This window comes from Adiantum capillus-veneris, chromosome 2 (genome assembly GCF_014529385.1).
Source record: "Adiantum capillus-veneris isolate H3 chromosome 2, ASM1452938v2, whole genome shotgun sequence".
NCBI classification, from domain to species: domain Eukaryota; kingdom Viridiplantae; phylum Streptophyta; class Polypodiopsida; order Polypodiales; family Pteridaceae; genus Adiantum; species Adiantum capillus-veneris.
The window spans coordinates 125,162,890-125,234,978 of record NC_140932.1 but is presented as its reverse complement, the minus strand read 5'-3'; the positions used below and the strand labels follow the sequence as shown (position 1 = coordinate 125,234,978).

The 72,089-nt window shown below is 39.3% G+C and overlaps 2 protein-coding genes across 13 annotated transcripts; one reads left to right on the top strand and one right to left on the bottom strand.

Moving 5' to 3' along the window:
* Positions 1-49,341: 49,341 nt before the first annotated feature.
* On the top strand, positions 49,342-52,167 carry LOC147463551 (uncharacterized). Of its 4 annotated transcripts, none has more exons than XM_086529188.1 (4): positions 49,342-49,507; positions 49,616-49,641; positions 49,725-49,764; positions 50,009-50,550. In XM_086529188.1, the coding sequence occupies exons 1-4, from the start codon at positions 49,462-49,464 to the stop codon at positions 50,182-50,184; spliced, it is 288 nt and encodes a 95-aa protein (XP_086385314.1). In that variant the 5' UTR covers positions 49,342-49,461; the 3' UTR covers positions 50,185-50,550. The 4 variants fall into 4 exon arrangements, 1 of the variants encoding a protein (XP_086385314.1); XR_015190247.1 differs by having other exon boundaries at positions 49,434-49,507; positions 50,110-50,555; XR_015190245.1 differs by having other exon boundaries at positions 49,351-49,641; positions 50,110-50,554.
* A 7,088-nt stretch (positions 52,168-59,255) lies between these two features.
* Positions 59,256-65,633, bottom strand: LOC147463550 (uncharacterized). Of its 9 annotated transcripts, XM_086489580.1 has the most exons (13): positions 65,367-65,631; positions 62,622-62,904; positions 62,317-62,524; positions 62,104-62,238; positions 61,794-62,014; positions 61,451-61,711; positions 61,274-61,362; positions 61,067-61,135; positions 60,673-60,770; positions 60,408-60,569; positions 60,199-60,295; positions 59,658-60,051; positions 59,256-59,483 (listed from the first exon to the last, which is right to left on the bottom strand). In XM_086489580.1, the coding sequence occupies exons 1-10, from the start codon at positions 65,371-65,373 to the stop codon at positions 60,534-60,536; spliced, it is 1,407 nt and encodes a 468-aa protein (XP_086345706.1). In that variant the 5' UTR covers positions 65,374-65,631; the 3' UTR covers positions 59,256-59,483; positions 59,658-60,051; positions 60,199-60,295; positions 60,408-60,533. The 9 variants fall into 9 exon arrangements, with proteins under 9 accessions (XP_086345706.1, XP_086345728.1, XP_086345717.1 ...); XM_086489591.1 differs by lacking the exon at positions 59,256-59,483 and having other exon boundaries at positions 59,495-60,054; positions 60,165-60,295; XM_086489589.1 differs by lacking the exon at positions 59,256-59,483 and having other exon boundaries at positions 59,495-60,051; positions 60,165-60,295.
* Positions 65,634-72,089: the final 6,456 nt, after the last annotated feature.

Here is a 72,089-nt window from a genome sequence, read left to right as displayed (position 1 = left end):
TCTTTCTTGCTCTTTTAGTGGGGGCTCTACCGTTGAAACTTGAGTTCTCTTTGTAGATTCTTGAGCCCTTTGTACAGATCCTCTTCTTCTTCACTTATCGGAGACAATTCCAGGGAATTCACCCTTACCATTGACAATGGTTTAGGTTTATAGCCCTAGAAAAAGACCTAGTCATGTCTCGCAGTGGAAACGGGACTAAACAAAAATTTATTCCGGCCCTATAACTTCGTCATTTAGATTATGGTTTCCTTAGCCAACGCTTTTTTCCCCCTAACATATGTGAGGGCACAGCCGTTGGTGGATTCCTCTTCCAATGAAGAAGTTTCTAAACGTTTTAGTGCGCGGGAATGGATAGTTACCTGACTAATCAGGTCCACCCGTCCATGATTGACAACCTTAGTCAATCCCCACTTACCACCCGGTACTCACACATGATTCTTTTGTTATTTAATTACTACCACGTTCTTATCACAATTAAAATAATGATTCCTTTTATCCTTCATAACAGGATTTTATTAAAACAGTCCTTGAAAACAATATTAAAAACATTCTTTTAGCAAACAGACATCTTTAAACTTAAGACAGGATACTGTCAATCAAAACATTGTCCATAATAACCATGAACAGTACTCTTCTTGTCTCAAGTTCACCTAAGGGCGGAAAAACGGTACCCATTCCTTATTCACAATCCGGAGTGGATAAACCCCCACCCAAGGTTCCGGGTGTCCATACACCAAACCAGTTGCCCATACAACCGGGCAGCTCCCCTAGGATAAAAACGGTATCCTAACTTATGTAGAAACATCAAGACATGACACGGAGTAGAAACTCATCGTTCGTGGGGGTAACCAACTTATCCTTGATGGTACTGCCATCATTACTCATTACCTGGAGTAAAATATTTCCAAGGAATCAGAGGTGTCTTGAGACAAGTTGTCTTAAGGATGGTCAAACATTTCTTTCCTAGGTCAATCAGTCATAACCCAGTCATTTCTTTCCTATTTACAATCATTGCTCGTTGGTTTCATGGAAGTTACCTTCCATTTACAGCCAGTTTATCCTTCCTAACCTTACGTATGCAATGTTAACTTAAAAATGAACTTTAAAAGATTTTAAGTGAACAAAATAGAAATCCACCTGGGACTGCTCATCCATGTGCTATGGGGCGGGACCTCGTAGACTTTCTTCCGTTGGCCTATGGCTAGGCCCACCCTCATGGTCATTAGTGGCCTTGTTTCTTTTGTTGCTAACATCCTCTTCCTCGGTAAGAGGATTTCTCCTTATTCTCTTTGGAGCCATGTCGGCAGCCTTATAAAAAGACTTAATCGATTAGAAGTTTAATTAAATAATCTTCTTTTTTCTTTTTTGGAGTAAGTAGGTATCCTTAATAGTCAATTTGATGAGATATTCCTCTTGTAACTTATTTATGCTATAAGTAATTTTCCATAATTACCATTTAATTTGGGAAGCCCTTTAACTAGGTTTATCCTTAGTCTATATTCCATTTTAGCCTTAGTAAATTATAAACTTCTATTGGCTAATGGGTACTCACCCTAAATTGTAATTGAATATGTTCTATCTTTAGGAATTTTCATAAATTTGATTTATAACCTTTCCCTCCTATACTTATGGTCTAATTTAGGCAGAATTTTATTGATAGTAATTTGTTATACCAACCATTTATGCTGAGGTAATTTTTCCCACCCTTCAATAGTGATTTTGGACCTCAAGTAATTCTTTGGTAATTAGATAAATTCATTTACTAATTTTATTTCTTTATTGTATACGCAAAATCGATTACTTTTATTGAAGATAAATATCTAAACTATTTATCTGAGGTTGGGGTATTTATCACGGATTCCTCAAGGTGTATTCTACCTCTTTTATTTATATTAAATGTTTTTGGACTAATTTACTATATTCCCCCTTTTATTTTCCCCTGAAAATAATATAATTTTATTGTGATAATTAGGTAAATTAATTATTTGACCTTGAACTAATTATCACAAGTTCCTTAACATGTAATTAACCTCTGGTAAATAAATAAAAGCTATTTGAATCAATTTACTAATTTCCCCCTTTTAATTTGTCCTAAAAATAGAGTATTTATTCTAAAGTAATTAGGTAAATTAATTATCTGATCTTGACTTAATTATCACGGGTTTCATAACATCTAATTAACCTCTGATAAATGACTCAAAGCATTTTGAATTAAATTACTAATTTCCCCCTTTTAATTTGTCATAAAAACATAGTATTTCTACTAAAGTAATTATACAAATTAATTATCTAAGCTTAAATTAATTACCATAGGTTTCCTAATATGTAATTAACCTCTGATAAATAACTCAAAGCATTTTGAATCAATTTACTAATTTCCCCATTTTAATTTGTCCTAAAAATAGAGTATTTGTACTAAAGTAATTAGGTAAATTAATTATCCGAGCTTAAAAGAATTTTTATGGGTTTCCTAACATATAATTAACCTCTGGTTCTCAAAGCAATTTGAATCAATTTACTAATTTTCCTCTTTTAATTAGTCCTAAAAACATAGTATTTCTGCTAAAGTAATTAGGTGAATTATTATCTTAGCTTGACATAATTATCATGGGTTTCCTAACATGTAATTAACCTCTTATAAATAACTCAAAGAAATTTGAATCAATTTATTAATTTCCCCCTTTTAATTTGTCCAAAGAACATAGTATTTCTGCTAAAGTAGTTAGGTAAATTAATTATCTGAGCTTGACATAATTATCACGGGTTTCCTAACATATAATTAACCTCTGATAAATTACTCAAAGCAATTTGAATCAATTTACTAATTTCCCCCTTTTAATTTGTCCTAAAAACTTAGTATTTATGCTAAAGTAATTAGGTAAATTAATTATATGAGCTTGACATAATTATCACGGGTTTTGGAACATGTAGTTAACCTCTAATAAATAGCTCAAAACATTTTGAATCAATTTGATTATTTTTCCCTTTGATTTTCTCAAAAAAACAGTGTAATTCTGCCTAATTAATTATGAAAATTAATTATGCAGTATCTCTAGATGAGAGAGAGTGTGTCAAGGCTCCGATTCTAAATTTTTATGAAGGGAAAGGGATCTTTTTATAGTTTTTCTGGGGCCCCGGGCAGTTCCTCGCAGGTTTTAACACCCCAAGCAGGCCCCTAGCTTGAAGATGGCGCCAATTATTGCTAAATCAGTCTCTGGCAGGTTCCCCTTAGCTCCACACTGTCCCCCATACCTTCCAGAATCGATTTTGGTTGATTTTACTGATTTCTAATGATGAAAATTGGAATATCATTTAATTCTGGAACCTTAGGATAAGAAAGTCTTTGTTAGTAATTATTACTGAAACCATTCAATTTTTATTAAATAATTGAATTCCTAGTGTAACCTTCCAAGGCCTGTAACTTTTCCAGTTTTTATCGGATTTTGATTCTGAAAATTACTAACCATAGTAAAGCTCTGCTTATGATTCCCAAAAAACCAATATTAGCCATGATTGAATCCTTCAAAAGTGGTTTTCAAGTTAAGTTTACAAGCTTTTTACAATTTTTAAGGTTTCGAAAACTGGAAACCTTACAATCACCCCAACTTAAGGAATTGAGATGTCCTCATCTCAACCAAAATTGGGAAAATCTTTGCGAAGTGATACTTCATCCTCCCTGGTGGCGTCTTCAATGGGGTAGTCCTTACATTTTACTAAATGTTCTCTGATAACTCTGTTTCTTAAACTCCTCTCCCTAGTGTCGAGAATACAATCTGGTTAGAGTTCAAGAATTCCCTGCTTCTGCATCACAATTTGTTCGTCATCTAGAGTGTGATTTGGATTTGGGATGTAGGGTTTTAGAAGACTGATATAGAATACATTATGGACCTTGAGGTGCTCAGGCAATTTTAGTTTGTAAGCTTGATCACTGATTACTTTAATCACGTCATAAGGTCCACAATATCTGGGGCTTAGTTTTTTTTATTTTCCCAAAAATAAAGTGCTTCTTTTTTGCCGTACCCTTAGGAATACTTTATCCCCTTGTTTGAAAATCCGATCAGACCGTTTTTTATCAGCATATTGTTTTTGGCGATCCCTTGGCTGCCTGAATGTCTTGTCTTATGGCTTTGGTTTGGGCATCCATCTCCTCCAACATTTGCTTTGAAGCTTCTACTCTTGTAGTAGGGTCAGAAAAGTTTAGGGGTGATATACATTCATGCCCATAAAGAGCGTTAAATGGTGACATCCCAATGCTTTTATGAAAGGATGGGTGAATTCCACCAGAGGAAGAAATTGGATCTATTTCCGGGGTTCTCTACTACAATAGGCTCTAAGGATGTCTTCAATAACTTGATTCACTCTTTCTGTCTGGCCGTCTGTCTGAGGGTGATAAGATGTACTTAAACATAGCTGAGCTCCTAAGGATTCAAATAAAGCTTTCCAAAATTTTGAAGTGAATTTTGCATCTCTGTCACTGACTATTCTCTTAGGAAGTCCGTGTACTCTAAAGATCTCTTTGATAAAGAGACGGCTTATGTCTGATGCAGTGTAAGTTGTTTTTACAGGCATCAAATGGGATACTTTAGTCAGCATATCCACTACCACCATAATGGAGTCGTAACCCCCTTGAACAGTGGGAAGGCCTGTTACAAAGTCCATGCTAATGAGTTCCCACTTAATTTGTGGAATGTCCAACAGTTGAAGTTTCCCTGGCATCATTGCTCGTTCAGCCTTAATCCTTTGACAAGAAAGACATTGTCTGATGTAGCAAAGTATATCTCCTTTCATTCCTGGCCAGAAATAGCTTTTCCTTATGGCATTAAGGGTCTTTGCATAACCAGGATGGCCGAAAACTGGAGCGTTGTGTCCTTCATAAAGGATTAACTCCTTTAATGTTGGATTCTTAGGAATGTAAAGCCGATACTTATACTAAAAAGCCCATCCTCAAGTGAATAATCCTTGATTCTGTCTTTCTCTTTCTCTTTTAGGTCCTGTTGATTGATAACCAGTATAAGTTTTTGATAATCCTTATCTTCCAGGGAAGCCTTCTTAACCTTGTTTAGGATTGGATTGTCGACTATGGAAATAGCCCCAAGAAAAACCTTACGGCTAAGAGCGTCAGCAACCACATTCTCTTTCCCTGGTTTATATTTTATTTCAAAGTCATATTCCCGTAGGAATTCTATCCATCTTCTCTGCCTCATGTTGAGTGTTGCTTGTGAGAAAATCTATTTTAAACTCTGATGATCAGTGATTAACTAGAACTTCCCTTCTAGAAGATAGTGCCTCCAGAGTTTTAGAGCATGGATGACAGCAAGGAGTTCCAGATCATGAGTTGGATAATTCAGCTCGTGGATTCTTAATTTTGAGAAGTAAAGGCGACGGGTCTGCCTTCTTGGTTTAAGACTCCTCCTATAGCAAGACCGCTGGCACCAATTACCACTTCAAACTCTTGAGTGAAGTCGGGAAGTTTAAGTATAGTCGTGGCTGATGTGAGATTTTGTTTTAGTTTCAAAAAACAATCCTGCTGTTCTTTTCCCCATGTAAGTTTGTTTGTCTTTTTAAGTAACTGTGTCAAGGGTGCGGCGATAGCTGCATAATCTTTGACGAAGATTCTATACCATTCTGTAATGCCCAAAAATCCTCGAATTTCACTGGCCATTTTGGGTTGTGGCTAGTCTATTATATCTTTAATCTTTGCGGGGTCTACTGAAATTCGTCCAGGGTTTATTATAAAACCAAGATAACTAACTTCGGGCGTGAAAAAAACACATTTACTCATCTTGGCATATAACTGATGTTGGCGTAGAAGATGAAGTACTTTACGTACATGGCCTTCATGCTCTTTTTCATCCTTGGAATATACCAAGATGTCGTCGAAAAACACCAACACAAAATCATCCAGATATTCTCTGAATATGTCCTGCATGAGATGGTTAAAAGTAGCTGGAGCATTCATAAGACCAAAAGGCATTACGATGAACTCATAATGCCCATACCGGGTGTTGAAATCAGTTTTGTAAATATCTGCCTCTTTAATCCGGATTTGATGGTAACCTGATCTGAGATCAATTTTTGTGAATACCTTGGATCCATGTAATCTATCAAGTAATTCATAGATGCGAGGAATATGGTACTTATTCTTTACCGATACCTGGTTAAGTCCCCTATAGTCTATGCAGAGACGTAAAGATCCATCCTTCTTCTTTTGGAATAGAACAGGCACTCTCCAAGGTGAAATACTTGGTCTTATGAATCCTTGTTCAATAAGCTGACGAAGCTGTTCTTTTAATTCAATAGCTTCAGGGAGAGACATTTTGTAGGGTCTTTTTGAAATTGGTTCACTACCTGGAAAGGTTTCTATTTCGTGGTCTATATCCCTTGGAGGTGGTAAATTTGAGAGAATATATCTGAAAATTCCTTAAGCCATTCTGGAGTTGTGTCCTCCCTTGAATCATCTACCTTAGTAAGTTTTACTACAAAGATCTATTGCCCCTTACGTAACCCCTTCAGAAGTCGACTAGTCTTAACTAAATGAGCCTTAGGCTTTCCATTTGATCCTTGTACTAATGTTTCTTCACCTAAGTGATTTTTGAAGGTTAAGTTCCCTTGAGCACAGTGAATTTGGGCTTGATTTTTTATTAACCAATCCATTCCTAGAATACCATCATAGATTCCTATTGGTAGAGTCCGAAAGTAAGATGAAGTCAGGGTTCCCCCTAGTTCAAAATCAACTTCCTCAGCTGTAAATTGAGATAGAGCCTCTTTCCCATTTGCTAGTTCTACCACTAATTTCTTGGTGGGATATTGGTTTAATTTAAGTTCCTTAAACATTCAGGGGAGAGAAAAGAGTGTGTGCTTCCACAATCTATAAGTACTTCAAATGTTTCACCTCTGTTTGCAGTGGTTTGGATGACAGCATACTGTTGCCGACCTCCAGGGTTATCAATGGCGGCAAAAAGAGTAGCTCTTTCATCTTCCTCATCCAGCAAGGTGGGCTCTCTTACTGCGGCATAAGCTCTAGCTACTCTACCTCTTCCTCTGCCTTGTCCTCCATTGCCTCTACCTCTTTGATTATTTCCTTGTCCTATCTGAGTCTGAGGAGTGGTTCCGGTAGCAACTCGGGGATTTTTCCCCTCATGACATTGACTCTTGTAGTGTCCCATTCTATTGCATCCATAGCATCTGATGTTTGGAAAAGTCTGCTCTATAGTGGTTGTAGTTGACACTGCCCTCCGTTGATTTCCTTGGTTATAATTTCCCCTTGCTCTTCCTCCAAAGTTATTGTAGTTGTAATAGCTCCTGGTAGGGGGGTTTCCTTCAACTGCAAGTGGTTTAGCTCTTAGAAGAGCATCTTGAATAGAGATGGGTCTCATAGCTTCCAAGGGAGTACTTAAAGGTTTGTTTAATCTCTGACAAAAACGAGCAATCTGTTGTTCCATAGTCATTGGTGGTGCGTAACGTTGTAAAGACACATATTTGGTGTAGTACTCTTCCAAAGTAAGCCCTAATTGTTTGAGGGCGAATAATTCATTCATTTTAATAGCTTGGTGAGCTGGAGGAAGATATCTTTCTTTCACTGCCTGCTTCATTCTTTCCCAGGAGGGACTAATGGAAGGGTTATCTCTACAGTATTGTTTCCACCAGAGTTTGGCATCTCCAGTGAGTCGAAACATTCTTAACATTGCCTGATTTTTTGAAGCAGTTCCTGTTGCCAAGAAATAATCATCCATGGCATTGAGCCAGGCTTCGGCATCATGTTCTAAGTTGGTTCCTTCTCCCTTGAAATTTGGGAGTTGAACTTGTTTTAACAGTAGTTTCTTTTCCTGGGTGGGAGTATAGAGACTTTTTGCATTTCCTTGGGTTTGTAATTAATGAAAATCTTTTAGTGATTACACTAATTTTATTTTTGTCATGCAAGTTTTCTAATCTATATACTTTTAAAACAATGAAAACAAAAATCTGACAATCATTATCACCATCTTACTTAAACTACACAAGCATGTCATAAAACCATGGTATATACAAAGGTTAATACAACACTGACTCATACTATGTACAAGATGGACTCATACTATATATAATGTGTAATTCTCTAAATCAACATCCTCTTCACCACTGGTGGGTCTGACAGGGGATCAAAAAATAAGAATCTTTTGGTCCCCTAAATTTTGGGCCTACCCTCATGGGCCTGATCCTACGTGGGTATATTACTTTGGCTATATGATCATATACCCACTGATTTTGTGACACTTCTACCCCATCTATAATAATGGTCTAATATGGATCTTCAGTCCCACTGAAAAAGAAAACTTCGATGGTCCAAAGTGTTTGTGCCCACTTGAGTCTTTTCAGATTGAGTGCCAACCCTTCTACCTGTCCCGCACCAATCAAGAAATTCCGCCAAACTGTGACCAGTCGATTCCCCATGTAGGAGGAGGGAAAAACGTTACATCTAACAATTGCATGATGCTCTTGCGAAGTACAAAGTTATTGGAGCTGCAAGCAGCCTCAATCATTATGTTGAAAATCACAAAATTTTGGTAAGCTTGGCCGATATTTTCCTGTATTGAATTCTCATTTCACAATATACTATAATTAAAAATGCAATATAACTTGTGCCTATTTTTTCGACTTTTACCCTCCTAAGGTTAGGACCTTATTAAACCATGCTCTGATACCACTTGTAAGGTCCCCAATCCAGCCAACACCAAAAACGGGATGGGACCATTGACAGGTCTCTAAGCCTACTAAAATCAGAGTCTTTAAACAAAAAACATCACCCTTACCATTGACAATAGTTTCGGTTTATAGCCCTAGAAAGAGACCTAATCCTGTCTCGCAGTGGAAACGAGACTAAATAAAAATTTATTCCGGCCCTATAACTTCGTCATTTAGATTATGGTTTCCTTAGCCGACGCTTTTTCCCCCTAACATATGTGAGGGCACAGCCGTTGGTAAATTCCTCTTCCAATGAAGAAGTTTCTAAACTTTTTAGTGCACGGGAATGGATAGTTACCTGACTAATCACGTCCACCCATCCATGATTGAAAACCTTAGTCAATCCCCACTTACCACCCCGCACTCACACTGTTAAGTATGGAGCCTGATTTACCCTTGTAATTTTCTGTGGTAAAAGCGAACATTTGTAAGGCCCCCATTATGAGGAGAAGCCATCGTGCGTGAAGGACAATCACTCACCGGAAACCAAAATTTTCACGGACAAGAATCAGGGGCAACTTTAAAGGCCTCGGGAGCGGAGCCCCCTCAGACTTTTTTTCGCCGGAATATTCTTTTTTGCCGGAATATTATGGCCGGACGGCGGCCGGAAAGTGGTCGGAAAACAACCGGTCGGTTGGCCGATGGTCGGAAGTCAATGGCCGGTGGCCGGTGGCCGAATTCAAAAGCGGACTTGTCTTCTCAAGGGCAGCCACACATGGGCGGATTTGAGGGTCCGATTTGGACTTATTCGCACAAGGGCGGCTACACATGGCTGTCTCTCATAAGAGAGGACAGCCCTTTTGGCCTATAAAAGGAGGCCATTTCTACACACATTTCACAGTGTGAAGTTGATGCAACAAGGTGAGTGTGAGGTGGTGAGAGTGAAGCAAGGCGGGAGCTCCATTAAGGGTATAATCCCTTTGTAAACTACTTCTTGTTTTGAAGTACTAAAGCCATTGAGTGGTTGCTTTCCCGTGGACGTAGCCCACATTGGGTGAACCACGTATATCGTGTGTACTCTCTCTCTCTCTCTCTCTCTCTCTCTCTCTACTCTATAATCTCGTGTATATAAATCTGTCTCTCTCCATTAAGTAATCTACTCAATTATCTATTTAGCTACGTCTTATTTCCTAACAACTGGTATCAGAGCAAGGTTTGCTCGTAGCTAAATTATCTCAAGGAAAGGATTCCTTGAATTGAGTGGGAGTTATGGCGGAGGAAGGGAAGCTCAAGATTGAGAAGTTCAACGGCAAAAACTACCAACATTGGAAGATGCAGATTGAAGACTATCTCTACCAGAAGGACCTCTATTTTCCACTAGGCGGTCTTGCGAAGAAGCCCGCAACAATGGCAGATGAAGCATGGATTGTCCTTGATCGAAAGGCACTGGGAACAATCCGGTTAAGCTTGGCGTCAACGGTGGCCTTCAATGTTTCGGAGATGAAGACCACGGAGGACTTGATGAAGTCACTTCACGACTTCTACGAGAAACCATCGGCATCCAATAAGGTATTTCTTATGAAGCGCTTGTTCAATCTAAAGATAGCAGAGAATGGTTCAGTTGCAGAACACCTAAATGACTTTAACACAAACATAAGTCAACTTCGATCAGTGAAAATCAATTTCGATGACGAAGTGCGAGCTCTCCTTATACTATCATCTCTACCGGATAGTTGGGACAGCCTTGTGATGACTGTAAGTAATTCTATCTCTGGCACAAATACTCTTAAGTTTGATGATGTTGTGGGTGTTCTCCTAAGCGAGGAAATGCGAAGGAGAAGCACAGGAGAATCATCAAGTGCTGCACTATCAGTGGAAACAAGAGGAAGGGTTAAGGAGAGGTTCAAAAACCAAAAGGGTCGTGATCGCTCAAGGCGGAGCAAGTCACGCACAAAGTCAATTCTTGAATGTTGGAACTGCGGCAAGAAGGGCCACGTCAAGAAGGATTGCTGGTCCAAGAAGAAGAAGGAGATAGAGTCTCAAGACAATAAGCCAACATCGGAGGCCAATGTGGCAGGTAAAGTAGAGCAAAATGCTCTAATTCTCTCATTAGACAATGTGTCTAATTCCTGGATAGTAGATTCTGGGGCTTCATTCCATGCGACACCACACAAGCAACATTTCCAAGACTACACCAAAGGTAATTTTGGGTATGTATACTTGGGAGATGATGAAGCTTGTGAGATTGTCGGCAAAGGTACAGTTTCTGTCAAAACTGCTAACGAAAATGAATGGAAGCTTAAAGATGTTATGCATGTTCCTTCTCTTCGCAAAAATTTGATCTCTACAGGACAATTGGACGATGAAGGTCACAACATTGCATTCGGAAACAAACGGTGGAAGATCTCAAAGGGATCTTTGGTGGTTGCCAAGGGTGAAAAAGTTGGTACACTTTACTTGTGTACTGCTAGCACGCAACCTTCAGCTTGTGCAGCAACTACAGAAGTTGACAGTGCGGTGTGGCACTACCAACTTGGGCATATGAGTGCCAAAGGAATGCAAATCCTTCAAACAAAGAATCTTCTACCAGGTTTGAAAGAAGTGGACTTAGAGTTCTGTGAAGATTGTGTTTATGGTAAACAAAAGAGGGTAAAATTTTAAAAATCAGGAAATGAAAGAAAAAATAAAAAATTTGAGTTGGTTCATTCTGATGTTTGGGGTCCTGCAAGTACACCATCACTTGGTGGCTCATTGTACTATGTAACATTCATAGACGATGCGACTAGAAAAACATGGGTTTATGTCATGAAGAATAAATCCGATGTATTTTTCATATTTCAAAGGTGGAAAGCCTTTGTGGAGAATGAAACAGGTACCAAGGTTAAATGCCTCAGATCCGACAATGGAGGCGAATATTGCAGCCAAGCTTTTGAAAGCTTTTGTGCTAGCAATGGCATTCGGAGGCAAAGGACAACCCCAAGGACACCTCAACAAAATGGGATTTCGGAAAGGATGCACAGGACAATCATGGAACGAGCACGAAGCATACGGCTACATGCAGGCCTACCGCTTGAGCTTTGGGCGGAAGCTGTAAGTACGTCTGTGTACTTAATCAATCGGTCACCCTCAACGGCATTGGATGGGGGAGTTCCAGAAGAGGCATGGACAGGTAAACCGGTGAATTATGCATTTCTCAAAGTGTTTGGGTGTGAGGCTTTCATGCACATAGATAGAAGTCTAAGATCAAAGTTAGATGCAAAGTCCAAAAAGTGTTTCTTCATTGGCTATGGAGAAGGAGACATTGTGTATCGCCTATGGAATCCTGAAGATGGTAAAATATTAAGGAGTAGGGATGTAATTTTTAACGAACAAAATATGTACAAAGATTACTTGGAAAGAAAACAAACAAAAGAAACAGGTGATGAGTACATGGAGCTTGAGGACGGTGAAGACTCAAGGACTGCAAACGGTGACAATGTGCAACAACGTCAACCAAATGAGGAGCCTCAACCTATTCCCCGAAGATCTACAAGAGCAAGTAGACCTCCAGAAAGGTTTGTTCCTTGCTTCAACCATCTCTTGATCTCAGATTCTGGAGAGCCGGAATCATATGAAGAAGCTATGCAACATGAATCCAAAGAAGAATGGACGGAGAGCATGCAAGTGGAGATGGACTCACTACATCGCAACCAAACATGGGAGTTGGTTGAGTTGCCTAAAGGTAAGCGGGCACTTCAAAACAAATGGGTGTACAAGCTAAAGGAAGAAGAAGGTGGGAAGAAAAGGTACAAGTTTAGGCTTGTGGCAAAAGGTTTTTCTCAAAAGAAAGGTATTGACTTCAATGAAATATTTTCTCCTGTTGTAAAAATGAACTCAATTAAGCTTGTCTTAAGCCTTGTGGCTACTCATGATCTAAATCTCGAGCAAATGGATGTAAATACAGAATTCCCTCACGGTGACTTAGAGGAGGAAATCTACATACTTCAACCAAAGGGGTATGAAGTAAAAGGTAAGGAGAAAATGGTTTGCAGATTAAAGAAGAGCTTGTATGGTTTAAAGCAAGCATCAAGACAATGGTACTTGAAGTTTGATCGATGGATGTTGGATCATGGATTCACAAGATGCAACTCGGATCACTGCGTCTACACGGAGAATTTGGGAGATGGGAAATTCATCATCCTAATGTTGTATGTTGATGACATGTTGATTGCAAGTGCTAACATGCAGGACATCAAAGACCTAAAAGAGGAGTTGTCCAAATCTTTTTCAATGAAAGATTTAGGTGCTACAAAGAGGATACTTGGTATGAAAATATCAAGGGACAGGACGAAGAAGACAATAAAGCTATCTCAAGAAGATTACATCAAGAAGGTACTAGAAAGGTTTGCAATGCAAAATGCAAAACCAGTTTCTACACCTTTGGCTGGTCATTTTAAACTAACGAAGGATATGTGTCCAAAGACACAAGAGGAGATAGCCTATATGTCTAAAGTTCCATATGCTGCAGCGGTAGGTTCTCTAATGTATGCTATGGTCTGGACAAGGCCAGACATTGCACATGCAGTGGGAGTTGTGAGTAGGTTCATGGACAACCAAGGTAAAGAGCATTGGCAAGCTGTGAAGTGGATACTTAGGTATCTAAAAGGGACAACAAAAAATGCTTTGTATTTTGGAGGAACTGATATTTTTCTAGAAGGGTATGCTGATGCAGATATGGCAGGTGACAAAGATACTTGAAGGAGCACTACTGGCTATGTGTTCACGGTTGGAGGCACAGCAGTAAGCTAGGCTTCAAAGCTGCAGAACGTGGTTTCACTTTCTACCACAGAAGCAGAGTATGTAGCAATGACGGAGGCAAGCAAAGAAATTCTGTGGCTTCACAGATTCTTATAAGAGCTTGGATTCAAACAAGACAATTGTGTCTTGTACAGTGATAGCCAAAGCGCTATCCATCTTGCGAAGAACTCAGCCTTTCATTCAAGGACAAAGCACATTGAGGTGAGATGTCACTTCATACGCACTCTTTTGGAAGAGGGACAACTAAAGCTAGGAAAGGTGCATACAAGTGAAAATCCTACAGACATGTTTACAAAGGTGGTCAACAAGGAGAAGTTGAGCTTTTGCTCATCTTCAATCGGCATTCAAGGATAAGAAGCCAGAATGGAAAGCAGTCACAGGTTTGGTTTGGAGATCGGTCTCCAAGTGGGAGATTGTTAAGTATGGAGCCTGATTTACCCTTGTAATTTTCTGTGGTAAAAGCGCACATTTGTAAGGCCCCCATTATGAGGAGAAGCCATCGTACGTGAAGGAAAATCACTCACCGGAAACCAAATTTTTCATGGACAAGAATCAGGGGCAACTTTAAAGGCACAGGAATATTCTTTTTCGCCGGAATATTATGGCCGGACGGCGGCCGGAAAGTGGTCGGAAAACAATCGGTCGGTTGGCCGGTGGTCGGAAGTCAATGGCCGGTGGCCGGTAGCCGAATTCAATGGCCGGTGGCTGAATTCAAAAGCGGACTTGTCTTCTCAAGGGCGGCCACACATGGGCGGATTGGAGGGTCCGATTTGGACTTATTCGCACAAGGGTGGCTACACATGGCTGTCTCTCATAAGAGAGGGCAGCCCTTTTGGCCTATAAAAGGAGGCCATTTCTACACACATTTCACAGTGTGAAGTTGATGCAACAAGGTGAGTGTGAGGTGGTGAGAGAGAAGCAAGGCGGGAGCTCCATTAAGGGTATAATCCCTTTGTAAACTACTTCTTGTTTTGAAGTATTAAAGCCATTGAGTGGTTGCTTTCCCATGGACGTAGCTCACATTGGGTGAACCACGTATATCGTGTGTACTCTCTCTCTCTCTCTCTCTACTCTATAATCTCGTGTATATAAATCTGTCTCTCTCCATTAAGTGATCTACTCAATTATCTATTTAGCTACGTCTTATTTCCTCTCACACACATGATTCTTTTGTTATTTAATTACTACCACGTTCTTATCACAATTAAAATAATGATTCCTTTTATCCTTTATAACAGGATTTTATTAAAACAACCCTTGAAAACAGTATTGAAAACTTTCTTTTAGCAAACAGACATCTTTAAACTTAAGACAGGGTACTGTCAATCAAAACATTGTCCATAATAACCATGAACAGAACTCTTCTTGTCTCAAGATCACCTAAGGGTGAAAAAACGGCACCCATTCCTTATTCACAATCCGGAGTGGATAAACCCCCACCCAAGGTTCCGGGTGCACATACACCAAACCAATTGCCCATACAACCGGGCAGCTCCCCTAGGATAAAAACGGTATCCTAACTTATGTAGAAACATCAAGACATGACACAGAGTAGAAACTCATCGTTTGTGGGGGTAACCGACTTATCCATGATGGTATCGCCATCATTACTCATTACCTAGAGTAAAATATTTTAAAGGAATCAGAGGCGTCTTGAGACAAGCTGTCTTAAGGATGGTCAAACATTTTTTTCCTAGGTCAATCAGTCATAACCCAATCATTTCTTTCCTATTTACAATCATTGCTCGTTGGTTTCGTGGAAGTTACCTTCCATTTACAGTCAGTTTATCCTTCCTAACCTTACGTATGCAATGTTAACTTAAAAATGAACTTCAAAACATTTTAAGTGAACAAAATAGAAATCCACCTAGGACTGCTCGTCCATGTGTTGTGGGGCGGGAGCTCGTAGACTTTCTTCCGTTGGCCTATGGCTAGGCCCAGCCTCATGGTCATCAATGGCCTTGTTTCTTTTGTTGCTAACATCCTCTTCCTCGGTAAGAGGATTTCCCCTTGTTCTCTTTGGAGCCATGTCGGTAGCCTTATAAAAAGACTTAATCGATTAGAGGTTTAATTGAATAATCTACTTTTTCCTTTTTTACCCAAAAATAAGGATTTTTGGAGTAAGTAGGTATCTTTAATAGTCAATTTGATGAGATATTCCTCCTGTAACTTATTTATGCTATAAGTAATTTCCCATAATTACCATTTAATTTGGGAAGCCCTTTAGCTAGGTTTATCCTTAGTTTATATTCCATTTTAGCCTTAGTAAATTATAAATTTCTATCTGCTAATGGGTTACTCGTCCTAAATTGTAATTGAATATGTTCTATTTTTAAACATTTTCATAAATTTGATTTATAACCTTTCCCTCCTATACTTATGGTCTAATTTAAGCAGAATTTTACAGATAGTAATTTGTTATACCAACCATTTATGCTGAGGTAATTTTTCTCACCCTTCAATAGTGATTTTGGACCTCGGGTATTTATTTGGTAATTAGATAAATTCATTTACTAATTTCCTTTCTCTATTTTATACACAAAATCGGTTACTTTTATTGAAGATAAATACCCAAACTAATTATCTGAGAATGGGGTATTGATCATGGATTCCTCAAGGTGTATTCTACCTTTGATATTTATATCAAAGGTTTTTGGATTAATTTACTATATTCTCCCTCTTATTTTCTCTAAAATTATTGTAATTTTATTGAGATAATTAGATAAACTAATTATCTAAGGATAAAATAATTATCACAATTTTTTGAAGGTGTAATTAACCTCTAATAAATAACTCAAAGCATTTTGAATCAATTTACTAATTTTCCGCTTTTAATTTGTCCTAAAAATAGAGTAATTTTGCTAAATTAATTAGGTAATTTAAATATCTGAGCTTGACATAATTATCACGGGTTTTCTAACATGCAATTAACCTCTGATAAATAACTCAAAGCTATTTGAATCAATTTACTAATTTTCCTTATTTAATTTGTCCTAAAATCGGAGTAATTTTGCAAAAGTAATTAGATAAATTAATTATCTGAGCTTGAAATAATTATCATGGGTTTCCTAACATGTAATAAACCTCTAATAAATAACTCAAATGAATTTGAATCCATTTACGAATTTCCCCTATTTAATTTGTCCTAAAATCAGAGTAATTCTGCTAAAGTAACTACGTAAATTAATTATCTGAGCTTGACATAATTATCATGGGTTTTCTAACATAGAATTAATCTCTAATAAATAACTCAAAGAAATTTTGAATCAATTTACTAATTTCCCCCTTTTAATTTGTCATAAAAAAGAGTATTTCTGCTAAAGTAATTAGGTAAATTAATTATCCGAGCTTGACATAATTATCCTAAGATAAGACTAACTTTTGATAAATAACTCAAAGCAATTTGAATCAATTTACTAATTTCCCCCTTTTAATTTGTCCTAAAAACATAGTATTTTTGCTAAAGTAATTAGGTAAATTAGTTATCTGAGCTTGACATAATTATCATGGGTCCTCCCTCCAAAAGGATTTGTATTATAGGTTTCCCCCATCAAGGGAGACACTACTTTGAGTTCCTTCAATAACTTGCTAGTGCAATGAAGATAGAAGCTTCAAGCACCAAGCTTACACTTGAAAAACACAACATCAATTCCCTCACTGTCTCAGACCCAAGACCTCACACACCTTCGAAGATGGTGAGAGCTAGTGGGGTATGAGAGTAGACCTAGAGGAAAAAGAAGTATTCCTACGAGAAAGAAGTATTTCTTCTCACATAATCACTCTTAATAGCTTAGCATAGCTTAGTAATTAGCATGGTAGAGGAGATGAGCATGCATTGGAGCTTGGATCTTGGTTGGATTTGCATCACAAAGCCAAGATTTGTTGGTGTAGGACTCCCTTCTCAAAAGCTTGGAGAAGATGATGAGCCAAGAGCTTTTGTAAGAGAAATTGTGGATGTCAATGAGTTGCAAGGCTTTGGCAAGGATAGCTAACGACACTTGATGATGGTGACATGTAGCAGCAAGTAGGTGCAATGGTCGGGCGGTGTAGGATGTGTAGACAATAGGAAACGTGAATTAAGTAATTGATGTGCAGTGTAGATATATTGGATAGAGTTTAGAGTAGCTTGAACAACACACAGCGCCTGTCCAGGTCAAATCATGGGCAACTAGTGTAGCAAGTGAAACTCAAGAGAAAAAGCAATACATGGATGTGATGATCTATGAAGCTTGCTCATTGGCTAGACAAATGTGAGAGTTGTCAAGGATTAGTAGTGCAAGATGCTATTCAAGAGCATGATGAGCCTTGCAAAGAGATGCCAAATGGTGGCGGCACAGGCTCGGGGGGTTCACTATGTGTAAAACTACCATACCACGTGCATTCAAAACATGTTTGTAAAACCCCTTATCTGTGAATTTTGTTAGGAATATAATGTACACTTTTCTTTTAAAAATATATATAAGTGTTTTTCAAATTTGAAAGAATAATGCCCTTCTGTATATATATTTCTCTAAGTTTCAAGAACTTTAAATACCCTTCTATTGAATTCACATGATAGGTTACATTTTTATTAGATGACCTCCTTGAGGGCACAGGTAGACGCTACTTCTAAACATAGGTATACATAATCCTCACCCAAAATCATGGAGCCAAATTGTATATTAGTTTCAATTAAATACATTTTTTTGGGATCCCGCCCGATAGCTGTCTAAGTTGAGTAATGGTCCTTGTGCCAAAATGTCAAAGACCTATTAATAGGCCTTCCTTCACATTGGTGACTCTTAAAGAGGAAAAAAAAATCTTCCACACACACCTTTGTTTAGGTAGGGATTAAGAATGGCTATAAAGCTCAGATCTAGAGATTAGACATGCTATGGAAGCTGAAAACTTATGTGCAATGTTAAAGAATTAAATCTTGAGCAGTCTTTGCACTCGAAAGCTCTTTGTTGTAATGGCACCGTGAAATGCTTTGCCTGCATGCAAGTTATACAAAGAAATGGTGCCTAAAATGAGAGTGATGGTGGAGTAAAGCAAACTAAAAATGAATACAAAGAAGCACAACAATTGAAAATTGCACACACATACTGCGATTATTGAAATGTCGCTAATCACCAATCGATTGATTAAGAAGGGTAGTGGCTCATTGGGTATTTCCAAGAACGTCCCCAAGCTTAATCAATGATATTAGTGATTAGCGAGAGAAAAGAAGGGGGATTAATAAGGCCCAGGTATAAACCGTCGGCTCTGATACCACTTGATGGGTTAGTAGATGAGGAAGCGTACTCCACAATGACCAATGATTAGTGTAGGATATGGAGGGTGAAACATTAGCTTAACCATGGTGTTAGGGCTAGGGCTAGAGAGATGGTGAGGGTTAGGTTATGCCAAAAGCAAGAGCATAGAAAGAGAGAGTATAGACACAATGATAGGAGTCAAAGTGCAATTGATTCATTTAAAATAGCCTCTAATATAGGCTTTGTGCTTTAAAATCATTGGGTAGATGGGTTGCATCCTTTTCCTATTGGGCCATGTCATTATTTATCTTTCCTAGGTGGCTAGAGGCCATTCCCGTATGGTGCCACAAGTTGGGCTTACCCTTATGTCATTTGGGAATTCTTGTGAGAAAGATAGTAAGAAGATGCATTTCCATTATTGGAAGGCAAATGATCACTTGAAAAACTAATGTTCTAAGTTGAAGGCAAAAGAAGCCAAGAAGAAAGAGGCTAGACATTAGGGAGAATTTGGACTCTCAAAGGGGGCCCTATAAGGATGTTTGACTTTGTCTCTCTTGTCCAAAGCGGGCAACCTGGTGAAGTCCATGAACTCTTTTTCAAAACCTATCAACCAACATATCATTGGAAATATTTTGATAGATATGTTCTAAATATCCAAACTCTGACAAATTTGGAGTTGATTTGTAGAAGTTTTGGCCTCCCCACTAAAGTTGAAATGTGGGGAGAGATTCCATCTATACAATGGAGCTGTCAAAAAATAGAGTCTTCTAGAATATAAGGAATCTGATGGCATGTTATACATCAATGGATAGATCTCAATGAGAACATTCTAATTCCAAAAGGTCCGACAAGTTTTTATCTCATTTGTAAAAAAAATATTGTGTGCCCGTTTTGGACGAGAGAGAGAGAGAGAGAGAGAGAGAGAGAGAGAGAGAGAGAGAGAGAGAGAGAGTCAAAGTCCTTATAGGGCCCTTTTGAGAGTTCAAATTTTCCCTAATGTCTCCCAACAGTGCAACTATCGTATAATCTTCAGAAATGGAGATTGTGATCCTGATGTAGATGTGGAGTGGGCAATTCGTGCAGAGTGTACTTATGACCCGATGCATGTATGTCAAATGCTGCAAAGTCACATGTTTGGTACTTTGATAGTGGTGCTACAAAGCACATTATATTGCATCGTGATTTTTTTCCCCCCCTTAAGCCTATCCCTCATGGGAATACGATCACCTATGCAAACAATGCCTCTTATTCAGTGAAGGAAGTTAGAAAGATTGTGCTAACTATTGCAAATGGTAGTTCTTTCACACTTGTTGATGCACTTTATGTGCAAGGGATGAAAAAGAAAATTTTGCCTATATCTGCACCTGCAAAACTTGGTCTTGTTGTCCAATTTGGGGATGAATGATGTGTAGCTCATGATCTCAATAATGGTGATGAAATTGTTGCAGATCTGGCATTTTTTGATGGGTCTATAGCTCGTAGACCTAGGATTGCAACTCACCCAGGACTGGCAAGTTGTTATTGCTAACAACGTTCCAAATGACGAGGCAAGGAAAGGTATTGTTTGCTGTGTGCACCAAGACATGGCTGGTTGGGCTTTGTTTTCTACTGCTGGCCATGTTGGGGCATAGTTGAGAGATGCTAATGTCCCCCCACAAAGCTGCCCCTTGCCCCAGGGGAAGACTGTGCAGAGATGCAACTGAGGTCCTTTTGCGGGTAAGCAAAGGCTAGGGTTGAGAGAGAGAGAGAGAGAGAGAGAGAGAGAGAGAGAGAGAGAGAGAGAGAGAGAGAGAGAGAGAGAGAGAGAGAGAGAGAGAGAGAGAGAGAGAGAGAGAGAGAGAGAGTAGCATGTAGAGGATATAGCTATTGAAGATGATGAAACAGGAAACAGAAGGAAGACAGCAACTCAGAGTAGGAAGAAGATGGAGAAGGAGAAGACACAGAGCTTGCGTACGAGATCTCTGTAGTCTATCTCTCTGTATTAGAATAATAGAGTATACAAACTCAGAGTTACAAAGCTTATATGAAACCCTAAGAGATAAAGTGTCCTTTCACACCGGATGTCTAGGGGGAAAAACCCAGTGGGAGAAAAGTGCCCCTGGTGAAGCGCGTATACACACTAACACTACTACATGTCTACAAATCCCCCCTGTAGTGATAGTGTGAATCCGTACAAGGTAGCAGATCATCATGTGTATGAGAGTAAGCCCAAAGCTTTTCGGAAAGCTTCAAAATTTTCTCGTGATAATGCCTTCGTAAATAGATCTGCAATGTTATCATGTGTAGGACAGTAAGTTAGTGTGATCTCCCCTGCATGTAGCCTTTCCCTGACATAGTGGTAGTGAACCTCTATGTGCTTTGTTCTTGCATGAAATACTGGATTCCTTGCAACTTCCATAGCACTCTGACTGTCAGTGAAAATGGTAGTGGGTGCCTGTTGACACTCACAAAGATCTGCCAATAACCTGCATATCCATACACAATCAACTGTTGCCGTGAAAGTTGCCCTGTACTCAGCTTCACAAGTTGATGTAGCCATTGTGGGTTGCTTCTTGCTTAGCCAAGATATACATGCATTTCCCAAGAAAAAACAATTGCCACTTGTGGAATGTCGTGTGTCAAAATCACCAGCCCAATCTGAATCGCTGTAACCAAGAAGCTGCATAGAACTGTGCTTTCCATACATATCCCCCCTTGGAAAGAACATGGAAAGATTAGGGGTACCTAAAAGGTAACGAAGTATGCACTTCACAGCCTGCCAATGATGCATACCTGGGCTGTGCATAAATCTGCTTGCTTGTGAAACCCCAAATTGAATGTCTGGACGAGTGTTGCCTGCCAAATATATCAAGCAACCAACCGCTGCTGCATAAGTATGTACATCAAAAGGTTCTCCAGCATCGTCCATGCTCAACTTTGATCCAGTTTCTACGGGTGTAGAGATTGGTTTACAATTTTTCATACCAAACTTGTCCAAAATTTTATGCAAATATTTTGCCTGCAACATGTATATGCCATCCTCTGATTGCACAAAGTGAATACCCAAGTAATAATGTAGCAAACCAAGATCAGACATCTCAAAGGTTTTTCTCAAAGCATCTTTAAACGCTTCAATTTCATCTGCAGTATTGCCTGTAAGAAGCATATCATCCACATAAAGTGTTAGCATAATGAGAACTCCATCTCTCTTTTTGACATACAAAGTACATTCTGTTGGACTATTCTGAAATCCCTGGCCAATCAAATAAGTATATATCTTCTCATACCATGCTCTTGGAGCCTGTTTGAGACCATACAAAGCTTTACGCAATCTACATACCTTTTGCTCTTGACCTTTTACAACAAAACCACTTGGTTGACTTGCATAAACTTCTTCCTGAAAATCACCATTCAAAAAATTAGTTTTGATATCCAACTGATGCACTTTCCAACCATGATGAGCAGCAATTGCAACTAGTGATCTAATTGTGGACGCACGAGAAGTAGGAGAAAAGGTTTCATCATAATCTATGCCTTTCTGTTGCGCATAGCCTTTTGCCACAAGCTTTGCTTTGTACCTGTCAACAGTACCATCTTGTTTCCTTTTTACCTTAAAAACCCACTTTGTACCAATAGGCTTTTTACCTGTAGGCATGTCGACTAGATCCCATGTATGATTCTTATGAATAGAATCAATTTCTTGTTGCATAGCATCTTTCCACTGAACACACTCTAAAGCTTGTTCAAATGAATCAGGCTCATCTACATCACAAAGAGTACTAAAGCAAGCCAAATCTACTTGTTCTCTTCCAAAAGTAGTACCAGCACGTGTTTTTCGTGGCAACGGTGCATCCAACTTGCTATCCTGCAAAGTTTTCTGAACCCATTTAGGCAAGGTTCTTTCTTCCCTGAGAACTTCTTGCTCTTCACGCACAATTTCCTCTACATCATGAGGTGTCACATGCTGATCAAAAGATTGATCAAGATTATCAACCTGTTGTGATTCTTGATTCTCCACAAAAGAAGGAAGCAAACCTTCAAATACATCATGTGTCTGCATATGAGGTACATCAAAAGCAACCATAGGTTGAGCAGTAGTTTCTGCAAAAATTACATCACGACTTTCAAAAATCTTGTTTGTAGCAGGATTGTAAAGTCTATAACCTTTACTTCCACTACTGTACCCCACAAATATACATTTGATTGCCTTATCATCAAGCTTCCCACGTAACTGCTGAGGGATGTGAGCATAAGCAAGACAACCAAAAACACGAAGATAACTAACTGAAGGTTTTTTGTCATACCAAGCTTCATATGGAGTAATGGTCTTCAAGGCACGAGTAGGACACCTATTCAAAATATGTGTTGCACAAGCAACTGCCTCCATCCATAGCTTATGAGGCAAACTCTTAGCCTTGAGCATACATCTAGCCGTCTCCATTAAAAACCTGTTCTTCCTTTCTGCAACACCATTCTGTTGTGGTGTGTATGGCATAGTGCATTGGTGTTGAATGTCTTTCTTTCCCAAAAAATCCTTAAATGCACCTGACATATATTCACCTCCTCGATCGGTACGAAGAGTCTATACTTTGCAACCTGTTTCATTTTCAACCATGGCGACATAATGTTGAAAAATTGCAAACAAATCTGACTTTGCTTTGAGTGTATACACCCAACAAAACCTAGAAAAGTCATCAATGAAGGTCACAAAATAAAGGTTGTTTCCTATAGATGGCATCCTCATAGGACCACATACATCATGTTGAGATGTCGAGCTCTACACCTTGAGCTGGCATCCACTACGGGTCTTGGCCGCTTATGGCATTTACTCACTGGCACGTTAGGTGACTGACACGGAGGATCTCTGCCAGTGATTCTACAGCTGGACTACACTTATAGTGCCAGCCTAGTACGCTTCTAGCGAGTTCACACTTAGTGACCGCATGTACATATGTGCTACTTTTCAGCTTTAGCACTAAGTCATTTTGTACTTTTTTTTCTGTGAAGAAGAAGAAGAAGCTTTCCATCTCTGTGTGCTTTGTGCTTGTCTTGTGTAGCTCTCTTGCATCCTCATTCTTTACATGGTATAAGAGCCTGATGCAAGCAAGAGAGGCTAAGAGAGCAAGAGCATCACAATCCCTTCGTTCGCAATCCACGACCAGATGCCAAAGGCGCCTCGCGCAGCGAAAAAAATTTTAGGGGTTTTTCGCACAAGTTTCTGAACAGGTCTCCAAAGTGCAGTATACAGAGATTTACTATACAAGTACAGTGGTTGTATGTACGCTTGATTGTGGACACTCGTTGAGTGTAGAAAGCGTTACAGGAACCACGATAGCAGGTTCAGCAGATTTGCAGGTTTTTGCAGATTGCAGCTATTTTGTCTTAGTGCTTCAAGATGTCTGACGGTTTCAGTCAGATTGTTACTGAGAAGCTTGAGAAAAATAACTACCCTGCATGGAAGTTTAGAATAACAAATTTCCTAAAAGGAAAAGGTTATTGGGACTATGTAGAAGGAGACAATGAAAAGGAACCAGAGATTCCCGAGGCAAATGCTACAGCAGAACAAAGGAAAGCTTTGAGGGACTGGCAACAAGGCCAGAGCAAAGTGATGTATTGGCTTTCTATGAGCATCACAGATGGCATGATGGGCTATCTACAGGATGCTGAAACCCCCGCCATTGCATCGAAAAACTTAGGCAGAGTGTTCGAGGTGAACACCAAGGCCAGGAAGCTTCAACTAAAGTCGAAGCTAAATCAGGTTAAGAGGAACAACCTCTCCATCAATGATTATGCTTTGAAGATCAAGAGCATCATTGAGGCTCTTGGATCTATTAAAGTCTCAGTGGAAGACGATGACATTGTCCGTGCATGCTTGAATGGTCTAGGAGATGAGTATGTACATTTTAGGTCTTCCATGAATACAAGAGACGACATCCCCGTGTTCCAAGATTTGATTTCTATGCTTATTCTTGAGGAGAAGAACCTTGACACATCTTCTTCTCATGGCAGAAATAATTCTGAATAGGCCTTCTATTCTAACTCCAACAGAGGTAGAGGTAGAGGTCGTGGTCGAGGCCCAAGGGGTTGCAGGGGCCAATTTCTGGAAGGTCAATCAAATCAAAACAATACAGGTGGCAGGGGAAACCAGTCTCAAGGCAGGGGGAGTCAAAGAGGTCGTGGTGCAGGATCAAGCAGCCAGCAACATACTCCAGATAGTAGAGAATGTTGGACTTGTGGTGAAAGAGGCCACATGTCACGTGACTGTCCAAAGGGAAAAGCAAGTAGAAAGAGAGAACAGGGCAACTATGCATCTACTAGCAAAGATGCAGATGACAGCAAAAACGAGCGCATGTTTGTTATGCAACATGTAATGAATACAATGACTGCAGAGAATTCCACCCAAGATGATGTTTGGTATGTGGATTCAGGTGCCTCTAATCACATGACGTCTCGTGGAGAGTGGTTTAGAGATATGCACAAACCAGATGTGTCAGGCTATGTGCAGACAGGAGATGACACAGCTCACCCCATTGCTCATGTAGGGGACATACCTCTAAATACGAAGAGTGGGAAATCAAAGTACTTAGCAGATGTACTTCATGTCCCAAACATTACAAAGAATCTTGTTTCTGTTGGACAAATGGTTGAGCAGGGTTTGCAGGTTCGCTTCAATCCAAATGGCTGTTATGTAGAAGATTTCCAGAATGGCTGTAAGCTGATCACAGAGGGCAAATGTGTGGGCAGAATGTTTACGCTGAATGTAGACATGCCTGAGGTAAAAGCTGCATTATTTGCATAGGGCACAGGTGTTGTGGCTGATGTTGACATTTGGCACAAACGCATTGGCCATGTCAATGAGCAGAGATTGCGCAGCATGCAATCAAAACAGATTGTAAAAGGTTTGCCCAAATTCAAGGTGGATGGTATGCATAAAGTGTGTGCAGCATGCCAGTTTGGAAAACAGTCAAAGGGCTCATTTCCACATGAGCGCAATGTATGTAAAAAGCCACTTGAGGTGGTGCACACAGATGTTTGGGGTCCAACCGATACTGCAAGTATACATGGTTGCAGGTATTATGTCTCTTTCATTGATGACCATACAAGGAAAGTATGGGTCTACTTCATGCGTAACAAAAGTGAAGTGTTTGGTCACTTTCAAGACTTCAAAGTCATGATTGAGAAGGAGACAGATATGCAAATCAAGACATTGAGGTCAGATGGAGGGGGAGAGTACTTCTCCAATGATTTTTCAGATTTTCTGCGAATGCATGGTATACACAGGCAGTTTACATGCAGATATACTCCACAGCAGAATGGGGTCGCAGAAAGGAAAAACAGGCACATTGCAGAGGTTGCACGTGCATTGATGAATGAGAAGAACATGCCTCATAATTTCTGGGCTGAAGCTGTAAATACAGCTGTGTACATTATGAACAAGACACCTACAGCTGCGGTGCATGATGTAACACCTGAGGAAAAGTTTACAGGTACAAAGCCTAATTTGGCACACTTGAAAGTGTTTGGCTGCATAGCTTACGTGCATGTACCAGATGAGTTGCGTAGGAAATTGGATCCTAAAGCAGAGAAATGTATTCTTGTGGGATATTCCCTTGAACAAAAGGGGTACAGGTGCTACAATCCTACTACACGAGAATTACGAGTGAGCAGAGATGTAGTCTTTGATGAGATGAGCAGCTGGTACAGCAATGCACATGGCACTATTGGGGCTGATGTAAAAGATGATGTGGTTGTACAAAATGTGAGGCCACAGTCACAGGTTTTGAGTGGACCACAAGAGTCCTCTTCTCGTGGCTCTGTTGAGAAACCATGGAATGGTAGACTACGTACGCAGGTTACTCCACCAACAGGTACAGGGAATGTATCACGAAAAGGAAAGGAAAAGGTTGATGAACCTCCCTTTATGGTTGATGCATCATCAGGTTTTTTACAATTAGACATGGATTCAGATGGTTCTGAACAAAGTCTTGATGAGGAATTTGGAATTCCGGCTGTCAGGACACCTGGTGTAAGGAAAGTACAAGAAGATGCTACAGGGCAAAGGAGTGACCCAGGACCGCGCAGATCTAATAGAGTCAGAAATCCAGTTCAGAAATTGACTTATGATGGGTATCTAGCGCATCACCAAGCCTACATGGCTAAGGTGATACAGGATGTGGAGCCCACATGTTTTGAGGATGCAGTTGGAAATGTGCATTGGGATGATGCAATGAATGAAGAGATGGCTGCATTGGAAGCAAATGACACATGGGATTTGGTGCCATTGCCAAGTGGCAAGAAAGCTATTGGCTGTAAATGGGTGTATAAAACCAAGCATAAGGCTGATGGTAACATTGAGCGTCACAAGGCAAGGCTGGTCGCAAAGGGTTATGCACAGACGTATGGCATAGACTATGAGGAGACCTTTGCTCCAGTGGCAAAGATGACGACAGTGAGAGCTGTCATAGCAGTGGCTGCATCTAGAGGATGGATTATGCATCAAATGGATGTAAAGAATGCCTTCTTGAATGGTGAGTTGCAAGAGGAAGTGTATATGGATCAGCCACCTGGTTATGTCGATCCAGGTTACCCAGATTATGTATGCATACTTCTCAAAGCTTTGTATGGTTTGAAGCAGGGCTCTAGAGCATGGTATGACAGGATTGCCAAGTATCTTGTCAGTATTGGTTTTAGGAGAGCTCATGCTGATCATTCACTCTATGTACGTGAGAGTGATGTGGGGATTGTGGTCATTACCATATATGTAGATGACCTTATTATTGTTGGTGACAATGCTATGGAGATTGACCATGTGAAGGGTCTTCTCAAATAGGAGTTTGAAATGAAAGATTTAGGCGAGTTGCGCTACTTTCTTGGCATTGAAGTGATCAGGACTCCAGAGGGTGTATGGCTATCACAGAGACAGTATGCTTTGGACATGTTGTCAAAGTATGGTATGGCTGATTGTAAGCCAATTTCTATTCCCTTGGATGTGAATGCAAAGCTCAGTGCAGAGAAGGGTGATGTTGTTGAGGATGTCAACATGTACAGAAAGATTGTGGGTAGTCTAATCTACTTGACTATCACGAGGCCAGACTTGAGCTACACAGTAGGCTTGGAGAGTTAGTTCATGCAACTTCCGAGGAAGCCACATTTGGATGGAGTACGACGCACACTTAGGTATGTGCAAGGTACTCTTGACTACGCATTGTTCTATGCAGTAGATGCACCATTAGCATTGTATGGGTATACAGATGCAGATTGGGCAGGTAGCATTGTTGATAGGAGATCTACGAGTGGCTTCATGTTCTCTTTTGGGAGTGCTGCTGTTACTTGGAGCAGCAAAAAGCAGCCTACGGTTGCTTTATCGAGCACAGAGGCGGAGTACAGAGGTGCAGCAGTTGCGGCGTGCGAGGTAGCTTGGCTACGCACATTACTTGAGGACTTGGGAGTGCAGGTGGACCAGCAGATTTTCATCCATTGTGACAACCTCAGCAGCATGCAGTTGGCTAGGAACCCAGTGTTCCATGCCAGGACCAAACACATAGAGGTCCATTACCACTACGTTCGAGAGCGAGTGTTGGCGGGCGACATCGACTTGGTCTACGTCAGCACAGAGGAGCAGATAGCGGATATCTTTACCAAGGCCCTCGGAGCTGAGAAGCTTCGACGTTTCCGGACTATGCTTGGACTCTGCGACATGCAGAGCTCGAGGGGGAGTGTTGAGATGTCGAGCTCTACACCTTGAGCTGGCATCCACTACGGGTCTTGGCCGCTTACGGCATTTACTCACTGGCACGTTAGGTGACCAACAGGGAGGATCTCTGCCAGTGATTCTACAGCTGGACTACACTTATAGTGCCAGCCTAGTACGCTTCTAGCGAGTTCACACTTAGTGACCGCATGTACATATGTGCTACTTTTCAGCTTTAGCACTAAGTCATTTTGTACTCTTTTTTCTGTGAAGAAGAAGAAGAAGCTTTCCATCTCTGTGTGCTTTGTGCTTGTCTTGTGTAGCTCTCTTGCATCCTCATTCTTTACACATCATTGTGTACAAGCTGCAACTTTCGTGTCCCTTTAACTGAACCATCCTGCGAAAATGCAAATCTATGCATCTTTCCAAGAACGCAACCTTCACATACATGTCTTGGTGGAATCTCCAATAAAGACAAATCATGCACCATATTATGACATTGTAAAGTCATCAAACTGCCATAACCAACATGCCCAAATCTAGCATGCCATAACTCAGCATCCTGCATGGCTTGAGTCTTTGTTTCTGCAATACATACCTAAATCTGCTTTTCATAATGATCTAGCACAAATAGTCCATTTTCCAGCGTACCTGTAGTGATAAGAGAATAACCATTCTCTCGATCTCGTACAACACATCTGTCATCTCAAAAATGACCCGAAGACCATTTTTTTCAAGAGAGGATACAGACAACAAATTCTTCTTGATCCTTGGAACATATAAGACATCTGGCAAGCATAAATCTGAACCATCTGAAATGGTAATCAAAATCTTACCAACGCCTTTGATTGGATAAGAAGCATTATTTGCACATGTCACCTTCTTTCCTGCTGGAGCTGCATCCAATGAACAAAACAAATCCTTCCTTGATGTAATATGCATGGATGCACCACTATCAAAGTACCAAATCATTTGTGTCTCGTGAACACTGTAAGCAGAAAAATTTGAATATACTAAGAAAGCATAAGAATCCTGCACAAATTTTGCAGACTCTTCTTTAGCTGTAGAAGAATCACCAGAAGCTGAAACAACCAAACTTGACTCTTTCTTCTTTTCTTTAGCAATTCGCTTTTTACACTCACTAATGTAGTGACCAGGTTTCTTGCGGTAGTGACATTTACCTTTCTTCTTGGACTTGTCGGAATCACCTTTAGACTTCTCTGAAGACTGTCCTCCACCAGACTTGGAGTGATGAGCACTCTCTTTACCCTTGTTTTTGTTATGTACAACAAGAGCATGATCCATACCATCCACCTGTAAAGACTTGTTCTTACGTGATTGATCCTCCTGCAATAGCAAAGCCACTAACTCTTCAAAATGAAGAGGCTCAAGATTAGCTCGCAAAGATAGAGTCAAAGAAGTCTGAAAAGTCAAATAAGATAGTGGTAGTGAATTGAGTGTTTTGGAAACCAAGTCCTTCTCTGGAATCACTTCATCAATGCTAAGCAATTGTTGTTTAAGATCCCTGATTTTTGTAAGATGCTCAACGATATCGTCACCTTCGTCCATCTGTATTTTGTCAAGTTGTTTCTTCAAAAACTCTATTCTGGCAGCATTTCTTCCTCCATGCATAGCTTGCAGAGTGTTCCAAGCATCCTCAAAAGTTCTGCAAGATCTAATATGTGGTGTGATTGTCCTCTTTATGGTTAAGGCAATCACAGCCATAGCTTGTGCATCTTTAGTATCCCATCTCTTTTGCTCTGGAGTGACTTGTGAGGGTCCTGCACCAACAGCTGCACCACGACCAGGCATGGTAGGTGCAATGCTACTTGGACAAACTTCATCTCCAGATACATAATCCCACAATCCTTTACCAACAAAAACATTTTTGGCCATAAAAGACCAAAGAGAATAGTTGGTACCATCCAATTTGTCTTCGGATGTAAACGCACCAAAAATCTCTTTCTCCGTAGATTGAGCCATACTGTGGATGCACACAAGAGAGCAAAAGAACCTCCAAGAGATTCATAAATCTCCTCTCCAATGCAATCAAAACTCTACACAAAATCTCAGCACAAAGCTAAGACAAGCTGCTTCCCAAAAGAACTGTTTACCTGAAGAAAATCTGTAAAAAAAGCACACCCTCTTGATCTAAACGCCTCCAAAAAGTAACTTCTGCTGCGCTGCTTAGCACGAAATTCTGAGGGCTCGAACAGCTTCAAAAGGGGGGTAAAACAGTAGGTCACCTGTTGAGAATACTCTCGGAACGTCGAGGATGCTCCCACGAACAAATTTTCCGAAAACCTAAGTTTCATTATTCATTATTCGGGAGACGTATAATACGCGAATAATGGGCGTATTATTCGTTTATCTAAATTATACGGCCGTATTATATGGTGCCACATCAGCAGAAACGGCCAATCATATAACTTCTTAATTTTTCGATCGAAAGTATTTTCGATCTAAAATTATAACGATCGAATATGTTAGTATATATAGCAACACGCAAAAGGTCTCATACCAGCTTTCAAAGTCAGTGTTTTCCATGTGAGTACTCTCACCAAACGATCAAAAAATGTAATTTGTAAAAAAATAAAACAATTTGAATGCAATAAAAATTAAAATTCAATAGAATAATTAGTTGAAAGTTTGTATTTTGTGAAGAGTTTAATCTCTCACCTGATACAAATTGTAATTATAAGAATCACTTATCAATGTGTTCAATTAATTGACACTTGAAAGTGACTAATAAAAAAAAAGTAAGATATTGTCGTTGTGTGTAGAGTGTACTCTCACATGAGATAATTAGTTTAAAAATATAATTACATAAAAATTAATTTTATGTAATTTAAAGTTCGATTTTGATGTGTAGAGATTTTCTCTCACTTCAAAATGAATATAATGAAACAAAATTATATTTTTACGTTTTTTGTAGAGCTATTCACACTACTATGCTCTCACTAGAGTAAAAATTTAGGAAAAAAATGTCCAAAAATAATGATATTCTCTTATCTTTATTTGGACTGCAAAATCTACCGTACTGTGTGAGAGCATACATATGCTCGCATTGTAGATAGATAATCGCTTAAAAATCTATGGTAAAGTGTAAGAACTTTTGTTCGCACTTTACATAGATACGATAATTATCAAGTATTGTAAGTGATTATCGTTTTGACATTTAAAAATGTCACTTATAGCTCTTGTATGTATAGTAATTTATAATGATAATCATTTTAATACTTGATTTAATTGTAATTATTGATTATCGTAATGTATTAAAGATACAAACTTGCACTTTAGATAAATCGATGCAATTTATATGTAATCCAATGGTATTGTTTTTTATTATTGTATTTTTGTTCAATCATTGTTTTTAATTATTTTAATTTTGTTCAATCATTGTTAGTTAAATTAATTTAATGTTTTAATTGATTTTGATTATGAAAATGATCATTGACTTTGTTTTTACTAGCAAACTATTTTTGTGCATCATGGTGAAAGGACAAGAGTGGAGTTATGTGCATGAGTTGAAAGCTGGGAGAAATACATCTCGACTTAAATTTAAATCTTGTGGCCATGAGTTCAGTGGTAATGCAACCAGAATTAAAGAGCTTTGTTTAAAGTCCCTGGCAATGTTGAAAAGTGCGGGGCACCACCAAAAGATATTCATGAAAAATTTGCCATGTATTCTCGCAAAGTAAAGTTGATTCTTGCAGCTAAACATAAAGGTGATGTTTCTAAAGATATTCATGTGAATATTGAACCATCTGTATGCAATGAGGCAACAGAAGAGGTGTGTACCACTCAAGTAAATGATCAAATTTCTCAATTGAACCCTCTTCATGGACATGCTTCTACATCAGGAGGAGTTCCTAGCACAAGCAAATCCGGCAGAGCGTCATCCAATGGACAGACAATGCCTGAAGCATTAGGTAAACAATGGTTGCTTGAGTTGCATTTGAAATGGACACAAGCATTTGTTGCGTGTGGCATATCGTTCAATGTTATGCACAATCCAATATTTCAAGATGCTTTGATGAGTACAGTCAAAAAAGGATTTGTGCTTCCTGACTATAACAAGATGCGAACTGAATATCTTGATAAAGTCAAAGACAATACTGAAGCCATTCTCAAACGCATAGTCCTAGAGTTTGTTCCAGCATATGGATGCACCATAGCATTGGATGGATGGACTAACTGTCAGAAAAAACCTTTAATCAATGTAATGCTTATTAACCCTAGAGGGGCTATGTTCGTGGAAGCAATTGACAGCTCATTGAAAGAGAAGACTATCACCTACCTAGCAGGGGTGTATGAGCGTGCAATTGCAAAGGTAGGTGGACCAAAGAATGTGACTGCTATTGTCACAGATAATGCGGCCAACTACAAAGGAGCAGGAAGAGCTATTCAAGTCAAGTATCCGGAGATTTCTTGGGTACCATGTGCAGCTCACACTTTAAATTTTCTTTTAAAAGATATTGGTAAAATGGCATGTGTGAAGCAAACTTTATTGGATGCAAATCATGTGGTGAAATTCATTAGAGAGCATCAATTTTCGTATGCTCTTTTTCGAACCAAGTCACCAAATAAAGCTCTGCAAATATTTTGCGCAACAAGGTTTGCTACATCATACTATGTTCTTGCTGCTTTGCAAGAGTTGAAGCCTACATTGATGGAAACCTTAGCAGACAGAAGATGGGATAGATGGCTCAGCAAGTATCCAAGTTATCAGGAAGTAGCTGGTCGATGTGCACAAATAGTAAAGTCGCCAGTCTTTTGGCGTAATGTAGAAAGAATAGTAACTGTGTCTAAGCCATTTGTAGATCTTTTGAGAGCAGTTGACACAGATTCTTTTATTTTTGGTCGGGTCTACTGGCATATGTCAGAGGCTATACGCAAGCTAAGAGAAAATGTCAGTTTTGGTGCAAAGGATAAAGCTACCATGATTACAAATGTTAACAAGCGTTGGGTGCAGTTGCATACGCCATTGCATGGTGCGGATTTTGTATTGGATCCTAAGTTTCAAATGCATCAGCAATCTGCCAACAAAGAAGTTATGTCCGACTTCAAAATAGTGTGCTCCCAAATCTTAGGGCACGAAGATGGAAAAACAACTTTTCATAAGCGAGTAGATTATGCCAACAGAACTGGTATGTTTCAGGATCCATGGCATATAGATGCCATTGGCAAAATAAGTGCACCTTTATGGTGGAAGGAGTATGGTGGAGAGAAAGTGGAGTTGCAACACATTGCAGTTAGAGTTTTATCAGTAGCTACATCAAGTGTAAGTTGTGAACAAAATTGGTCAGCATTCGACTTTGTGCACACGAAAAAGCGAAACAGACTTCATACTAAACGTGCTGCTGATTTGATGTATGTTTTTTGCAATATGAGACTTATTTATAAGCCTCAAAACATTGCAACTAGAGCCGCTCAAAAGCAATATGGAGTCTTCCAAACGCATGAAGCTATTTCTGCAGAAGTTGATGATGAAGATGATATGGAATGGGAGTAGTTTCTGAATGCTCAGATATGGACGAAGTAGATGATATGGTTGCAGTTTTTGAAGATGGAGATGATTTGTGAGAGTACCATTGTAATACTTAACAAGTTTTTGCATATGATGAAAGAAAGTGGTATCTCGTTGTCGTTCACATCAAAACCTCTCTTTCTCTCTCTCATACGCACATATTTACTCACCCACAAATATAAATTGCCGATAATATCTTGTCGAATAACAATTACATAAAGTCGATGTAGGTTTGAAATTACAACAAGGTTCTGGGAAATTACTCAATCGAAAAGAGTTGATATAATTTTGAGATTACAAAAAGCTTGTGAGTGACTTATGAGTTTGATAGATTTGCTATAAGCTGGTCTATGGTAAAATCTGTAATTCCTAGCTCAGGGGATGGTTGAGCACCATCTTTATGTGAAGTGGTAGTATCATCTGGCAAAGGTCCATACAATGATTCATATCGTTGAAGCTTTGCTTGTGCATCACTTAACTCTATTTCAAGCTCAAGAATACGGCCACGAAGCATGTCCAGTGTTTCTCCTTGGCTCACAAGGTCTTGTCCTTGGCTGACTAATTTAGTCAGTGTTTCTGACTCTTCAGGAAGTAAAACAATAGGACGCTTGTGAGGAGGCATTGGATTATTTGCATTGCGTGCTGCCACCTTTTCTGCAATGCGTCCACGTCCAACACCAGGGGTGCCTGGACGATCTGACCAATCCACTCTCTTCAGCAAAACATATTGAACATATCATTGTTGGATATAGTAAATTGCTACTTGATTGTTGTTTGGTAGGCATCTCTCTTGTCGTATAAACCTTTGCAGCAATACACGTGCCAATCCTTTATGTTGCAAATCAGAGAGCTTTAACGGAGCTGTATCTTTTGCATTGCCACTTATTTGAAAAAGTTGATGGCGTACAAAGTGATTAGGGCAAATCTTTTTGCACTCTTTAAGGGTTAGTGGTTCGCCCTGCAGCTCAGATTATTCTTCTTCAATGTTCGCAATAGTAGAAAGATCTGCTTGTCCACATCTAACTTGTTCTTCTTTAAAAATTGCATGAGCTTCAGCGTGGTTGAGTTCTTCTTCCATATCTGCATATTAGGTGAACATGTCATTACTTTTAAATACCCATTCAATTAATTTGACATTGGACAGTATATCAAATGACAAATAAAGATATTTTGTTCAATTAAACATACAATTAAATCTGACACCAAGAGTAAAACAATGATGAAATCATGAGACTTGTGTTTTCATTAATCATCAGTTGGTCGTAAGCCAGATGTCATTACAATGTTGTAACCCACTCTATGGGCACCATTTAGACATAAGGAGAGGTCAAAAGCGTTAGGCCGGGTTTTGGGGTTTAGGCGCTTGCCGGTTTCAAGATGAGCAAGTACATAACTCAAAAAATGTCTCTTGCTTTGTTCTTGGGGCTCTGGTAAGCACTTCAAAATGCGTTTACATGTATAACACATGGAATAAATATCCATAGCTTTGGTCCAGGAGGGAGGATTACTAGATATACATTCGGGGGCTGCCCATGGATAACCTCTCTCATATTGTTTTCTAGTTTCTATGTGCATATCGCGTAGAGGAGGAAAACCAGCTGTGGTATTTGTTTTGGTGCATGAACCCCAATCCACAATGCCGGCATAAACACCTTTTTTGCCAAAATGCAACATCATATTCCGAGAGTGTAGATCATTGTGGAGGTAGTTATGCGAATGTATATACTTTTAGAGTTTGGAGGAGAGCATTGATGATCTGCAAAATATTCTCCTGGAATAGCTCTACTGTTCTTGCAGTGAGTACATAATCGCGGATGACAGGTTGGTTGCCATCTGCAGTGCATTCTTTGATCCATTGCTCCACATGGCCGCCATTCCAAAATCGTGAAATGAGCATTGGTCGCTCCACGTGGCGAGAGGGTAGATAATACCTCGATGTGAAATATCCAAAATTGTTGCTTCGTCTTTGACCTGTTGCTCCATGGTGGGCCCATGTAAGTTTACTTTGAACACTTTTGCAGCATACACTTGATCTTTGAAAGCGGGATGTGTGACACCCACACGCTTCACATGTGCCCATCTTCCCTCTCCTAGCTGTGGAGCTTGGATATTGAAGACGGCTGTGTCGGGTAAAAGGTGTAAAACAGGTGGTAGTTGAGAGAGGTCTAATGCAACAACGGATGACGTTGCAGGCTCTGTTCTAAGAATGATTTCTGGTTCAACAGCAGCTTCAGAAGAGCTGGCTTCCACTCTTGCATGCTTTGCTGCTCTTTCTAAATTTTCCTTGCTCTTGAACTCCGTGTAAAGCTGTTGCACAAGATGTATGCGCTCAGCTATGTTTGGCAAGGAAGTAATTGCAGGATTTTTCAGTTCTTGAAAGGTTTTCATGATCTGTCCAATGGTTTGTTTGACCATGTTTACTAAAGCACTTGATGTCAGGAGGGCTATGTCAAAAATAGCTGGTGCAAACTCTGCCTGGAGCTACTCAAACACAGACTTGGTTAGAGTCTCTGTAAGCTGATAAAAATGCTCCGGAGCGACAGGGTATAAACAACGCCTAATCTCTGCCTCTGACGAGTAATGGAAGTGTCTCACAATCACTTCGGAGACGAACTTTCGTTGATGTTTCGCTAGCTTCGTGTCTGCCATATCTGTATGACAAAATTATAAATTAAGAATCTTACGAAATGATTGTACACCATAGTAACATAGTTATTATATAATGAGTGTTAACCCTATATATATATTAAATGATGATTCAAATTTATTAAACAATACTAAATTATTTCAAATTAAAGAGAAAATATTATGATTACAAACCACATTGTGCGAATCGACCATGAAAATTAATTTAGAGAGAGAGAGAGAGAGAAACAGGCAAGGAGTGTGAGATGCTCTCAGCACAAGAACTGGACCCTGCTATGTGCATAAGTGTGAGATGATGAAAGAAATTACATCTAAAGGGTTGGAAAATCGTATATGTGAACAGCTCAGCTAGTGTGAGATATTCTCATCACAAGTCCTGGATGCTGTTTTACAATAGATTGATAGTTTTTATCAATCTAATCTCTGATAAAGTGTGTGGAACTCACAACACAACTATTAGCGGATAAATTAACAATTGCAGATGTAAGTTACCTATCATATGTGTTTATGTCCAAAACAACACCAAGTCATTTAATGATGAAAAATGATGTTCTTTTGGAATATGAAACACACGAGTAACCAGTATGTCACATTAAGATGAAGAGGGCATGAAAATATGCATCTCTTCACTCTTAATATAACGAGTGGTAACGCTTGTGTTTCTATGTAACACATATGACAGAAAAACTTAATCTAAAATTGTAAATTTTATAAGCTATTCTAATGGAGTGTGTGGCACGCACAACACAACCATCAGCAAACAGCTCAACAATCTCAAATGTAAATCAATTGTTGTATATATCTACGTTCAGAGTAACACCAAGTCATCTGCTGATGAACAATGATGTTACTACAGAAATAGAAGCACAAAAATAACGAAAGTCGTATTAAGATGAAGAGGGCATAAAGTATGCATCTCTACACTCTTAAAATGACGAACGTTAATTTTTGTGCTTCTATGTAGAATAATCAATAACGATTTACTTTAAGATTGTAAATTTTATAGGCCACTCTGAAGTGAGAGGTGTAGCATCATGCCTACTACACTCCACGAGTCAACCTCTAATCCTAACTCATCTCTATGGTGAGAGATATACTACTACACCATACGAGTGAGAATCTAAATTTACCCTAAGCCTTCCCTGGAGTGAGTTATATAACTGCACACCACGGGAAAGAAAACTATATTCTATACACCTCTGGAGTGAACCATATGGGCCTATGGCTACACACCACGAAGTGGTCTACGGCCTGCAAGCCAACTTTGTGGTGAGAGCCGAAACTACTGCACCACACAAGTCTGGCACAACACAAAAAAAAAGTTAATATTTATTGAAAATTTAAAAAATATACCTGAAAACCGTTGTAAATCAAAGTCGCTGTCTCTATCTGGCAAACTCTCAGAAGCTCCAAGCTCTCCAAACTCCAAGAAAGTCCACAATGCTTTTCGATCGAATACGGCGACGATTGTATATATATATACTTTTTTTTTATCGATATATTTTTCGATCGAAATACTTTTCGATCGAAAAATGTTTTATACAGCTATTCGGTAATTATTCAGAGATACGGCATATATTGACGTTTTATATGTATAATTTTTGTTATACGGGCGTATAAATGCAACGCAGCCGAAAACTGTCTGAAAACTGTGATTGTGCGTGCGGACGTGAAAACGCAAGTAGAGGATCTGGAAATCACCTCGCTCTGATACCAATTGTTGAAGATGATGAAACAGGAAACAGAAGGAAGACAGCAACTCAGAGTAGGAAGAAGATGGAGAAGGAGAAGACACAGAACTTGCGTACGAGATCTCTGTAGTCTATCTCTCTGTATTAGAATAATAGAGTATACAAACTCAGAGCTACAAAGCTTATATGAAACCCTAAAAGATAAGGTGTCCTTTCACACCGGATGTCCAGGGGGAAAAACCCAGTGGGAGAAAAGTGCCCATGGTGAAGCGCGTATACACACTAACACTACTACATGTCTACAATAGCAAGCTTGAAAGAGAAACAAAAAATCAGTAACTGATTAGAAGAGGAGATTAAGATCTACCACACTATTACTCATGAAACTGATGTCAACAAAACAATGAAATTTTATCATCTAGGAAGGAAGGACTAATAGCAAATGTACCACTAGCAGATAGTTCAAGGATACTTGCACTAGATTCTATTGCCATTAATATATGAAGGATCCAGATGCTCAAATAACAGATTCAATTATCTATACGTGCCTAAAGTAAGATTCTTTCACTAGCTTCATCATACTTTTATCCAGTCTTTAGATTAGAGACTAACTTCCAGTAACTGTCTTCTAGTCTGATAAAGAGTCAGCTATCTGCACAAAGTCAACCATAAATATATATCAAGGATCCTCACTTGTCCGTCTTTCTCAAAATAAAAAACACTCCTCATGGCACATTCAAGAAGTGGCTTGCCCATCCGATGTTGGAAGTCACAACCATCATCTTTCCATATGAGAGCAACCACCACCGGAGCCTCGTTTGCATCGAGCTTGACAAGCCACTTGTTTGGAGTCTAAACTCAATTCAAGGAACGCATCCAGAATTAGGACTGTGAGTATTCAAAATTAGAATTTGCATTGATGTCAAATAAGGAATGCATACAGTGATTATGTTTGTTTCATACCAAACTTGTCTGCTTGCAGCTGCATAAACATACTATTGTTCGTATATGGCAAGTTGTGTAGACATTATGACTTGTACAAGTTGAAAGCTAAAGAAGTCACATTTTCTAAATAGTATCTCAATTCCTTTTTGTTTTGATTTTTCTTTTGCAAAGTGGCTTGGAGAAGTATACACTAGAGTATTTGCACCGATACTGTTCCACTCTGATCAAGCATCTTCTTTCTATTTCACATCTTCAAGTTGTAAGCCTGGTTGCAGAAGACACCCTTTTGGATGACCATATTGTAGAGATAACAATGACTATTGAGGGACACCAATAAATAGGTGAGAGGGACATGAGAAAGAGGAGGAATGGATTAATGAGAAGAGAAATCATGTAATGGGAGAGTTTGACAAGAAAGAGATACAAGATGAGGGGAAGGGCAGTGCGAGCGCAGAGGAGCCAGATCATGCACATGGAGGGGATGAGGAAAAAATTAAGATTGAAACTCCCTCTGCACTTGGAGGGTTTCAAAAGGAAGAAGATAAGGCAGAGGGAGGGCCTGAGGTAGAACCTCGCGGGGGGGGATCCACTATGTATAAAATTGTGTATATATTCAAGAACTATTTCTTTTACTCCTTATCTATGAATTATTTACAAATAAAATACACCCTTTTCTTATTCAAACTGTAAATTTTTTTCTGACTTCCATTGTATGATACCCTTTTGTATGTGAAAATGTGAGAAAAAAATCAAATTTTATAACCCCTTCTGCTGCACTCACGTGATATACACATAAATATGAAGTGACCCCCCCGGAGGGAAGAACACACCAACCCTCAAGAAGATCATACCACTCCCAAAATTCCATTGGTGGAACATGGAAATCATCAACAATCAACGATGCCTAGCCCACAAATAGAGTATAGCATGCTAGAAATTAATTCTTCAGCTATGGACCACTCTACATTGAAGACACAAGAGTCTCAAAGGGAAGAAGAACAAGGGAGTGATGAGAAAAACCTCAACGATGTCAACAGTGGAGTAGACAACCTCCACAACAGCCAAACCCGATATGGACCTTTGCTATACATTGACATGATTTTGTTATGGTAATAACCAATGTAAAAGAATATGAAAGTCATCCTATTGTCTAACTACTTGTTTTACAAAATATTTGCAAAGACTAATTATTCTTCAAATCAACAGATTGTGTTTTGAGAGCCATATCATTCAAGTGCAGGATCTCTCAACTTGCACAACAATCGTGTATCCGGACACAGAGTCATTTTACGACCGAGCACCAAGAAATATTTGTAATTTCTTTTTCCTAGGTTTCACATCGCGATATCGTCTTCTATGCAGTTGAGAAACCTCAAACTCCTCGTAGCCATAGTTTGTAACATAGCCGAAATTGAGCATTGGAAATTTAATTTTGTGTATTGCCAATCACAATGTTGTCATCAATGGTCACTACCACCTACAGAACCAAATGTACAGCTTTAATACAAAACTTTTTCTCAAATCCATGTCTCGTTTGATGTTGAAAACACTCTGTTGATATATGACACACCACATAAGGGCTTACTCAATCCACCAAGCACAACTCTCTCCCCACCCTCATTTGAAGGGCATGAGCATGACTTCTATCTAGAGGACATTTTGTTCCCTTATCTATAGAATTTGTATTGCATCCCATTGATTGTTTCAAAATTTTTACTTACAAATAATCTCCAAAATGCTAACTATGTACATTAATATGATTCTTTGTACTTGTCAATGTGGTGCCATGGATATGTGTGTGTGTGTGTGTGTGTGTGTGTGTGTGTGTGTGTGTGTGTGTGTGTGTGTGTGTGTGTGTGTGTGTTAGAGAGAGAGAGAGAGAGAGAGATTAGACATCAAACTCTGCATATATTGTGCAAAATGTAAAGAAATGACACATACTTTTACAAAGGGAGAGAGATACACAAACAGTTTCATCTTACAACCAAATGGTCGGAATCATCTCACAGTTGAAATAAAAGATTTCAATTGAAAGAAACGTTACAATGCAAGTCATAAATATAAATTTCAATTAAAGAAGAAGTTCTGCCCAATGGAATTCATCCAAAATACATTGGCACAATTTGAACTCGGCCAGTTAGCTCTCTACAAACAATCTCTTTTTCCCTTCGTTGCATTACTTTGCATCCACCTAGTATAAGAAATAGAACTTTGAGGGCTCGTTATCCACGGTCTTGTCCATTATGTCATGCCGAAGTTGCAGAAGTTTGCATTGCTCCCATATTGTGACCACTATCCCAAGGTTGAGCTCTTTGTCCAATAGCTCCACATCTATGACAACATTATTCTCCAGGCCTGCCGACTCTTTGAACAATAGGCACAAACTAAGAGAAGCATGCAACAATTTGAGAACACTTGTACCAGAAGGAGATGAGAAGTGACTGTGTGCCAATCAGGTACTTGGCCACCGAAATGTCGAGTGCAACCTCGCAATTGTATGCCATCCACCTCTTTAACATACCACCCTCTATCAAGAAGCTTGTCAAAGAAGCAAGCATCTCGAGGTTTACATACTAGCATTGTCTTTGCAACATGTACGTGGCATGTGTGAAATAGTTCCACAAATAAACTTGTAGGATAGAAATTAGTAATCTCCACCAAGTTGGTGGGTGCAAAATTTTGTAGGGACCTCTACACATCCCTAAACAACTTACTTCGGTGAGCTCCCCACCCTAAGGTGTTTTGAACTTGCTAGTCAATAGAACTATAATTGGTAGGGAGAGGGAGTCTAACCAAAGTACCGTTTTGATTTCTCTGGTTGAGCTGATAGAAGTGCTTGTAGAAGAAAATTCCCTCATCTGCAAGGCTCTTGCTAGTTCTTTCAACATACTGTAAAACATCAATGTCAACGTGGATTACAAATATGAGACCTACAATACACTCCACTAGTTCCCATTCCTTGTATGATGAAGGATAGACATCTACAATTGCAATAACCAAAAGTAAGAGACCACTTTTTCTCACAACTGAATAGAATTTAGGAATAATTTAGAGAACTAGATCTACCTTGTTTAATATAGTTCTACCTCTTCAAAAAGAAAATAAAGTAAGATACCACCAAGTTCTAAAAGGAAGAATACAGAAGGAAGGCTAAGAAAGCACTTCAAAATTTCATCGTGGATGATAAACCAATGACACATCTCTGCCATTTGCAATCACATCAGAGTGACTGTAGACATAGTGAACCAAAACTTTCTTAGCAGTTTTCTTGTTGGCCTCTATTTTGAACTTTAACACTCATTCTTTCCATGTTGAACAAAATAGATTTGTTGTTGATAATCTTTTCCTCCTTCTTGGTTGCATAAGAACCCAAGAACTTTTGGATATCGTCTACTAGTGCTATTGGCTATTTATATTGATGGAGTTTGAGATGGTGATAGAGCATATGGTGCTTGGCTTCCTTGGCAGACTAATGGTGAGGCTAGTTGGGGAGAGAGTACAACAACCCCTAGAGCTATTAGGGTGGGAGGAAGAAAAAGGCATGGCTCTTTATGAGTGGAAAAAGAAAGCTTGAACTTGCTTTCAATTGGTGGTGAAAAGTGCAATCACCATGAAAGGGGAAGCAAGAGAGAAGCTTCTTCTTCTCACGTGTGACAAGTGAGAGCTTTTACATAGAGCACATAGTTGGTGAAGGAGAGAAGGATAGTTTAAATCACCATCAATATGTGTATGTTTGTAGGTATAAAGATAACTATATGTGTATATATAGTTGTATGTATCTTGTGTATGAGCCTCATACTCCTTATATAGGTTCTTGGCCCTTGGTGGTTCACCTTAAAATATGTAAGTGTAGCATGTGAATTCATCAAGAGAGTTTTCTAATTTCAAGATATTTGCAGGCTTACATCGATAGAAGAGGTTTTAAAAATCACTTTGGAAAAAAATTTGCATGTTTTTAAGGAAAAGGGCTCATTATATTCATGAAAATATGTATCTGAAGAGGGATTATTTAAATGTTGTTTGAATGTACGTGATATAGAGGGCTTTGTAGTAGTGGAGGTCCTGGGTTCATGGCAAAGAGTAGAGAGAGAGAGAGAGAGAGACAACAAAATTGGACGCCCAAAAATCTCCCCGAAAATCTCTCCTAGTTTTTAGAAAAACAAACATGCCCACTTTGCTTTTACTTTATTATGGTCAACCATGACCCCCTAATTTAGTTCCTACCCTTCACTTTTGGCCATCCTTTTTTTTTTAAAGCCATTCGAAGCTTTACTTCAACTAGTTTTACGAGATTGCGCCCACTCACCCACACCCTCATGTCTCAAGCGTTGAACCATAGTGGGTGCGCTTAAAGCCTTCACGTTTACCACTAGGCCAACTTCCTTTCGACACTTTTGGCCATCCTAATTTGACTAAATGGAATCTTGGCAACTAATACAACGGTAGCCTCTTGTACAACCCTTACATGATTACAATGCTACGTTTTATAAAAATTGGAAGCAAAAAGGCCAAGAAAAAGCAAATTTTCTCAAAATTCAAACATAGCTTCACGAGATCCAATTATAGCAAAACCCCACTCATTTTTTGCTAAAAAGAACTGAAGAGCGTGAAAAGCTAGAAAGAGAAATTTTTTTCCAAACATATATAGCATAGTGTATCTCACTTCATCCAAGTGGGGCTTATTTGGAAGCTACATAAATTAACTCTCCAATATGACCATGACACATGAATCTCATTGTGAGATCGTGAGGTAGAACAAACGACCCACAAATTTCTTATACGTGGTAGTATTCTTAATGAGTTCACCCACATTAGATTCCATCTTGAAATTTTGATCCAAGGGAATAGCAATAGTCTTACAATCAACCATACAATACTCTGATAGTGTTTCTCATGCATATATTGTTTGTGATAGCCATATGCCACCTCCTTTGTGCTATAGTTTCAATGCTCAAAATATACCACAGCTCACCCAAATCTTTGATGTAAATTTCTTGCTTTAAGAGAATTTTTACATGATCTATTTTAGCATGATAACTGCCTCTAACAATCAAATCATTCATTGAGATCCAAATTGTTACAATACTTGCTTCATTCTCTAGCACATGTAATGTGCCTATATAGATCGACTATACAAAAACCAATGGTAACCAAATATGTTATAATCCTTTCATGCCAAGCTTTAGGTGCTTTCTTCGGCCCGTAAAGTTCTTTCTTCAATATATATGTACATATTTGGGGTGTCTCATACCCATATGCCTATCCCTATTCTTGCAAATCACTATGCATGAATGCATCCTTCACATCCCATGATAGAAAATCCAACCTTTTGATGCGATCACTACAATAAGATCACTATGGATCCATATTCATCATGGGCTAAAATTCTCCTCATACTCAATCCCATAAGTCTAAGCATGATCCTTTGGTACCAATGTAGCTTCACATCTACTCACTATCATATCCACATTATGCTTCATCATGTAGAACCACATACAACCAATGATAACTTTGCCTTGTGGAAATGACATCAGATCCCAAGTCTCGTTTGCCAACGAGGGCAGGCATCACCTCATGTATAACTTGCTTTGACTTTGCATTTTCAACAATGTCAAACAAGTGGATTCTACATCTTTCATAATGTTTTTGTATATTCATAATGACAAACCACATAATTGACATACATTAGTTATTACATGAAATTATGAATCTATGTGGTCTAGCATCACTGTCAGGCGTCCTTTTTTATGCTTGTATCCTTCTGGCACTTAAAGCCTTCACAAAGAGTAATCCAATTTCCTCATCAAATCTTCGCTCTTAGCCACTCAAATCTCCATCACCATGACATGCACTAAAATTTGATATAACACAATAAGGTCCTATGGACCAAAGAGAGACCGTATAAATATACACAGAGTGCATTTGTTAAGGCTATGCACATAGATCTTTGAAGCCCTAGCAGGACATATAAGGAGTTAATCAAGTATTATGGCATAAGAAATTGGGGCTACTCACTAGTTGTACACTATGAAAGAGTTGAAAAGAATGGGAAGTTGAGTGTTGGGGTTGCAAAGGAGGTGATGAAGGCATTGGAGGCACCAAAGGCACCGGAGTGGATCCATGTAGGTATGGCAATAGCACTCATCATAGCATGCACTCTTCCAATGCAAGCACTTTTGCATGCACTAGAAAACCTAAAGGTTTGCACAAGTATGCAAGGAAAGCATGCGCTCTTGCATGCACTAAGAGAGAGAGAGAGAGAGAGAGAGAGAATCTTCTTTGTTGATAGATTCTTCAAATAAGAAAACTCGAGATTTGTTCCATGAGCCTTGGTACTTCTCTCTTTTGGAGGTTTGGCTATTATATTAAGATTTGAACAAATAGATTGCTTCTTTGAATGAGTAGCAACATATCAATCTCGACTCCTTTATTTATTCTATGTCTCGTTTTCTTCAAATTAAACTCTCTATTGTCTATTGTCTACTACGTCTTTCTTGTTTTTGATATATATATTTACTACTTAGATAGTGCAAAGACATTCTAAAAAAGAAAAAGACACTAAAGAAAAATTTAAAACAAAAACACAAATGTAATAACGTGCACTCGTGCACTCGACCCTCTCTTTATATTTAAAACACAAAAAGTATTTTGACTTTCCACTTTGGTGGGTTTTTGATTCCTAAACTCACCCTTTAGTTATTCCCTTTAGATGTTTTGAAAGGCTTTAGTTTTCAAGCTTATCTCTTAGAAAAGGGGTAATACTTATCACATCTTTTTAGTAGAGAAATTAGTAAAATCAAGTTTTGGACACGTTGTTTACAGGTGCAAATGTGAAGAACTCCATTACTAAAGGATAAGGTGTCTCTCCATGGTCCACAAAACGAAAGCACGTGTTAAATATGTTGATTGAGTAGAATTGAGTTGTACATTTCTCCTCACGGTGTTATGTTTCTATATTAATAGATAAAGGGGGAGGGGATTCCGGCTCCCCCCCGACACGCGTCCAAGAGATCAGTCTGGTAGTATCGCTTGTAAGTTCGAGAAACACAGTGACGTAAGGAGAGAGAGAGAGAGAGAGAGAGGTGAAGCCGCCGGCCACACTAGTCATGCTTAAGGTAGAAGTAGCCTTCATTTCTTGTCTCTCGTGCTCCATTATTTTATTTGTGTGTGTGTGTGTGTGTGTGTGTGTGTGTGTGTGTGAGAGAGAGAGAGAGAGAGAGAGAGAGTTATTTTCTCCCGCTAGGGTTTGAATGAAGTGGAGGTAACATGGACACACATCATGATAAAAAATTACGACTATTATATTTTGGAAAAGTAAATTTAAAAGGAGAGAGGGGTGGCGGGTCTCCCCACAACACTAAGTAACAAAGTGTCTTTTAGACACTCAAGCGATGGGATCGAGGGTTGTTGACCCTTGTGGGAATCTCGAGGTAGATGGGCGGCCCAAGAAGAATGTGATCCCCCCTTGCATCCATGCGTAGGGAGGTTGATGGCATAACCACCTCGCTGGTGCACATCATGTGACCTTAGTGACAAACATAGGTCTTATAAAGAAACTCGGACGTCCATCCCCCTTGTCCTAGTGTACTAATTTTTTCCTAGTTTTCTTTTCAAAAATCAAACGGCGTTGTGCATCTAGTGATTCCCGCTTGTAGCTCCTCACCATGGATCCGATGGTCGAGACTTCATTGAAGATCTCGTGTTACTTAGTCCTAAGGAGAGGCTCCTCACTAACTACCACGGAGTGTGGGATCAAGGGTGATTATACCAATCAAGATCTACGATGGAGATTCCATGACAAACTCATTTTGGGTATAAATATAATATCAAATCCCTCCCCCATTATGTCGATGGTAATTGGAGTTTTATCTTTCAATGTGTGTGTGAAGGAAAGGGGGGGGGGGGGGGGGGGGGGGGGGGGGTTGGTTCAAGTCCAAATGCCAAAAGTGGGGACCCTTTTTTCCACCATTGGATCGCCTCGAGATCTACATGTCCCCGGACTCATTGTTGATCCCACTCAAGGGTCTTCGTTTAAGTCCCCTCGTTGTTTAGAGGCCTAGGGGAGGGAGTCTCTCTCTGCGCTTTCTCAACTTGCAAGTTGTACAGAGAGCATCTCTCTGATGTTCAAAAACAAAGTTAAACCTAATGACCCTTTTTTATTTTTTTTGGAGTACTCACCAATCTATGAGTTTAGAATAAACTAATAACCAAAACATTTAGAAGACAGTCTCATGCACAACATGTGCCATGAGAGGTAGCGAAGTGAGCTTAACAGACCATCCAACCCCACCTAAAACGAAACCATCCAAGAAACCATTACATCAGCTAACAAGGGGAGCCACCCCCAAATAGACAAGCAAGGAGATCAACATAGACAAGGAGATATACCCGAATACGGTTGAACAAGGGGCCACCTTCGATATAGAATATATTAACAAAAACATAAAATGACATATCCAAGCCATGGTAAGACCGATCCATGACATCACACCGAGCTACCAAGAGAACCATTCATACATTGGCCGATTAGGGTGCCTCACTTGAGTGAGCATATGGGATCAAGAAGACCTGGCTAATATGGGAGCCACCGGATCACATAATCCAAAGAAGGCGAGAGGCATTACCTCCATCACTTGAATGTCCTAACACCAACATCAAAGAGGAAGCCACAACTCGAATCAAACTGCCACCAAGATTATGCAAATCCTAGGTTTCTCAAAGCAATGCATCACTAGAATAATCTCCCTTACCTTGTTAGCTGTACTTTCACATCAAGGCAATAGTCAAAAAAGTGCTTAAATATTGGACTCAAGATTGAAGGAGTGCTCGAAAACAATTATTTTCCAAAACTTGAAAACCTATATATGAGATATTTTAGAGGTAAATTGACTATATTTCGAGGCTTTATACACTAAATTTCTCTAGATTTTGTAGGCTTTCCCACAATACAAGGCATTAAAAATTGGTAGCTTGACTACATGGAATTTTTCCTCATCTATATATATTATATATAGTACGGTCGGTCGTCTTCGGCGGCCTCTCTCTCTCCCCCTCTCTCCCTCTTTATCGCGTGCAAAGGGGCTTGTTTTTGTTTTGGACTTTAGCCTTCAGGTCGCAGATTGCGACACGTGTAAAGGGCTCCCCCTTTCGCCATATTATGTTAGTAGATATTGAGAGAGAGAGAGAGAGAGAGAGAGAGAGAGAGAGAGAGAGTACAAAGAATCCAACATCTCTTTGTACTCCCTCAACTAGCAAGTTGTATAGAGAGCATCTTTCCAGTGCTCAACAGCAAAGTACAAGCCAGTGCTCGAGAATTATTTTTGTGGACCTGGCTTTGGAACCTTTTCACACGCATATGAACAGGCTAACTCTAAATTTGAGAGAGATAATCACACTAAAATCTCATATTATAACTAAAAATTCATAATTTGAACCGGCTTGAGAACCTTCTTGCCCAAACATGAGCCGGGCATTTTTCATTTTGAATAGGCTTTGGATAAAGAGAACCTATCTTTTCTCGAGCCCTGGTATAAGCGGACAATCTAGAGTAACTTGACTACATTTGAATGTATTTATGCTAAATTCTTCCAAATTTTGCAAGTTTTCTTTCTTAAATTTAACATATAGAGGAAAATCCTAGGTTCTCTTTGACCACTGCATCACTCTTAAGCTCCCTCACCAATGTTAGTTGTACTTTCACATTATGGGGCGATAGCTCAAAAGTACTTGACTAGTGTACTCAAGGTTGAACGTTGAAGCATCATCGAGTCGATCACGATTCCCAATCAATGTCAACCTACAAGAAAGTGTGGTATTATATTCTAGTGTATGAGGTATTATAAAAATGGAAAAGACATTAAAATTTGTAGCTTGACTACATGGATTTTTTATCTCATCAATTATGCATATATTTATTTACTTATTTATATTTGTATTTATAAAATGATAGTGCACGACCATTGAAGCTTTTGTAAAGAGAAAAGTCCAACCCTTGGAAGCGTGAACCATCAAACTTGGGATTCTTAAGAGTCTTTAAAGGAATTGGTGACGTGTCGTTATAGCAACCGCTTGACTTACCCATGAACACAAAAGGCTATATAAGGGGGGGGGGTCTATAAGATTGCCATGAGGAACCACAAAACCCCCCCTCCCCCGCCCCCCTCGGGACTAAGTGGCACCCTCCCATGCCCATGCCACTTAGTCTTGAGGCCCCGCCCCCCCTTCTTTCCTTCTTCTCTCTCTCTCTCTCTCTCTCACACAAACACACACACACACTCACACTAAAACATGGCTAGCTTTCTTTTGGTAATCTTCTTATTGTCATCTTTTCAAGGTATAGGTAGTGTACTTAAACATTTCAATTAGTGAAGGAGACTCTCAACCTTGAGTTTATCTTTCATACCATCTAACCTCTTTCACCTGTTTTGCTTTCAACACAAAGGAAATGATTTGGGCGTTGAAGCAAAGGTAACCAATTTTAGCCAAATTCATGGGTTTCCATTTAGGCCACTGTGGATATTAAGCTTATATGGGTGAGGTGGATTGTGTAGGTGGGTGTAAATAAACATTTGGGCGATATTATCTCGACACGTATGTGTAAAATATTTAGCCTTTGAAGCGCTCTCTCTCTCTCTCTCTCTCTCTCTCTCTCTCTCTCTCTCTCTCTCTCTCTCTATATATATATATATATATATATATATATATATATATATATATATATATATAAATAATTAATCTCAACTAACAAAACTTCTCTTTGTCCCTCCCATTTCCCCGTGCCTATCTCCCAAGTTTAAGAGACTTCTAACTAAAATTTTATTAGTGAAATCTGTAGCATGTGGAGATTCCATATGCACACTGGAGTACTATGAGACTGGGTATGTCATGTGTGGGGGTGAGAAGTTGCCAGCTGATTCCAATTGTTGTGTGCTACAGAGCTGCCTACCAGACGTTACAAGTTGCTCCTTGCACCTTGCCAATGATCAAGGCACCGTTGCCTGCAGCTTCTAAAGTCATTAGTACCAGATTTCATAAGAAGTACAAAAGCTGGTTGCCTCCATATTGAAAATGATAATGGCCCCATTGCCTGCCATCATATTTATTAATGCTTTTGTTAATACTAGTGGTATGAATAGCACATACCATAGGCTCCCTCCCTCTTACAATGATCATGACAAAATTATTTGTCATCTTATCTATTTATGTTTCAAAATCGTACCACGCATACTAGCTAATTGGATTCCCCCAAAATTGTAGTCACATACTACATTTGTGTCTATGCCTAGTTGCTAAATATATCCATTTCTTGTGTAAAATGTCTCTTCACTGAAAAGATAATGCATTACTTCTTGTTACGTTGAATTTTAAGTTGTTAGCAAAACAGGCCATGTTGGTATTGGTGAACAAACTAATCATGTATACCTAAACTTTCCAATTATTTTTGGTGAGTGAATTATATTCGCTTAACCGCAGCTTCAAGTCATGTCTTGTTTGCACGCCAGTAAGATTTGTTGCTTCAACACCTAGCATAGAGTTGGTGAGAGTCCTTCTTATTAAACAACAAGTACTACATGAGATCGAAAAAGCATAACAACACTCCACCTTGATACTGTTGTGATGATTTTGTTGCTGCACCCAAACTTTTCTTGAATATTCAAGACCGTTAAGAGCGTCTTCAATCTTGACACTCAAGATCCCTCATACATTGTTTTGGTGGTCACTTCCTTCAAAATGTAGTGTAACAGATTTGTGATTGCATTGACATGTCACCAAAATTTGACTCCGACGTCTCATTTTACTAAAGACTACAAACTACTACATCAATCTTGCACATCTCATTTTACCATGTCATCAAAATTTGACATCTCATTATAATAGAGAATACAAACCACTACATCAATCCTGCACACGTGGAGGCAATTCTAGACTTAAAGAATGGCATGCCCTTTTGCCACAAGTCTAGCGTAATTGTGATCAACACTATCATGAGGTGTACATTTTGAAAGCCCACTGGGTATCAAGGGCCTTTTTTGTCACAAGGCAAGTCAGAAAAAGACCGTGTGCCATTCTTCACAAAAGCACCATATTCAAATTCGACTGGAGCCAACGAAATTTTTTTATTTTGTGCTTCACCAAGTGGCAAAGGCTCATCCTCATCGTGCATACTTGACACAACCAAAACATAACAATCTAATGCGAATTTGTTAGGAAATGCAACATGACTATGGAAACCTTGGAATGGGGAGAGTTGTTTAGGTACTTCCATAATTCTCTCCATCATTGGTCCCTTTGGCTCTCAAAGGCCGGAAGCATCCTGTTAACCCCTTTTTGGACAAAAGTTGCCAGGAAAATCAATAACAAAGGTATTAAACGTCTTGGGAAACTTTGGGATTATAGCAGATGCAATTGGAAAGGAACGGATCAACTGGCTCTCTAGTTTAATCTGAATGGAACAAGAAGGTTACTGATTAGGGTGTATTTACCGGACTATGTTTGAATGGAAAGCTTGGCAATGGCCTAAGAACAGACACTTCCTTCAACCTCAAACTAAGGAAGTATACCATACACTTATGTATTCGAAGGATTGGTTCTCACAACTTAATAAGGAATGGGGCAAACTATCAGAGACAAGATGGGAGACATTTGTAAACAATATGTGGCACCCGCCATGGCCACTTAAAATGAAGGTTTTTGTGTGGAAGGTGCTTTGGTCGAGCCATGCCGACTAGGGTCAAGGTACTCGCTAGGGGAATTGGTCCGGACAGATGATCAACTAAGGAAGACCTCGCCCAACTATTCAAAGAGTACCCATGGACTTGCGGCCTAGCAGGAAAAATTTGCAAATGGGTCTAGAAAACTTGGAAAATAGGATTTTACAAGAATGACCTTTGCTTGGGAGGAAAGGTATTCAAGAGTCAAGCGCTACTCATATAGTCACACAAATAGTGAGATACTGCTATCTTTGAAATGTTTGGAAGGCAAGGAATGTTTGAAAGTTCAAGACCACATTGGAAACAACAAAGTTCACGAACATAGTTCGAGAAAGTAGGGAGGCAATCATTGCCTTCGAGAAACAAATTGCCTCTAATGAGTGGAGCAAGGCCATTAGCGCCGTTTGATTGACTTCATGGATGAAAGAGTGGGTGGATCTTTTGCCATGGGGTGGCTCCCCTTTTAGCTAATGTAATGATGACCCAAGGAAGCTGTCAATTGTCACAATTGTCAAAAAAAGTAATCTACTCACAATTGTCACAAATGTAATCTACTCACAATTGCCAAAAAAAGACTCTTTACTTACTTAGCATTGACTCAACCAAGTTATGGCCTAGAGGAGTGAACTCTAGTGCAATTTTCTTTGCTTGCCGGGGTGAAGGTGGTTTGCCAAGCAGCAGGAGTTTGAATGTTGAGATTGGTAAGTGTTAGTTCTATGGGATACTACTCTACACTAGCATTCTATGCCTAACACAATCAATTAGATCATTATACACTAGCACAGGCAATGAGGTCATTTGCATCTCATTGTGGCTATATAAGCCACTACTCTTCTACAAGCCTATGGTTTAGTTGGTTCACTCTCATTGTTGGGGTATCGGGTTGCCAAAATCCTCAAGCCCTCAAAAAACACACACATCTCTCCCTCCTCAAGTACACACACATGCACGCACTCGTGCACACACACACACACACACACACACACACACACAGGTAGATAATCTAGCAACACATGCACATTAAACATAGTAAGGATGGTGAAACCTTCTCAGAGAAGCCTGATGGTGGCAAAATTACAATGTACATCATAGCACAAGAGAGGGAGGGGGATTGGAATGGAACGAGCTTTTTGAACGAGCTTTGGAGTGAGCTTTCTTTTATATTGCTCAGCTGACCAAATCTTAAAAAAATAGCATGCTCTAAAAACTTACTCCAAAAATCTCGCTCCAAAAAGAGTTTTTGGAGCGAGCTTTTTCGTCTCCCCACCTCCCTGTGTGTGTGTGTGTGTGTGTGTGTGTGTGTGTGTGTGTGTGTGTGTGTGTGTGTGTGTGTGTGTGTGTGTCCCCCTCTCTTTCTAGGTAGCCTATATCTCTCTCTCTTCCTCTATCTCCTCCCCCTTTTTATATACCTCCCTCCTTCTCTCTCTCTCTCTCTCTCTCTCTCTCTCTCTCTCTCTCTCTCTCTCTCTCTCTCTCTCGGGGAAAGAGAGAGAGAGAGAGAGAGAGAGACTTGCACTTTAGAACAAAGAGAGACATGAATTTCATTTTCTAGTTTACTACTCAATAGAGTTCATAATAACTGAGATTCTTCATGGGTAGATGCACTCTTTTTAGGGACCCCAAAACTCAAAAAGATACACGGATTCTTTGTGTCATGTTATATCATGCACAATGAACCGCCACAACAAAAATATGTTCTTACTAAATTTTACCAAAATATGTTTATCCTCTAAGGACTCTCCCTTTTCCTCTTAGTTGTTGCTATTGCAAGACGTGTAGTCCCCGAACCCCATATTGTAACTACTATCTTTTGGTGCCCTATGTACCCCATATATTCCTCTACCAAACCAACTTTCTCAATGTGGATCATTGATATCACCACCAGGCCCAACGAACTTGCTTGATATTGTACTACTCATGGCCAACGGTTCTTTTCCCTACTGAATGGAGGTGCAATATGCTTCATACTGCATACATGAGTTGATCTTCTAAGCAAGCTTTCTCTCAACCCTCAGCAGCCCAACTCTCTTTTTTGGAAGACACACCAACAGAAACAATAAAACTCTTCTTATCTCGAGTTTAAAAACAATAAAGAAGATCATAAACTTGCAAGATTCTTCATCATAATTTCTCTTCCCCTCTCACATGGGTAGCTCTTGTGGTTATCTCTTTTTTGGAAGACACTGTATACTTGTAGGTCAACCAAGTTGGTGGTGCCTTGAAATTAAGACCCACATTCAGGAGGTTGGTGGCTCACATGCCTGAAAATCATGTGGAGATCCTTGCATGCCTTCTTTATTTATCTCTCAACTCGTACGCATGCACCCTCTAAGCTTTCCCTATTGGATTCCTCCCCCCCCCCCCCTTTTTTTTTTGGATTCTCTCATTTCTCGCTAGAGCTTCCCACTCCTTGCTCACATGTAGAGAATACACATCACAGACTCGTGCTCCTTGGATGCAATAAATTGCTTCTCTCTCTCTCTCTCTCTCTCTCTCTCTCTCTCTCTCTCTCTCTCTCTCTCTCTCTCTCTCTCACACACACACACACACACACACACAGACCAATGGGTTACATGTCGATCAATGTGGCTATGATGGTCAACATGAGAGCATGGATTTGCATAGTTATTTAAAAGATGGGAGCACTCATGGGCTCCTCTAACTCCCTGGTAAGTAGAAGATAGCATTATGTACGAGCTTATAACTAGAGGAATGCATCCTTCACCACAAGGTTTCATTTTTGTGGATATTTTGCATCCACTTGGAGGGGCATATACTTGTTCGTTCTCTCTCTCTCTCTCTCTCTCTCTCTCTCTCTCTCTCTCTCTCTCTCTCTCTCTCTCTCTCTCTCTCTCTCTCTCTCTCACTCACTCACTCACTCACTCACACACACACACACACACAAGGATAACATTACACGACTAGTCAGGGGCACCAATATCCTTATACCTTAATCACACTCACTCCCTCCTACACATGAACACTCTAGAACTACCTCATATAGCAAGGTATGCTACCTTGCTCTTGGATCTAATTCGGTTTGGGTACTTTCTCCTACCGCTTTTCATTTAAAAACGGTGGCTTACGTATCCTTGGAGACTTTTTCCTTCTCATGGAATCACTACATATTTATGTCCATAATCGAGGTACCGGTTGGAGGTGGGTACACATGCACACCAACCACTTGAGGCCAATAAAGGACAACTCACGAAGACATGGCATCATTGTGACTTAACTATGTGAGCAGCTCTTCTCTTTATTTGGCCATGCATGTGCATCCAATATACTATTCTCTAATATCTATCTCTTCTTAGCCCTCCTAGTGTTTTTCTGTGCTACCTCACCTTTCTCTCTCATTGTTGGCATCCTTGCATTTTTCAGTGCTATCTCACCCTCCCCCATTAAACTTACTCGCTCACCCCCCAAAACTCGTCATAACACAAGGCTTTTTTTCTAATTGTTCTTGTGCATACGAAGCTTATCCTCTCATCGATCACCATGTTGTGCTTCTCTCTTGGTGCATGTTGTTAGAGCTTTACACTCACAACCACACACACAAGTGCGTATTCTCACACACAAACGATCGCAATAGACTCACAACCCCTATGAGAGCATCCTATTGATGCTTGCCTTGTTCTCAAGAAGCAACATTGGCCACATTGCTTTCTTCTGTTACACTCAATTGAAGAAGAGTCTACATGTGCCAATCACCTCTCAATCACATGCACATGTACATCATGCGGCCTTGCACCCCGATATGCCTTATGCAAGCTAGACTTCAATCCTTCCCTAGCAGATATGTGCTTAGTGCCCTTCACTCCCTCCCAAAGTGGTTCACCCACAAAACATGCTATGTCAGGGATCTCTTCTCTTCAAGGGACGCTACCTTGGCTGTGAGGATCTACAACACTTGTTGACTACTCTCAAAGCAGTTGTGCACATAAACAAATCGAATGCTTGACATTGGATCTCGCTAGTAATTCTTCCCTTGCGACAATGAATTGTATCCAACTTTGATTGATTACAAATGCATGACTATGTCAAAATAGAAGAAAAACATTCAGGTAGGTGCATCTGCACCTACTCAGTGTAGTTAATGTTTTAAAGCAATTTCTTTTGCTCATATGAACGGGGGGATGAGTGTATGGTTTATTCTTTGACATCTAAAGTAAAGCATTCTCCAACTAAAAAATACTAGAAACTGGTTTTTATTCAACTGCTCTTTTCGATCTTTATTTGCTCTGGTTTAAACAGTAGGACCTATAAGGGTATTGTAAGAGATGATAGTCTATGGGAATTTTTTTCATAATTGTCAAAATGCAAAGAAGATGCTGTCCAATTTTTTGAAATCTTGCACACAATCACACTGTTGAAAGATTTGATAGATTAAGGTTGGCCTAGAATTATACAAGGTTTGACAAACTGGTAGAGAATTTTGTGAATGCAAGCAGTGTTTTTTTTTATAAATATACTAGCATACTGTAAACTCCCTTAATTGTTTTGGACTAAAATTTGCTGGTTTTTCAATGGGATGAGATATCATTGATATAGGCGGCTCTGGTAGCCTAGAGCTACACAATATTTGGTAGCTTGACTGGTGATTTTGGTGAACACCAACTGTTCTAGTTTTGATACATTGATCGACATATTTTAAACTCCCTTGCATGTTTTGGGACTGTAAGTATCTTGGTATTGTCTGGCTCTGTACTGAGTAATCATACGATTGGGTATTTTTAATGATCTTCGGATAGACTTGGGATTGTATCTGCTTGGATTTACACCTCTAACTAAGTATTGACTCATGAATTTCAACTAACCTAGTACCGATTTTTGTTGTGGGCTTGTTGGACATCCCAACTTTAGTGTTAGTTACCCTATTTACGTGGTAAGATACAATTTCCTAGTATGATAATCTGCCAACATGGTATACTAGGAATTGAGGTTTTCAAATATCCTTGAGTGGAATATCCTTTTCTAAGGTATGGGGAAAATTACGAGTTTTATGCTCTACCAATATGAGCAACAGATTGTAAATGAATAGTAAAGTTACAATGTCACGTGACCTTGGATTTGATTAGTAATGTCACCCTTGCATAATAGTTATTGTTAGATATTGCTAATGCGTAGATACATGGCATTTACAATCTTTTGTTGATACATAGTTTACTTGAGATGTTGTAAATGGATGTATAATGCAAAGGGATATATTGATTTTTGCAAACCTAACTAAGGTAAGTATACATTGGGGAGTTCAAAACCATAAACTAATTTTTTGTTCTAGTTTTTTTTTAATATATGCTAAATTCTTGAAATAAGTGTTAGTAATATACTTTGAACTCATTTCAAGGTTTTTTAGAATGGGCCTCAATCCTCATGTGGGGGTCTCGGATGAGATGACATTGGATTGGATATTGAAATTTGATCCAAATTACAAAGGAGATGCTGTTCGATTTTTTCTAGAATACATACATTTTTGTAAATATATTGGTCAATCTCTAAGCATAGATCTTGATCTATGCTAGGTTATCAATTTTTGTTGTAATTTTTGACATTGATAACAAGGGGAAGGGGTCGTTGACACCTGTCTTCTTAATTAATGCCAGTACTGATGGACTTGCATTTTTTGGATGATGGCAGGTAAGAGGTTCCTTCCTTGGGATTACGACAACAACTACAACAAAAGCAAGATATCATTTATCGTTGTGCTATGTTTTTATGATATATATATATTCCATGTAAACACTTCTTTGATAATTGTATATATTTACAAGTGATACAAGTTGTGTCAAATTGTGTATTGTATAGTATTATCTCTATTTGTCTACTATAAAGACTTGTTTTTATGTATCTAGGTACCCATTGTCTTGTCTCTGGTCCCATTGTATGGTTCAATAGTCTGTGAGAGCAAACTATTGCTAGATAATCATTCTTGGTAAATTATCTAAATACATATAGGAGACTCCTTGATAAGAAAAGACTTATAAATGACTAATAATACATAAGCGCACGTTTGTGGATATTGAAAGCATTTTACAAATTTAAAGCTAAGCACCACCTCACCCACTTACACACTTTTGTGGTCATTAGAGATGACACTTCCAAATGACTCTACAAACTCTCCACGTAGGCAATGTGGGGTTGCATGTGCTGCTAAATAAAGCAAGACCTCATGGCCTCACAACCACAAACCTTGTTATCCATCTTTCTTAATTGCCTTGTATGGAGACCTATATAACGTACTTTAAAAGGAGTCCTACCAAACCCCGAGCAAAAACATCCAAGCAAACCAAAAACCGAGCAAGATAATTTGTGAAAGCAAGGTAATCTGAATGAACCATAACTAAGCTCCCATTATTCATGGTTTGTAATGTGATATTCTTTATCTTCTTTCCAAGGACCATAACTTCAAAATGATAGTGATGATCCTCTTATAGTGCTACTCAATTACCTCCACCCTGGTAAGTAGAAAGTAGTATAAACCATTGGCTAGTGTTCACAAAAATAAAGGTTTAATATATTTGTAACCGGCTAAAAACTATCACTTTGTTGAATCTGTGACAAACGTAGTTTACATAAGAAACACTTCAGAATCTATGACTTTGCCGAATCTGTGAAAAATGTTGTTTACATAAGATACATTTAAAAATTTTGCATATATTTGTTGGCTAGTTCCTATATTGCTACTCATTGGGACGAAATTGCTAGATCTAGAACTCCATGTCCGCATGGATTGCTAGAGAGAGAGAGGAAAACAAAAAGAGAAATTAGTAAAGAACTTAGAAGAAAAAGAAGAGAATTTTTAACGTCGTGGGAAACTAGAGAGAGAGAGAGAGAGGGGGGGGGCGGGGGGGGAGTGTCAAAATGCAATGGAAAGAGGAGAGGTTTTCTTATAGAATAAGGGTCCTTGTTGTTGGCAAGCTCATTAATCATTCGCAAAGCATAAGAAGAAAGATGGGGGTGAAATATATGGCATACTCATTCATAGTATTGTTGGCCTTGCTTGAGCATGATGCCTCATCCGGGGTAAGGACCCGTTTTGAGGGTTTTCTCTTTATACTCTCAATCCCTGTTGTCCTCAGGCTTTTTCCCCTGGACTATTTGAGAGAGAGAGAGAGAGAGAGAGAGAGAGAGAGAGAGAGAGAGAGAGAGAGAGATTCCAACCTGACAAGCTTTCCATCGACAAGGCCTAATATGCCATCGACAAGACCATTAATCTTGCAAGCTTGAACCATGCAAGAATTTTATAGACCCAAAACAGTTTTTATTATCAAAAGAGTACATTGCAAAATCTGTAAACTGCAACTCCTAGTTCTAACTTTGTAGCACAACAAATTGATTTAAAATAGACAAATATAATGCAAAAAAAGACAATTTCATTAATCTTGCAACCTTGAACCATGCAAGAATTTTTTAGACCCAATTCATTCTTTATTATCAAAAGAGTACATTGCAAAATCTGCAAACGAAAACTCCTATGAAGAGTCACATTCATCGTCAATAAATATGTTGCATATACGAGGTTGCTCACGAAGCTGCAAATCGAAGCGACCATCTCACGCCATCCGTCTCGCCTCCGCTTCAATATACATGGGTAATATACTTCATAAAAAAAAACAAAAAATTATAAACTAGCCAATGAGTCTAATGACAGCTTTTTACAACCAGCAAGACATAGTGATAGATTATTAGACACACAATGGCATAGGAATACCAAAACACATATATGATAGCAAAAAGTATATAAAAGGTCCAACTATGGAATGGGAGTCTCACTAGTCAACAAAAGGATTCCCACCCATAGGTCCATCACCCTCATCCTCCAAATCAATAGGCGTTGAAGCCTCCTCCCTGCTCCGCTTTTTGTGATGAAACATAGATTGCACAAAACCTGTAATAATACTATCATCATAATCCAAGGAACCACACACTCGACCCGAAGCTGCTCATGCCGCCAACGCAGGTGCAGTCCTGCATCCAAACTCCAATAAAATGCCTCTACTCCTGCATAACAGCTCCACAAATGCACCCAAAAATGTAGAGCTCCTCTGCAATGTTACATGCCAAGGCACTCCATTGGCGGCAATGGATATCAAGGTATCGGGAATATAGTGCTGCATGATAGAATCTGTAGGCCTCATGCCAAGTGCTTGAAAAGGAGAGATACTCTCTGCTATGTAAATAAGCGGTGTGGAACCCCGTCAATGCACCAAGTAAAACATTGAGGTGTCAAACTACACACATATAATATCAAAAAAAAAAAAAAAATTTAAAGGAACACACCTTACATAAACTACAAAAGAGAAATACAAGCTACCTAAACTTTGTCTCCTCTTGCTTCCATGAAGTCGTAAGGAGTGTGATGAAGCACTACTATCCGTCGATAAATATGCATGTCAGAAGCAATGCAGAACCTTTCCACCCATCGAGGTGTATCACCATAATTGCAAAACAACACATGAGTGATTTGTATACTTCAAATGTGAACCTCAAATACAAACTTTAAAGTGGTTAGAGACTACAAACCTGCAAAAGAGGCCATGATTAACAACCAACCCAAGTCTGATAAAGTATTCCATGCGAGATGAATTCCCGCACGGACATGATCCTCTGTGATCGTATCCCACATGGGCAAGACACCATAGCCACTCATCAATCCTCCATATGGAAGGTCGAGGAAAATAAAATCTGCAGCCCAAGCAACTGACTTGTTGTTTTGCCTATAAACAAGATCACTTGGCCAGGCCTTGAGCATATGCTCATGAATCATAGCCCAAGATGGAGACCTTACCTCCAATGAAAAATCTCCAGAAATGACAATGTAATCCCCAGTGACAGCAATACTCTGATCAAAATCATGTCTAATATGACCATGCATCGAGACATTATCTGGATAATCAAATGAAAAGACATGACGCAATTGACAAGATCCACCAATATCTAAGAAAGTGACGGCACAAAATTAGACAAATAAACATAATAATTGACTATAAAGTGTAATGATGTTATTAAGTACGAGAAGTACTATCATGTGAGGATGGCATAGCCTTCTCAATCAACTCATCTACAACAGTGTGCTATAGCTTCCTTTCCTTTTCAAAATCCCTTCTCAATGAAAATACTTTAGAATTACCAAGTTTATACATTTCAAGGTTATAGATGTGGATAAAGTTTTGTATCTCTACCTGAAGATGGTACTCGTACTTGTGTAGCCGGTCTAGGAGGAAGCCTTGCACCCTTGGCTCTCGATAAACCTGGCACAGAACTACCTCTAATCGCATCTCTGAGATCTCTCTCACAAGCTAAAACATGGCCTTTCTCTATGTCTATCTACCAAGGGCAAGCTTCAATCTCCCATAAAGAAAGCTTATGTAACTTCTCTGAATACATACATGAATTGGGTATCTTCAATTCTGTCCACTTTCTAGCAAGTAGTGGAATGAAAGGAAGAATCTTTCGCGACACAAAAAAGTTCAAGAATCTTGACAAAAACGAAAATGGATATATTATTCTTAAACTTCTATAAATAAAATTTATTTATTTACATAATGCCGTGGAAAAAAAAATACCTGTATGCCAATCTTTGTGCAACCATACGCAAAGTGTCAAGCTTTTTGAGGACTTGTTTATCAACATCTTTTGTTCTCATTTCCAAAGATACCTCCAAAGGAAAGAGATGTGGCATAGCCTCAAGCTTTATCTCCTCAAAGTAGAACATAAAGGTACAGTCAGCTGACAATACAATATCTCCACATGTACCCAACATATATGTCACCAACTGTAAGGCTCTATCATAGACCCTAGCCAAGAGACCCTCCCTACGAAGCCAGCTTGAGTGGACACAAAAAAAAATTGAAGAACAATTTAATACTTGATTCAAAGCATTAAGAGTAGTGAAAGGAAAAGTCTCACGTTCTATAAGCAGCATCTCCTTTTTTGATGCCATATGCTGTCTTAGTGAGATTGTCCGCCTCTAAAAGAGATAACCACAACAGCTTGTTCTGTATTGGAGCATCCACAATAGCAATTAAGTTAATCTTCTCTAATGTTGTCCAACTACCAAGACCCCACCGCAATGACAAGACTTTGCCAAGCCAATCCGAACCCAAGTGTGGATCCACAATGTTAAAAAGCTTACAAAACAAAATAAAAGATTCATTAGATGTGTGTAACTAAAAACCATAGTATGAACACGACAAAGCGTACATACTTAAAAGAATACCTTTTCAATCTTGTCACTATACTTTGTAGTGAGGTCGTGATAAATTTTCTTCTCCTCTTTCTTTAAATCCTCTTTAGCCAAACTTTCACGAGAGAGCTGATCAACCCTTATGTTATATTCCTTGGTCATGTGTACCTATCAAAAGCTTAAGGAATTAACAATCATTGCAAAATTGAATGTCTTGAAAATGAAAAAAAAAAAATTTATACTCACATCATACACAAGACGTGCAAGGTATTTTTGTGTCAATGGATACCAAGGTTCATCACCCTTAGAGTAATATTTTCTAAGATCTGCAATCAATTTTTGATCTTTCTCTGGCAGGGCTTTTAAGTATACATTAGAATCAGCAGCACAAATGTGAGTCAAATTCACAATCTCATCCCGAAGATGCATAGTGACAAGAGAATGGGAATTCATGCTATTCACACCAAAAAAGAAAAAATTCAAAATTTCATAATTATGTAAAAAACAAGAAAAACACTCAAGTTCTCACAAAAACAACAAAGAGCACTTACAAGTTCATTCTTTGTAGACTACTGAGCAAGACAATCTTTGGCACTCTTGTAGGATCGATAATAGTACAGAGAACTCTGCAATGCTTATCTTTTGACGTGGAAATTTTTTCTTTAATGGCTTGAATCCATGCCACTGTTCGATGATTTCCCTCCCAAACAAAAAAAAAGTGACCAACAAAATTTGACAATTTTGGGTTGTCAAATTTTGGGTTATTTTGCAAATCCATTTCGAACTCCTCATTGACCTCATTCCACAGTGGATCCCACTCCTTCATAATCTCATCTACATAAGATTTACTATTCAAATGCATAACAAAAAATAAAATCCAAGTATATCACAAAGAAAAATTAATAAGTAATTCTCACCTGTGACCTTTTTTTCTTCTTTCTAACATGTCCACAAGGAAACAATGAAGGACCCCTTTTCTTACATGTAGCCTTCTTTAGCAAAAGCTAACTTCAAACCACTTAAATCGTCTCTTAAACCACGAACTCTTGGATATGGATAACGACGACAAAGAGGGATAGTGGAGCACTCAAAGCAACTAAAGAGTCTAGTGAAAGCCAAAATATCTGCTCCTTTATGCGTAAATGCATTGGACTCGTCTTTTGGCTCACTAGCTGCAGTAACCTCATCTCTGATCTCCCAAGGAACTATCTACAAATTACTTTCTTCAGCCGCTAAGATAGGATCTACCTCATGTAATGAACCTTGTTCCATATCTGGTGACATCACATCGTCCTCAAGCATATCCTAACTCGTTCCCATTTTTGTGTCTGACACAGAGCTGATTTGGTATGTTGAATCATATGTTCCAATTGGCAAGGTATCAAGTACTCTCCTGCTGGAACGACCTCTAGATCTTGGACTGCAATTATGTCATGAGGACACAAAAGAGGTTAGAAAACCAACAATGATATAATTTTTAGTGATCTCTAACAATTAAAATTTGGTCATGGTCTCCTTTGTATATTGGACAAAATTTCAAAGTACATAAGGATTCTCAGTATCCACCTCACTTGAGGATTTAAAGCATTTAGAAAAGCTTCAACTTAATCGCAGCTCAAAAGTAAGAAAGGTTCTTATATTGACTCAAAAAGCTCTTAACTGACTCAAAAAGGAGCCCTTGACCCAGACATAGCAAGCAAACGCCTACAATCTCTTAAAGTAGAAAGCAATGTTGCACAAAACTTCCTTATCAAACAAATAATTGATCCAAATAACTCAAAAAAAAGGGAACGTGTCAACAAAAAATTGCACATGATAAGACACTTTATACAGCGCTCTATTTGCCAAACATATTAAATATCTTTTGAAAATATCTATTTTCAAACATATTACATATTAAACACTTTGAGAAACATATGGGTATCAAGCTATGATGCAGTCCGAAGGGATCTGCGTTGATGCAGATCCTTGGACACCATCAGTAAAAGGCATATTTTCTCAATATATTAGTGGGCCAGTTGATTTTGAAATCCATTTCTTCTTGCAGCATAATAATGAAATGCATGGTCTCAACATACTTTAAATTATTCTTGATGTTAAATCAGACAGTATACTGTGTGTTCCATTGATTTTATATGAGGCAATACAACAGTTTGAGTCGGCCACAATGCTAAGCCATTTAAATTAGGCAGGACACTTAGCCGTTTAAATTAGGCAGTAGGACACTAAGCAGTGTGTTTAAATCAAGTAGACCGTGTGTTTAAATTATACAGGACACTAAGCCATTTGTTTAAGGCAGTAGGACATTACGCCATTTGTTTAAATCAGGTAGTTAAGACTGTTTGTTTAACTTACTGATGATGTTAAGTCATGGAGTAAGACACTATTTCGAGACAAGGACTAATGCAAGGTGAGGGGATCTGCGTCGACACAGATCCCTTGGAGACTAAGGTGCAACAAACAAGCTTGTGTATCCATCCTCAAGTTTTTCTTATGCCCCAACTGGAACAAGGAATTTAGGTGTGCAGAAGCTCAGTGATTTGGTTCCTTCCTTCTTATTCCCTCTAAAATCTTTGGGTTCTAAACTCCAACCAAGCTCTAAGGGCCCAAAAGATACCTCAGATATTGTACTGCAGAGTGCCATGAAGGAGGGAGTTTCAGGTCAAACAGGCATAGCCAAGAGAAGCTCCTTCAAGTTATTCAAAGGGTCTGAGCCAAAGGTGAAAACTTAAGTCACTTCAGATTTTGCAAGATCATCAGGCCCGGAGTAATTGACTGCAAAAACGGTGCTGCTCTACCCGTGCGAGGGGATCTGCATTGACGCAAATCCCTTGGAGACTTAGCCACTGCTGTACCCGTGCGACCATGCTCGATGCTTCACGACCGTAGTGATGACTGACCCTTGATGAATAAGGATTGTCTCTCTGCGGGGTGAAGGCTAATGAACGGCTGTACAGCTGCTGATGTGCACAAAGAAAAAGGGAAAGCATGTCGTGCGACATCAATGCAGATCCCTTGGAGACTTAGGTCCCCCCACCGACAACAGCCAAGCGTATGCTATGTCTTTTGGTTTTCCAGAAGCGTGCAGCACCAATCTCGAAAGCACACGGCGCACATAGTGCCACTCATAGGCTTTTTCGTCGTGCACACACTGCCACTCACAGGCTTGAATTTGCATGGAAGATTACCCAATGAGGCCCCAATAATTAGAGAGAAGCAAATCTAAAGGGATCCGCATCGATGCGGATCCCTTGGACTGTGTGTATAAGAGAAAGGCATGGCTGTGAGCGGTGTACCTGCCATGAGAGCGGTGCGAGGACTGAGGTGGTCAACTGGACGATGCCGGAAGACGGGGTGACGACCTGGGAGGAGCTCGGGAGCAATCTGCCATAGCTTTTGCACTTCTGCAACACTCTCCCTCTCCACTTCTACAACACTCTCTCACTCTCTCTATCACTGCCATAGCCAGACAGACAGTAACGATATCTTCCAGGGAATTTTAATAAGTCATCTTTTTTAGGCTTGAATTTGACACATTCGAGTGGACGCAAGTTGAGGGGGCTGCTATTGACACCGATTGGACTTTTTGGGCATTAGCAAAATATCTCTATGATTGCACGGGAACCTCAATCTTTCCATAGTCGCCAGCGCCAGCACTTAAAATCAAAACTAACTTGTTATTTATTTTGAGGCGACAAACTCGAAATCAAAACTTACTTGGACTAGCTTATTTCTAGGCTCCAAATTTAATTTCATTTTCTTTTACTTTTTTCTTGCAGATGTTTCACAAAAATGGCCGGCTCAAATTTAAACAATAAGGTTCTCAAGCCGATTCAAATTATGGAGTCTTTAGTTACAATATGAAATTTCTAGTGTGATTATCCCTCTAGATTTAGAGTTAGCCAGCTATACTAAAAAAATTTAGCTATACTAAAAAATCTTATTTCGGCAATCAAAAAAGTTAATGTCATAAAACTCAATAATAAGAGAATCCTCTTCAAAAGATATTCTACTCTCGAAATTGAAAAAACGTTCTTTACTCATCATTTCAAGAAATTAAAGTCTTCAATGCGTTGAAAAGGATAAAGGTTTTGGAAATAGTGTAAATTTGTTAGTCTTCTTTGAAATATAGCGAAGCGTTGTCCTAAGGACTATTAGTATTCTTCACAATGTCTAGGCATATTACTGTTTTTGGCCCTTCTAAATCACAGAAGCTTGTCATTATATCTAATAAAAGACATATTGAACTTTCCACTGCTAATATTAGAAGCCATTTTGCATTGGATACATTAATGTTTAGCCTTCATCCATTGACCCTATCCAATGAGCAGGTGAAGTTAGAGACGATTGCAACCAGCACTAGAGAAGAAGGGTATTTGCTTGATCATGAATACTGTCAGTTCTACAAAGTTCTTGGTGCCGATAGCTCTGAGGCTCCTATCCCTTTAGATTCAGATCTAGATGAACCCTCAAAACCTATCACAAGTGTAATAGAAATGATGCGAGCACTGCCTAAACAAAGTCGATTTTTTCACTCCCTTAATTAGATCAGAGAGATTGTGAGTTACCTACTTATTATGATGGATATGTGGCATTTGAGCTTCCAGTTGTTGGTGGCTCTTTTGGAATGACAGGGATGGGAACAACGACACGATAGCCATATGTGGACAAAGTACGTCACTTGTAGTTCGAATTCATTTATGGGTGCTGTGCGATTCAGCAGATGTTCTGGGCATCTCAAATGTGTTAATGTGACTACTCATACTACACGGGATTCAAGATAAGTAATGAAGTTCATTGTAAAGGCCGATTATTAAAATCTCCACCATGTGGATTAGTATCCCGAGAATACGGCACTTTGAGTTGTATGCATTGCTCTTAGGTGCCAGAGTGTGTTGCTATTTGTCCTGCCGTGATCTACTACTGCTTGCCAAGAGATAAATTGAATTTCACAAGGTGTGTTCTTCATTTAGGGGGGGAACACAAACATCCTTGTAGAGAAGGGAAATGCAGAGCTTAAGTGATTGAAATTGATACACTGATGAAGAAACGTGCTACTATTGAACCATTCACAACTGCAAAGCAATTAGAGCGCATGACAACACAGGACATTATTATGGATAAATTAGTTGTGGAAGGTGACCCTGTCTCAGATGCCATGGGTGATGATGAGTTTGCTTCCTTCTTGGATACAATTACTCCATTATCCAATCAACGAAGGACTGAAAGAACATTGGAGATTGCAAAAAAATCAAAGAACATTACTGCAAAAGGTTTGGAGGTTGTTCTTGAGCTTAAAAGTAAAAGTAGGTATCCTTACATTCAAAGGTGTACTATTTCCAAGACAGCTTGGGAAAGATCAACAGCCACATGTTTTCAAGATGTCAATGAAAGGTCCTGGAAGTGGAGTTGACTTGGTTAATCAAATGAGACCAGGTGGCAACCTTGAAAATATGTGGGTCCATTTTGATCACGTTCATCGTGTAAATGGATGGCCAACAATGTGTGCACATGTGTACGACCCAATTGTTCGTGAATTAATGACCATTGCTACTTGTGAATTTACTATAGAGAATAAGTTTGCTCAAATTGAATTCTGGAAAATGCTTAATAAGGTTGTTGAGGATGCAGGCTTTGACAAGCCAGAGTTCAGAGGCTTTATGGCTGATGAAGAAAATGCTAACTGGATTGCAGTTCGTACAATGTATTTTGGAGGTGCAAAAAAAGTCACACCTAATAAAGAAAGATCTTGTGCTTTTCACTGGGAGTAGTCCATGATACGACACACAACCAAGTGTATACGTCCTTCTTCTCAAGAAGAGCACAAAATTTTATGCCGCAAGTGGAGAAATGCCCCTTCAAAGAATCAAGCTGACATTTGCAAAGGGGAACTACGTCAATTTTGGACCGCTGGTCATGCAATCCATGATGAGATTCCTTGTTTAGAAACATGGATGGCTTGGTGGGATGTTAGAGTTTTTCATTGGGGTGGCAGATTTGTGTCCCAAGATGAGTCTAGTATGTTTGTGCCTAATACAAATCTTTCAGAGACAAAGCATGCAAGCATGTGAGCATTTACTGGATATAAGGAAAATCTAAACTTGTTTGAGGCAGCTGGTGCGGACATGGCCATGGCAGTGCTGCAAAGTGTAAAGTATAATGCATATCTTAAAGGTGTTCGTACCTTTGTGGGTCCAGGCTTGGAAAACTTGGCGGAGCGCTTCATGCATCGTACTTCTAGTGTATCAACCGCAAAAAAACTAGCTGATTATGCTAATGGTTCTATGGAGGAAATGGGTTTCAATAGTCCTGAAATGAATAGAATTCCCACAAGAGAAAAGAGCATTAGGGAAAAAAGACCTATCTTTGTTGATGCAGAAGTGCAACTTGATGAGGACAGCCACAGGCCATAATTTATCACAGAAACCGTTGACATTGGTGGTTCTCGTCAAAAAAGAGATGGAGCTCGTGATGTGACCAATTCTTGGCCTGAGATGCCAGTTGCCAAGAGTATGTGGGCAATCATACGAATAGAGCCAGGGTCCAAGGTCACATGCTTTGGAGTGGTTGGTGGAGAAAGTAATTGATGCGGTCGATTCATAAATGATGATTCTTTTAATATTAGAAATGGAACACCAGCACCTTCCTTTTGGGGACGATGACAATACCCCGGCTCTAGGTCAAATGCAAGTGGAGTTAGAGAAGGATATATTTGGTTTTGCAATACCAGTAATGTGCACACATGGAATGTTCATGAGATGGTTGTGGGACCTCTTGGACCAGCTCCCCGAGTATGGCCTATGGTGCAGGGAACAACATTGAGTTCACACGAAGTGAAGCATCTTCAATCTAGTGGATTTGTGCTTCATGACACTACAGAGGGCGTAAAAAATGGCAAGTATGCTCGAGCTCCAGGCCGCATACCAAGTGCTTTTCGCCCAAAATACAGAGAGGGCAAGGTTGTTAAGTGGAGGTCCAAGTTGACTAAAGAGTTCCAATGCAAGATTGACCTCGGAAGGACCATGTCAGCAGAACTAGTCAAAGAAGTAATAAATGTTTGTAATGAGTCACACATATTCTACATTAATACGGATGGGTCATTGGCTAAAGGGGTGTCCTATTCTGTTACGCTATCTAATTTCCCCCGATGCACATGTGAGGATTTTCAGAAGCATGAGAGTAAGAAGCTTGGATATATACCATGCAAGCATATATATTATGTGTTTCTTCAGGTGCTAGGGTTAGATGCAATGGCCTATGAGTTTATCCATCAAGCAGCTTTGACCAAAGTGGAACTCTTTCAAGCTTTGGGGGGTGCACGAGTAAATATCCAAAACTAAGAAATAAGAAGGGTGCATCAATTTGGATGTTTGTCAGTGTAAGTTATTTAATGATACTTTTAATAGTTGTTATTTTTGTCAAGGGATCACAAGGTAATACTATGTACCGAATGGTTGGTTTTGTGTTATATCTTCTTTTCAATGTTTTGAGGCACCTCTATCAAAATTTCATTAATATTTTCTTGTGAGATGGACCAAATTATTTCTGATTTGAGGTGGTTTCTCTCTTTCAACATTTTGGGGTGATCATATATGTAAATGTGCTCAACATTGCCTGGCTCAAGACATTTAGTACAATAATAACAGAATGTAGTTGAATGCATGATTGTAAAATAAATTTATTTGAGGGTGTTGCTTCCATACTTTTGGTATTTAGGGGCACCTTTATATGTCAATGTGCTCAGAGTTGCCTAAGTCAACTCATTTCATAATATATCCGCAAAATATCCATCGATATTTTTGTCTAGGCAAGCTCAAATTATTGTTGATTTCGAGTAGTTCCTTTTTTTTTATGTTTTGGGGTGATCAAAGAAGTCAAATTGCTCAACATTGCCTAAGTCAGCTCATTTAATATGTCAAATTGTTTAGAAATGATTTTTGTCTTAGCTCGCTCGAAAAATAGGTTGCTTGGAGATATTTGCTCGTATTTGGGATTTCTCCTTCAGAAGTTGGCAATCTATAGTCATTGTTTTTGTCAATTGCCATTGTCGAATGTTTTGGTCAATGTCTAATCTCATCAATTGTATAGTTTCTTTGAATTTACTTTTGAATCCAAACACACACACACTTGTTCAAACAAGTGTGTGTGTTTGAATCCAAACACACACACACACACACACACACTTGTTCCATCTATCCTCTGGTTGGAAAAGCACTATACAACTGATTGAGATAGATATTTTCTAAGCACATTAGTCATTTTGTGCTATCCCACACAATTCAAGTGGATGGGTTTGGGATCTTGATCCCAAAATTGGCCTACAAAACCTTGGTAATATTTAACATTTGTTCTTTAGCAGGTTTCTACCAAACTCACTTGGGTATATTTTTTGCAAGCCCATGGTATGTATGTGGAAAGCATGATAACAATTGCAATCCTATGGTTTTTTCAAGAAACCAAGCACTTTACTACAAAAGATCCCTTCAACAAATCAAAGCTTATGGTAAGAGACCCTTTCTTACTCTGTAATTTTGTTGATATCCTTGCAATGACATTGACTATACAAACTAATGTCCTTACTTGCATAAGTACTATGAGCACCCTTTACCAAATCCGTACCATCGATACAAGAAGCTCATCATATCATTCTGATGTAAAATATTGCATTGGTTTTACAACATAACTAGATGACTTTTATCAAACATGTCTAGACATGGCTGGGGGTAGGGCTCCCCATGATGAGCCCTACCTCCCACCATGTGGACCTTCTCCTTGGGTTGGGGGAGGGCCACACACACACATGTATTTGATGGGTAGGGTTCCACATGGTGTGACCTACCTCCCACCATGTGTACCTTATCCTTGGGTTGGGGGAGGGCCACACACACACACGTGTATCTAACAGGACATCTAGTTAGTTCTACATAATCAACCTTTTTGGAAAATACAATACACACACACGCGTGCGCGCGCACATGCACACACACATACCTAAGATATCCATTGGTGTGGAAGACTTGCACACCTACTTGAAAATATACCATAACATATGCTTATACCTTATCTCAAGCTTAAGGCCATTCTTGTTGTCTTTCTCATGCACCAGAGTTGGCCCTTTGTCTACTCGTGAGCTACACTCCCTACTAGCCCACCTTGACTACCCATCTAAATTCCTCGGGTGCTTGGGTGCATAGCAATCACAAACCTACATCAACTTATTTACTATCCCAAGATTCCTTTTATAACCCGACATATCTGTTATCTCAATCTTCATCTAAGGCACTCCTCATGCATGCTCACATATACAATTTCCTGCTCATGCAAAACTAAAGGATCAATAATTGGGCGGCTTTGTAAGTAAAGGTATGATGAATAGTGTAGAGAGTCTCGCCATATACTTGTTTGGGTTTGTTTTTTTTGTTTTAATTAGGAAACTCGATTAAGCCCCAATTGGTAGGGGCTACATGGTTTGCCAGCCCTTACCAATATGGCAGTTTATGGAGGCACATCCTTTGTGCTTAAACTCCTGACTTTGATGACCTTGAGTCCACCTAACTTAGAATCTTTTAGAAATCATGCCTTCTCGCTATAAGGAGTCTTCATTTCTTTATCTATTGCACATGGCTGGCCGGTACCTTGGCTGATCCATGCATTTGCTAGTCCATAGAGAAACTTGCACTCAGGACCCCCCCTCATGAAGCTATCACCATGAATACTCTCTGGCACAATTGCATTTTGCACTTGTGGACCTTCTATGCATATCTCTGCTTATGCATCCCTACATGGCCGCTTTCTACTTGGCAGAAGGTGATCTGATACTTACCCAGTGCCACCCTTGCATCAACATCATGGGAGGCTACTCTAAACACACACACACATACTCATACTAATTTTGATGGGGTTGATTTGTACACAAATGCATAATGTTCTACTGCTCACTCCCTCTTAGGGCACACCCAAAGAGTGACTACGTATGACATAACTATACTATTACACATTAGGGAGAGAATGGAGTCTAG

Bases quoted from the DNA above. Each gene is read 5' to 3' on its own strand.
- LOC147463551 (XM_086529188.1), top strand. From the start codon at position 49,462: ATGGCTAGCTTTCTTTTGGTAATCTTCTTATTGTCATCTTTTCAAG. The intron at 49,508-49,615 runs GTATAGGTAGTG...TTCAACACAAAG, and splicing joins CTTATTGTCATCTTTTCAAG to GAAATGATTTGGGCGTTGAA. The intron at 49,642-49,724 runs GTAACCAATTTT...TGGATTGTGTAG, and splicing joins ATTTGGGCGTTGAAGCAAAG to GTGGGTGTAAATAAACATTT.
- LOC147463550 (XM_086489580.1), bottom strand. The intron at 61,712-61,793 runs GTGAGACTTTTC...TGTCCACTCAAG, and splicing joins GGAGATGCTGCTTATAGAAC to CTGGCTTCGTAGGGAGGGTC. The intron at 60,570-60,672 runs GTAAGGTCTCCA...CTTGGGCTGCAG, and splicing joins CTGGAGATTTTTCATTGGAG to ATTTTATTTTCCTCGACCTT.